Source organism: Nannobrachium achirus, assembly GCF_963921795.1.
Source record: "Nannobrachium achirus genome assembly, chromosome: 18".
Taxonomy (NCBI): Eukaryota; Metazoa; Chordata; class Actinopteri; order Myctophiformes; family Myctophidae; genus Nannobrachium; species Nannobrachium achirus.
In genome coordinates this window covers 37,042,620-37,103,567 of record NC_137825.1, presented here as the reverse complement: position 1 = coordinate 37,103,567, position 60,948 = coordinate 37,042,620, and the positions used below count along the sequence as shown (strand labels likewise).

Below are 60,948 nucleotides of genomic sequence, written 5' to 3'. Positions count from 1 at the left end.
TCTGGGGTTGGATGGATAGGAGTAGTTCATAAAAAATTGAATAAATGAACATGAAGTAGTTCACTTTTGGAACTGTGAACTTAGTTCAAAATTCTAACTTCTTGAGTTAATTTTAACTTAACCTTTGACCTACTGTAGCTCTCGCAAAGTATGAACTTATTGGTCATCATGCCCAGACATTTCTTCCAGAATTCCGAACCACAGACGGATTGTTGTGCCTAGAACCTGATTCCATATCCTCTGCCTTGGCCTTGAGGTGTTCATTGTCTCACTGAAGATGAAAGAACATATCCTCAGAAGTTGTCAGAACTACAATCACTTGTGATCAGACAGCACTATCTCCATACCTGCCATCTGCTGGGTGTGAGACTCGCTGGTAGATTTGATTTGCTTCAAAGTGGCTTTCAATGGTTGTTTAAATATAGTGTTAGGACTATACAGTTTTATATAGCCTAGTCCTAACACCTGTTGAGATTGGCAGAACATGCCCATATATGGGCATTCTCAGATATGCCCTTAATATTGATGACATCGGGACAGGGATCTCCATATGCGCATAGAACGGACAAGGACGTAATTAATTTGCAAGTGTGATCTGGGAATGCCCATATATGGGCATGTTCTGACATAACATTGTTAGGTCAAAGTATGGACAAAAATACAGGCAGTACTTAGGCTACTACTGTGTGCCCACCATGGTGCCCACCCGTTGTGGGTAGAGCGTGGCGGTGTGAGTCATCCTGAACCCACAGCGGGAGGGAGGGATGGGTGGTTGCTGGTTGGGGCAGGGGGTGTGGGGCCCTAAAATAAAAACGACTCCAGGGCCCTCACGGGATAATCTGTCCCTGCAATGCCTGCATCCATGTCTAGTTCACTGCACTGGTGGTGATGATTGTACATTAGGCCTATATACATTTATATTTATGGCTAGAAATACATTATAACATTGTGTCCAATAGATGGGTAGGCCTTTTGCCTGCAAGACTAATTTATAGAGCATCGCAGCGGAAGTTGATTCCTGGGGTCACTACGTCATTCCCCATTCATTTTCGCTATAGACTTTTACAAAAATATTTATAACAATTATGTTAAGCCTCGAACCAAGCCATCCAGGATGGAGGTGAATCATGACCATATAACCTTTTTTTCTATGAAAAGAACATTTTGAAAATCGCTAAACAAAGGGTAGTTATGTATGTGTAGTATATCAAATAATGTAATATTAAAATATGTTTTCACATAGGATCAAAGGTTATATGGTCATGATTCACCTCCATCCTGGATGGCTTGGTTCGAGGCTTAACATAATTGTTATAAATATTTTTGTAAAAGTCTATGGCGAAAATGAATGGGGAATGACGTAGTGACCCCAGGAATCCACTTCCGCTGCGATGCTCTATATACCGGTGACGCTCTCTCCTCATCTCATACCTGCGTACTGTGATGTTGCTGTATACAGGACTACACAACCCAGGATGCCTTCCGACCAGATACCGAGCAAGAGTTCACACTTCCTGGTTACCTTATCACTTCCGGTATCATAACCGTCAAAGAGAGCTGTCAACAACACAGCAACTAGTATCTAACGAGTACTGGAACAACGATGTGATCAGGCGATCGTTATAGTGAGGTGACATATTGTTCTTTTGCTCATATTCAACCAATACTTATTGTCCAAAATGTGTACAAAAGACGTTAAAGCAATATGGACAAGGGAACGGGGCGGGCTGCCAAGGGAAGTGAAGTATGTTCATCCTGCTGTTTACAAACAATCTAATCCATTCAACCAGTTTGTTGACATCGACATACTGCCTTGCAGTTACTAGCTAGGTTACTATTTTATTTTTGCACAATACCGTATCACGACATTCATTGGCTCCAAGCAGTGTGGGTGAATCTTTACATTTAAATGAATGACATTTGTAGCATAATGGTCTTTTTAGGCTCCTCTTCACAATGTTGGCAGCTTCATTGCCAATAACATTTCCTCATCATTAAGAACCTAATGATTACGACATCTTATAAGGTTCAACAATCATGCAATGTGTGCCAAATATTAAAATGTCTTGGTTGATGAACTGGAGGCAACCGTACAGTAAGAAATTACTACTCTGTTGGACACAAGAGTTTCCTGCTATTCAGATTCACAATGGTGGTTGATTACTACAGTTTAATTGCAGTCTTCAGTGTTGGTGTTAATGAACTGCTTGTGGTGAGCCTCTTTGGTGGTTAAACTATCATGCTGAGACCAGCAGAGGAAGATGGTTGGGGTACGTACGATAGCTCTGGTCCATAACTAGGGGTATGAGGTTGGGTTGGGTTGTGACTGAAGGACTTTATGCCTATCTGAACAACTGCTGGATACGCAGTAGTAACTGGTAATGAATGGAAACATTACAAACTGAGGAAGACTTCTGCTGTTGTGCTTGATTTTTTCATTCATTCTGATAGACCTGTCATTTCTCCTCAACAATGTATTTACCTCTTCAGGAAAGGAGAGTCAGTCCCCGAGAGGAAGAAGGAGAGGACGAAAAGGCTGGGGAGTGGGGACCAGAGGAGGAGGAGAAGAGGTAAAGAGTGGAGAGGTGGTGGATGAAAGGGCTGGGCCTGTCTAAATTATTACCTAATCGCAATTATTTAAAATAATCACTATTATTTTGCATAATCTTCATAATTGTTATCATGTTGAAGAAAGTTCATTCATTTTCAAAAGATCACACCTAGTGTGAAGTGGCCGGTGCTATTTTTTCATCAAGCGTCCCGCTGGCCAATTGGGGATCAGAGTTGTTTTGGGAACTGGACAAAGCTAGATGTTGGAGCTTAGCTCCTTCCCGGAGCGCTGCTCAAGAATAGAGCAAATAGCATCAACAAGCTTACAATGTGTCAAAAAAGCTTGTAGATCAGCAATATCAGCATTTCTTTTTTTTTCTTTTACGTTATTTGTCATAATAAAATAACGTGCAACTTCTGATTATGACAACTGAAAAGCAAACAGAAATTATTTTTTTATTCGTGATCTCAAAAGTTCAATGCCAAAAACACAATTAAATGCTTAATCGCAGTTATTTGTGTGACAATTAATCGTCCACTTAAATGTGTAATCTTGACGGCCCTAGGTACTGTATAGGGCACAACAAGACGAGACAGGAGAGAGAGCAACCAGAGAGAAAGCAGGACGTGTGACCCAGCATGGAGGCCTTCAGGCGCACGTACCTGCGCCTGTGTAAGGAGGGAAGCGTGGAGCCCCAGGAGTCCGTTCTGACACAGCTCCACGAGACCAGGGCTGTGACGGGGGGGGCCAGGCTGGACCTGAAGGCGCAAAGCCTGAATGCAGACACCTGTGCTGTGCTGGGAAGGGTCTTCCACAAAGATACGCTCTTCACGGAACTGGCTCTCAGTGACTGCATGCTCAGTGAGGAAGGTACGGCACGTGTGTGAGCCTTTGGCACATAATTCTGTTTTAACATACAAATGTTCTCTGTCACACCATGGAAGTAAGCATAATGGCACTTGACTTGAATTGTGAATATACCTGTATACAGTATTTTAATCTATTTTAATCTAAACATCCTTTTATTGTCTTCTGTTATACTTTAAAGTCGAGCTGAAATGAAAAATGTGTTTTAACCCTTTTTTTTCCTCCCTGGGAACATCTTTGTATTTTTATATCCTTTATACCCTAAATCCAATCATGATTTCTACAAGGAAAAAGTAGAGTCAGCATTCTCCGCAACACTGGTTTTTAATCAGTTCCAATGGTTTTTATTGCTTCAACGTTTCGATCCTTTTGGATCTTCAGGAATGATATGATACAATACGAGCTGATTAAAAACTAATGTTGCAAACTCTACTTTCTTCTTCTGTCAGTAAACCCCAACCAATTTCAACCAATACTATATAGCCCTAGAATGGAGGGATTCATGTCAGTGATATTCTAATTTGTAGCGCTCTGTGTGCACAGCACACACCCAATAATTAATTTATCAGAAGTTTCTCTAATTGTTCCTGTTTGAGTAACACCTCAGAACAATATCTCTTGTCATACTGTACATGTGTGTCACTTCAGGTGCCAAGGCGCTCATCAGTGGACTGTTTGGTAACACCACTATTAAAGTGTTGGATCTGAAGGTAAGACCACAACCCACCAGGCATTGTAAACTCACCAACAGTCTCTTCAGTAACCACCTAAACCCTATTGTACCTTTTTGTAGTCAACAGCAGAAATAGAAGATCAAGAAGCTCACAACGTGTTGCAACCCGACGTGTTGTGAACTTTTAGATCTGATATTTTTGCCAAATGAATGTTCCCCTATTATGATTAGCCCATAATAGGGATTAATACATTGATTAAATACTTTATTAACACGTTTAGAATGGGGAACACCCATTTGTAACTATAACTTTCAGGACGGGAACCCTTTTTGGGTTTCTTGTTGCTATGTACAGTATATAGGCAACCTCATCTTTTTGTAATTTTTGAATAAATATTTGAAGTTTTTCAGAAACCTTAGACTTAGACTAGAGGTAGGCAGTACCTCTAGTCTAACACAAAAAGCCCCAGGGCCTTGTTTCCATTGTGGTCCTTTGTAATACATAATAATGCAGACAATATTATACATTACAGTAAAAAATATACTGCAAAACATCATGGAATAAAGCTACATAGAATCATATGAACCTCTTTTATGTAATTCTTTATAGGGAAATAACCTGAGATCGACGGGTGCTGAGGTGTTGGGGAAGTTGCTCGCTCGGAACAAGACTATCCGTAGGTGAGAACTGTGCTGCCGTTATTGTTATGGCAACAGCCCAAGATGCATGTCTGGTTTTAAACTCTGTATGTCTTATTGTGTGTGCTGTTGTGTCAGTGAGTAGTGCTCATGTGTTGCTTGCAGGCTGGTGTTGGAGTGGAATGCGTTGGGCATGTGGGACGAAGCATTCTCTGTGTTCTGTGAGGGTTTGGGCGCCAGTAACACTCTGACCCATCTGGACCTACGCAATAATCAGATAAGCCACCAGGGGGCCTCAGAGCTCGCTCTGGCCCTGAAGAAGAACGGCACCCTGGAAGTTCTGGGTAAACGTTTGAAACAAAAACTATTAAGCTAAAACAAATATTATACAATCATTTTGAAAGAGCACAGACCAGTTTTATTTGTAGATATTGTTGAGAAAATGTTGTGGTCCAGTCTAGATATTCTGTTTTACACACCATTATAATGTTCTTATCATCGCCATGTCGGCTTGTGGTTTTTGTCCTAATTCCATTATTGTCACAGACCTATAAAGTGACCGGACAATAATATTACCAGAAACACATAAAGAGCTACGTAGCCCTGAATGACCATAACAGGTCTGTAACTCTGATAGTGTACAAATGGAACCAAATGGACCCTTCATACATGGGTCACTCACACATATTCTGAAGAAAACCTGGAGACTTCAGTAATTGGGTCTTATGATGAAAATAAGAACATTATAATGGTGTGTAAAGCAGAATATCTAGAAGTTGCCATGGACAAGAGCAAATCTTTACCACGGACACATTTGTCCGTGTACAGACATATTGATGACCCTTGCCTCCTATACCGCAGATCTGAGGTGGAACAACATTGGTCTTCTGGGCGGCAGGTCCCTTCTAGAGGCTTTGCAGCAGAACAAGACCCTGGTGCAGCTGGACTTGGCTGGGAACAACATACCTAGTGACGCGCTCAAGGCTCTCGGTAAGGAGTGTATGCAATGTACAGTATATTCACAGTATGTGCACAGTGCACACATTTAATGCATATTTCCCGTGCACTGCAGGTTTGTTCATGTTTTATCATTATGTTCCCATTATGTCCACTTATGCTACGTGTGTCTCTTGCCTTGTCCTGTGCGCCACACACACTGCCCTCCACTCTCACACACAGCCTCATTTCTTTCCCGTCCTTGCCCGCTCCCACCTGTTGTTACTCGTTACCCCCTCCAGAGCAGGCTATAGAGCGTAACTCGGACAGACAGTCCACGCTGAAGACGAGTCGCAACAGAACCCAGGTCCTCACCAAGGAGATCCAGACAATCAAGGAGGAGAAGGGGCGGCAGGTATACGGCTGCGGCTATTGATTATTTTCTTAGCGATTATTCTGTCCATTACTTTTTTAATGATTGAATAATCGAGACGCACTTTTTTCTTTGCAAATATGTAGGCCTACTTTTATTTTGTCATCAACCGATCAAAGCAAAACTATTCTAATTGATGTTTTATAATTTACAAAATTGATTAGTCTGATTAAACAGTACCAACCCTACTATATACATCATCCCACCAATTCAGCCTTAACACAAGGAACCAATTATGTGATGAATGAAACTTAAAAAAGCTACCTGGCTAAATAATCTGAAAAGAATGCAAATGCTATTTATTCGATTTTGATGATGTCTCCAGATTGCATTGAAATGACCGTAGGTGGGGCGTCCGCTGGCCTACTGGTCCGGGCGCATACCACATAGGCATGGATGCCTGGTGGCGGCGCCGGTTCGATTACCGATCCGGAAGACCTTTGCCGCATGTCACTCCCCGTCTCTCTCTCCCCCCATTTCCTGTCAGTCTACTGTCCTATCAATAAAGGCAAAAAGCCCAAAAACAAAATCTTTAAAAAAAAAGAAAAGAAATGACTGTAGGTGACATTGTTATGTGATAGAAAATGTGACAGAAATTTGTCAAAGTATTGTATATTTTTAGCTGTTTGCTTCTTATTAACAAAATCAAGCACCAGTGGCTTCTCTAACACAAACGCCTTTACAAGCTAATTGTATGATGTATGTCTCAGGAATGCTTGTTTGCCATGCCTAGCCACTATAGTCAGGAGATATTAATAAAACCTGGGAATAAATTCCTTACCAAACAATTTCTTCACCAATGTGTTAGTAAAGGTGTCTAGTAACATATCAAACAAAGTTTGAAATTCAGCATCCCTAGGAAAATCTTTGACAGCTAGGGTAATTCTGGGTCTCATTCACTTACTATACACTATACTAAAAGGGAAACAATGACTCCCAAAAATATGCTTTAAGTAGCATGTGAGGGGTCTAACTAGGTGTTTTTAATTATTCTGAATCCATTGCAAGCATTTGTTTTGCACGAGAAACATTCATTGAGCTAAAAACAGACCCAGAAAACGACGGTTTAGTGATGAGTCATCACTCTTCACAGTTGTATGGGGTCCATATTTCTAGTTTCATAGTTCTAGCTGTCAAATATTCTCCTAGGGATGTTGAATTTCAATCTGTTGGATATGTTACTAGACACCTTTACGAACACATTGGTGAAGAAATCGTTTGGTAAGGAATTTATTCCCAGCTTTGACAGGTATTCTAATAATATTCCCTGACTACTAGGACAGGGCCACGTGTATTTAATGCATTTAATGTTGATGAAGTATTAAATTGCTGCATATAAGCACCAATAACCCACACAATCAACCGAAAATACCAAAATAACATCACATTGCATTTTTGTTTCTGGTCCTCATATCTCCCTGTCAGTACCTAAGTCTGATGGAGACCATAGACAAACAGAGAGAGGATATGGGACGCTCCAGCAGGTCAGTGGGATGGGATGATTGGGTTAACCACTTAAGCCCTACAGTATATTCTGCATCGTACGACAAACAGCCAATCTACATTTTTACACATTGTTAGACTGTATTTGTTATTTATTTATTATTATTTGTGAACATGTTGAAATGTTTGAAAATTTTTATTATGCCCAAAATAGAGACACCAGGTTAAAAACTAGACCAGGTCAACCTGGTTGTGCCAGACCCCCTGTCTGTCATCATCATTTATGACATCATACCTTTTGTAGGCATGTCATCATCATGTCATCATCATATATACCCTTTATATAGAAAACCCGGACAGACAGACCGACATTTGCTTATGTAGGCCTACCCATTTCATGGGTCTGGCAAATATATTACTGTATATAACAAAAAATAAAAAATACATAATAGTTAACCACTTTAACTGGCATCATTATCCTATATTAAATTTGGCATATGTCCCTTTCACGTTTCAATGTTAACGGGTGCACTGCGAAATGTCATGTTTTGGGGCACATTGCTTTCTCTTTGGTTAAGTCACGGATGTGACACGGCCATATTACGGAGACCACTTGGAACTGGATTTTCAAGCTGTGAAGTGGCATACAAAATTTCCCCCAAATGTTCTTTTTTATTTAAGTTTTTATTATTCAAATATAAAAAGGAGAAGAAAAAAATATTTGTCATTGTGACACGTTGTGAGCTTGTAGATGGATGTTTCCGCTATACAGCAAAGTATGAAATATGGCTTAACACAACTGTTTCCCCCCGTCAGATCAACCTCTATCCATGTTGGCCAGCTCCAGGAAGCACTGAACGAGAGGAAGTCAGCTGTCAACTCAGTCACTGCCAAGTACGCTTCAACTCTTCCTTTATTCTCTGCTCATACAATTAAAGCAACTAGCCCTTACCCGTTTGAAGATATGAGCTCCGAAATTATGTGCGTTGTGTGGGTTATGGGGTGTGCACTGTGCACACAGTATATGAGGGATGGAAAGTAACTTTAACTGGTACTTGCATGATAATATGTAGGAGCATCAATGTAAGAAATAGCTGTTTCGTTTAATGGCTATAGAGATACTGTGTACAGATCTGTGATTTTTGGACAAGATCTGTAGGAGTATTGTCCAAAAATGTGTTTTACTCAAACCTTCCTCCTCGTGGCGCTGTAACAGGGCCAGAGACTCAGACAGACAGAGACTCAGACAGACACCAAAGGTGTGTAACCCCCCCCCCCCCCCTCCCCCCTCAGTATTGCAGCTTTGTATTTCAATTTCTACATATTGACAATGCTGACCTGTTGTAATTGAAATCTAATTATCAATCCCATTTTGAGCTTGCCTAAAAAAGAACGGGGGGAAAAAAACGGAAGGGAATAGCAATCTTGGCTGATTTATTATAGACTTGTGATCCCATCTTTGTCCCATAATGAGAGGCATCTCCCCTGACTCAGCCTCATGCAGACCTTACAGGTGTTGCATTTTTAATCAGGCGTTGGAGGGTCAGCTATTATTAGCAGCCAAAGATTCCCAGGTACATACACGACCCCAACAGCATGGCTATTTATTCTCCGCGACGACCCACATACTGCTGTGCCCTTTCTCCCTTTGGGAACTGTTTTTGTGGATGCTTCCATTAGACTGCTTTCAGACAAGGTGGCACCTGGCTAGACATGAAGAGTCATTTTTAGTTTTTTTCCTGAGTGATTGGCTTCACATAGAACCATTTATATCAACACGCCTTGATGGGAATGAGGAGATAACTCGCTAAACTTCCATCTTCAGAAGAAAATTACATTTGCAGTCAGGTCTATTTGAGTTTTGCGGGGTTGTCAATTGGCAAGCGCACAAATCACGATGAAGCCGGTCGATCTGACATATGGCTTGAGTGTGTGCCGCAAAAAACTGTGAGAGGAGTAGTCCAGCAGACATTTGGGGTTACTATGAATAAGTTGGACAAGTACTATAGTGTGCTGTGTTGCCTTTGGCAACTACACTACTAATTACTGATTTAGAAAGCATTTGTAGAATCGGCCTCAGTCAGGTCTTAGCGGCTTAAACATTTTAAACAGGCTGAAACGACAAACCTCACGTCTCACTGGCTTCCTTTCCGACGATCAGAGAGCCGACTGTTCCTGATCCCATACAGGAAGTAGATGGCAAAGCCCAGGGCCATGAAGACGGCGAACACGCTCCAGGCCGTCCGGTCCAGCTGCGCCATGAGGTAAATGTTGATCAGAACGCTGAGCAGCGGCAGGGCAGGCAGCAGAGGAACCTTGAAGCCCAGCGCCTCTGCATTGGCCTGCGGCTGCCTCCAGATGACAGCCATGCCCGCCAGGCAGAGCGTGGCCAGGCCCGCGCACGCCGACAGCCTGCCGGCGCCGGCGGACGGCAGCTCGGACGGCAGTGCGGCACACAGCGCGGCGATCAGCGCTGTCACCGCCACGGTGGCGGCATAGGCGACGGTGCCAGAGGTTTGCGTGGGCATCTTCCTGCTTGGGAAGAGCAGCAGCTTGAGGCTGAAGCCCTCCTCCTCTTCCTCTTCGTCTGGCTGCTTCTCCTTACGATCCCCTCCGCCTCCCACCTGCTTCTCCTCCTCCTCCTCGGGCTGGGAGGATGAAGAGTCCCCCGGCTGGTACCTGAGGATGACCACGCTGACGGCCACCAGGATGTAAGACCATAGCAGGCCGATGACAGCCAGGTCCACCAGAGCCCGCAGGTTGAACAGGGAGCCCATGACGGCGGCCACACCACCGGACACCAGGGTGGCCAGGACGGGGGTCTTGGTCTTGCCATTGATCCTGGACAGACAGCGGAACAGCAGGCCGTCCTCGGCCATGGCGTAGAGGACCCTGGGTGCGGCAAACACGCAGCCCAGCATGCTGGTGGCCATGGCGCACAGGGAGCCCACGGCCACGGCGTAGCGAGCCCAGTGCCAGCCCAGGTGGCCAAAGGCCACCGGCAGCGGGCTCTGGGCGTGGACCTGGTAGTACGGCATCATGAAGGTGAGCGCCGCCGCCACGCCAAAGTAGGCGAGGAAACAGATGAGCAGCGTGGCCATGATGGACACGGGGATGGAGCGCCGGGGGTTCTTGGCTTCTTCGCTCATAGTGGCAATGTTGTGGAAGCCCGCAAAGGCGAAGAAGCAGCTGCCGGCACCGGACAGGACGCCGGCCAGGCCGAACGGAGTGAACCCACCCGCGCCGAAGTGCTCTACGGCAGTCTTGGTGCTGTTGGTGGAGCTCACGAAAGCTTGGAAGTCAGCCAACGTTAGATTCCAGTTAGCCGGGTCCCCCTTGACGAGGCCAAAGAGGACGGAGAAGGCCAACACCAACAGGTTGACGACCGTGAAGACCTTGTTGACCACGGAAGACTCCTTTGCGCCGAACGCCAGCAGGCCGGTGAGCAGCAGCAGCAGCAGGAGCACAAAGAAGTCGGGGTATTCCGCGAAGACGCCGCCGGGGACCCTGATGGCCATGTTGTCTCTGAAGAAGCCCGAGATCCTCTGGTCCACTAGGTTGTCAAAGGTGGAGGCCCAGCCCTTGGCCACGGCAGCAGCCGCGACGATGTAGGACAGCACCAAGATCCAGCCCGTGGCGAAAGCCCACACCTCGCCCACCGTCACGTAGGCGTACAGGTACGCCGAGCCCGTCCTGTTGACGCGGGCGCCGAACTCAGCATAGCACAGCCCTGCCAGCAACGAGGCGATGCCGGCCAGGAGGAAGGAGAGGACGACGGCGGGCCCCGCCTTCTGCGCCACCTCCCCAGCCAGCACGTAGATGCCAGCTCCCAGTGTGGAGCCCACACCCATGGAGACTAGGGCCAGCGTGGACAGGCAGCGTGCAAAGTGGGTTTCCTCACCGCCGGTGGCGTCCAGCGCTCGCCGACGCACCAGGACTTTGCCCAGGGCGGCCAGGTTTTTGCTGGCCATGTTTGGCCTGGTCCCTCTTCTTTATACGTTCCTCACAACTCTGTTACTCTGTTGGAAAGCTCACTCCGATTGAACCATAGATTGTCTAAGTCTGACTCTCCATTAACTATTGACTTAAAGCAAAACAGCAGCTGGTTGTATTCTATATATAATGATGTCTGATGGGAACGATCACGTCATCTCCCGATGATGTCAGGAGATGACATACTGTACAGGCTGCGTAATATCTGCTATCAGCTTGTATACCTGCTATCTTTGAGAACTGCTGTTTTAATGGGTTAATAAAGCAATGCATTGATATTACTAGAGATTTACAATAAATATTATTATAAGTAGAATAATAATGGACTTTAACATCAATGGGTCTGTGGTGTTTGCTGTTGGAATTATTACCATTTACAATCAAACAAAATGTAGCCACATCTTCTTTTTATACGAATTTGTCATTGTTTTAGTGTTATTTAACAATCCTCTCGTCTTTTCTTTATGGTATATTATATTATATTATATTGAAAATAACAAATGAATGAATTATATATTTTTTGATTGTAGCTAATCACATTTATTCTATAGGGTTTCCTATGGTGTCATAGTGATGATGTCTCTATAGAGATTACAATTGGTTTAGGTGATGATGTGTATTTTTCTATTGTAAGTTAATCAAAAGTATACGCCCATATATGGGCATGCTGATTGGATAAACACCTCCTTGGATTTATTGTATTTTAACAATATATTTATATATTAGTCATTTTCCAAATATACAGAACATGTATGGCTCTTCAGTTTATATTGATTTGCCTATAACAATCAAACAACAATAGAGCATACAAACATTACATAAAAATCAAAAAAACAAAAATGGGGGAAAAACACAGTCATACACTATGACATTATAAAACAAAGAACAAAAACACAAACAAAAGGCCATTTTCTTCCACGCATTACAGAGCAGCAGCATCATCCAATACAAGTCCTGAAGGATTACCTTCCATGAAATGTATGAACTGACCCCAAATTTCTTGGAAGATCAGATTAATAATAGCAAAAGTCAGCTGCTCCAGTGCAAGACAGCTTGATAATTCTCTGTACCATTGCTGGAGCAAAATCCAACTTTGTTTAGTTGTGCCTTTTGTGCATGAGTGTTGCTGCTACTAGCATAAATCATACAATGTCTCTTTTGTCTGTTGTCAATCATATTAGTATTCATTGCATCATTTCAAAACAATGGTCTGTTTCATCGATCTCCTACAATATTTTTGTGTGCGTGTGTGTATGTGCGTGTGCGCGTGTGTGTGCACAGACTGCAGATGACCGAAGCGTCCCTAGCACTCTCCGAGCAGAAGAATCACAATCTGGCAGAGCTACTGGCTCGTGTGAAGAGCGAGAAGGATGAACAGCGGGAACGGCAGAACAGAGAGAGGAGGAAAGAGCAGGAGGTCTGAACAGAGACACTGAAGGACAGAGAAGAAACACAGTACAGGGTTCCCACACATCTTTACCAATTAATTTCCAAAACTTTTCCAGAATATTTAACCCGATTTCTAGGACTGTATAACAATAATTCAGCTCAATAACGAGTCGCTTACTCCTATGCGCAATGCCCAAAGACGGGTAGTGTATGCCAGTGGTTCTTAACCTTTTCAGGCTGTGACCCCCGAAATAATCATATTTGAAGGGTTGAGGAATTTTGTATAACACGGTTTTATTGTGAAAATAGCCGATCTACATGCTCACAGTTGCGAGGCGTTGTGAGCATGTAGATCTGCTATTTTCACAATTTCTGCCTCTAATATTTGACAATTTGGCCAATGTTTAATTTGTCATTAACAAAAAGTATTAACAAAAGTATTAACAAAATCAATAACCAAAGACAATGCATAGCTTCCAATCAATTCCAAAACTTTTCCAGTACTGGAAAAATATTTTTATAATTTCAAAATATTTCCAGGAATTTCATGACCGTGGGAACCCTGACAGTAGAATCACACAGGGTGACTGTGTCATTCACTGTGTGTCCTCTGCTCTACAGGACAGCGTACTCCGAGAGAGCAAGCTCCTCAGAGAGATGCAAAACACAACAGAAGCCAATCAGCAGCTCAGGAATAAGGTGCGTGAAAGGTGTGAGATTGTGTGACCGGGTCTGAATTCAGTACTTGTACTGAAATGCCCTGATACGTACAGTAGGTAGACGCAGACTTTAACCACGTGAACCACAATATCTCACTTTAAAACACTCCTAGGGTCATTTTAACATCAACTTTGGGCTTTTGTGTGCACCCCAGATACTTTCTAAGTTGCTTGATGAAATAGATTTGATATTTGATATTCATTTGATCATCATCAGATGTCTTAGTCTATCCTCCATGCCTGTTGTATGCGTGTGATGGCCCTGGAAACCATTCTCTCAACTGTGTGTGTGTGTGTGTGTGTGTGTGTGTGTGTGTGTGTGTGTGTGTGTGTGTGTGTGTGTGTGTGTGTGTGTGTGTGTGTGTGTGTGTGTGTGTGTGTGTTAGGTGGAGGAGATGGAGCGCAGGTGTAAGTGTCAGCAACAGCAGATCTTTGAGCTGAAGCAAGAGCTGACCAACACTACAGCAGAGCTCAAACTACGGCTAGCGCAGACAGAAGGTAACACACAAACATATACTGTAATTTCATATGCTAATACTGTACCAATCTACTTGGTTGTGTATCCTCTTATGCACCGAAGATATCCCATCTACAAGATGGGATATTCTTCGTGTGCGCACCAGGTATAAATCAGCCTTACGGCACTGCACACAAAAGATCAGTTTAAGAGTGTGGCATTTTGTTTTATAATGCAATTTTGGGTCATGGGTGGGATGGCCAACTTTATAGTAATAGTGTCCTAAAAACCAGGACTTTGTTTCTTTCTCTGTCATCCTCCATCAGACCGTTTAGAGATGGAGAAGAGGAGATCCAAACAGGCCTTGGAAGACATGGATAGCCTCCGTCAGAAAGAGGTACTGTCCTGGATGTAATTACAATTATAATTTACAATTTAGAGCACAGTGTTGTGGAATTCTGGATCAATCAGTAATCGATGAGGCAAATAGGAGTCGAGACAATATTCTAGGTGGTGAATGGTATGCTTTATGTACATGATATCACGGGGAGAAGTATAACACTCATCTCAGGTACTGTAGATCTGCTAAAAGAACAAGGCAGATATCATAGTTATACTGTAGCTGTTTCAAGGACAGGCTACCATAACATGATAGGCTGTACCAAAACAATAGCTATCAGGCCTAGTGGAGAAATCTAGGCTCTTACAAGCTACCAAATATCATAATGTAAAGTCATGGTAAATATAAAGGATAGATATAAGCAGCCATATCATTTCTTCCTCAACAGTAAACAGCATGAACCTTAGTTTTCCACTTAAGCCCCAAATAATATGTTGTCATGTGATGAATAGCAAAAATAGCATATCTAAAACAGATCATGTTTTCATAGAGGTTTTCTTCTTCTCCCTATTCCTCTTCTTCTCATTATTTTATTTTTTGTACAGGTTGACAATGTGAATCGGCACCTCGAGGAAAGCGAGAGAGCTTTGCAGGAACGCATCTTCAAACTGGAGAGTCAGAGAATCCAGTTGGAAGAGGTCAGCTTGTCTATAAAAACATAGTATATTTAAAGACATGAAATTTGTCAACAATGTACACGCTTGTAAAAAAATCAACAGTATAACGCAGACATTAAAAAGGCACGTGTGCAATGTGTGCGCTGCAGGAGCTGAGCAAAGCAAAGGCGATGTGTGTGACAGAGAGAGCCCAGGCAGAAGAGGAAATGGGCAAAGTACGAACTCAAATCCGCCTGGAACAGGTAAGTTCTGAGACTGTCTTGAAAATGGTCTATTTTCTTTTCCTACATTCAAACATTAAAGGAAAACTTGAAATACTGTATTTTCCCCCTAGTTAGACACGTCCACTCCATAATTAGGGGTCCTATTTGGAACATGTTTCACATTGTAACCATTTATTTTAAATACAATTTAAAACAGGTTATGGAATGTCCTTCCATTTTAAATTTAAATGCCACATGGCATCACCCTTTGTCATTCAGACCTATACAAAGAAATAACATATTTTCAGCAACAACAAAAAAGTCAAGTGATAGTCTTTTTAGACAAAGTACAAAATTAAATTAGGCTTACGAGGCTGATAAGAAAGAAACATGAATCATTATCTCACAAGAAAAGACACAAAACAGTCTTCCTTCCTCTTTCCCTCGTTCCCATTGGTTCCTGGGAGCAGCAGGAACATGCGGCCTCCTTGGAGGAGAAGCTTCGCTCTGTGCGTCAGTCCCGGCAGGAGGCCCAGACACACTGCTCCCAGCAGAAACAGACCATCGCCGACCTGCAGGCCAAGAACGGACAACAGAACGTAGAGATAGACGGACTTAGACGCAGGATTGAAGAGCTGCAGCAGGTTTGCAACCCCGCAACATGCACAAACTATGAATATACCGCACCCACACAGATTGCATCCTCCTCCACTCAAACGTTCTTCAGTGTGTAATGAATTTGTTTAGGCACATGCAGACATAGACATCAAAGGGGGCTAGAGCCCCTGCCCTTTTACCTGTCTGTAAAAAATGCCCTCTCCAGATCATGAATGCAATTTTCACTATGGTGAAGCTAACGCAAAATAATGTCCTCTTTCCAGAGAATTGCCTTGTCCAAACTCTCATGAACTTGAATGCAGCATCTTATGTTGAAAGAATTGCCCTCTCTGTGTACAGTAGTAATCCATGCCGCATAATCCAGTATTCACTTGATTATGCTTAGTTTGGTGTGGTATCAAGTACCGAAAATAGCCGTCTGCTATTTTCAAAAGTTTCACCAACCGCCCTTTTAGAAATTTCAGCCCCTGCCTCTCTAACATTCTCTGCACGTCCCTGGTGTATATTTGTCTAAAAAATTGCTTTTCTGTGTCCAAAACCAACTGTATGTTCTGGTACCAGGACTTGTCGGGTAAGGACCAGGAGAAGGTGGCTGAGGTGTGCAGGGTGAGGGTGGAGCTGCAGGAGCAGATTGGACACCTGCAGGCTGAGAGGACGGCGCAAGGAGGCCTCAAAGAAAAGATCAGCGCTCTAGAGCGAGAGATGAAAGGTGCACGCTCGCATGGCCTTCTTCTCTTCCTCTGTCCTTCTCCACCATTTCTGTCTGTCTCTCTCATTCACACACACACAATCACAGCTTTCCCATCCTGTCGAGCACTATCCCAAACAGGACCCATTTGTGGATCGTGGTTTCTTACATTTTGTTTTAAATTATTATTTTAAAACCTTTTCAAAAAGCATTCCCAAAAAAGCTAAGATGTTTGTGAATCAAAAAACGAATTCAATGATTTTTTTCAGTCATTTCATGAAGATATGAAAGAGAAATCTAAGAAATTCCATAAATTAAAAAACAAATGTTCCGTGTTGTGAGCTTGTAGATCAGCTATTTTCACTAGTTTGGTCCGTGTCTCTTTTGGGTCTTGGGCTAAAAAGTTTGGGAACCACTGGTGTAGAGATTTCAGGTCAAGCCGGCGTTCATTATGCATTACACGTTTTGAGACTGTCTTGTCTGCTGTGTGCGTGTGTGTGCTGTTCTGTAGCGCTCACCAGCAACCACAGAGAGGCGATCCTCGACAAGGAGAGTGAGATCTCCTCCATGAAGGAGAAGCTGCGTCTGAGAGAGGCAGAGATTCAGAGGATGAGGGAGGACGAGGCGCAGAGAGCCAGCTACCTCCAGAGTGCCATCCTCACCTACGTTCAGGGTTCGCCACTGGGCCACTACAGCAGCCCCAAGAAATGACCCATTTACCTCTTTCCACAGCTGATTTGCGGACGGGTCATTGATGCCAGCATGGACAACTCCAGTACAAACTTCATGCTGGCACATAAATACCCACAGTAAATGGAACAGACCCCCAAAGACAGTAATGTTGTTGGCTTCGGTTGAGTTTACCCTTCCGTGACATGTCAAAACAGTCTATACTGTGCCACAACAGCCCCAAAGCCTGACATTTTCTATTGCTTATAGGGGCTGTGTCCACACTAGAAAGCTTTTTTGTGTTGTTGTTGTTGTTGTTGTTGTTGTTGTGTGTGTCTGTGTGATGGATATCATGTCCAGAGCACTGCACATGCACTGCCCAATGGTTGTGGGCGTGTCTCTCCAACCCTCTTCATAGGAAAGTGACATTGATGAGCGGTAAAGGTTTCACTGTTTTCTTCTTGAGGCGCTTCGCGAAAAAAACACTGGATGCCGATAGCACTGAAACATGGCGCTCTGTGCTAGGAAGAGGAGTGCTTCAGCGCGTCTTTACCATAGGAATGCATGGCAGAAAAGCGCTGCCAACTTAAAAAAAAGAAGAAAAAAAATAAGCTTTCTGTGGACATAGCCCTATAGTGATCTTTGGTAGAACGTTTGTGTTGAAGCATTTCAAGAGTGCCAAAATCTCAGGATATAGCAGGCTGAACGAATCCAGTAAATACATTAAGTACTGTACCTAATTTTTTTATATACTGACAGAATCTGCTTTGTTTGCGTTCTTTTATGTGCGTATGAAGAGTATGATTTTGTCTTGCCATGATCTACAACAGGGGTCTTCAACAGGGGGTCCTCCAAATCTTTGAGTGATAGGTTTTTTCTCTGTTTTTATATTAACCACTTGATCCTTAGTGTCCATATTCTGATAACTTTAGCCAAAAATAACAGATCTACAAGCTCATACGCGAGGCGTTGTGAGCTTGTAGATAGGCTATTTTGGGCAAAGAGCTTTAGTGTAGAGGGGAAAAAGAGCAGACAGAGTACCGAGTGAAAGGTCAAGTTTATTAAGTATTGATGGTTCAAGTGGTTAAATATCTGAAAACACAAATTTACATGAATCCAAAATACACTGACGATTGTGCTGTCAAACAATGAAACTATACGGAATCTATGAAAAGGTTTTGGGGGTCCCTGCTTCATCTCTCTCTCAACTAAGGGATCCTTGGCCTGAAAACGTTGAAGACCACCGATCTACAATATTTGGACTGTAGCTACAACCCATTGCTGTCAAATGAACATCATCCTCTTCTGTTGTTTCAGCTCTGTATCAGTGCTGTAGGTGCTCAGATAATGGCCAAGTAATTCTCACATGCAATAAAAATGTATTTAATCCCAGGTTGTGCTGAAAATAATCCACAATCCAACATTCAGTACATTTGAGTGTTTGCACTATCCAGTGAGTAGAATTATTCTGAACTCATAGCGATCTATACAAATCAAAGCCAGGATAGTTGTTGTCACTGTAATATTTGTCACGGTTTACATGTTTACAATCTGTAACAATAGTGGCACTGACTGATAAGCCTAATTTATACAGTGTGAGACAAGCTATGGATCATGGCTCATAGCTTTGTACTGTAAATGCCCAGAGCTATGAGCCATGGTCTCAGACAGTATACAGGCTATAGTCAGGACCAGCTGAAAGAGATTGAATCTACATAAGCCCTTATGTTTTATTGTATGTGCTACATACACTATTATTGTTTTATTGTTTAATCTGTTTTGTCTGAAAGTCAAATTTAGAGCATTAAAATGGCTTGACAATGTGTATTTACAGAGCCTCATAGCATCAAGATTGGTGTGATTTTGTATTTGTATTTTTTATTATAACTTGTTATTTTATATATAGGCCTACTGATAACCTTATTATTTATTTCAGGTGGGCTTTTTAAAAATGTAATTGTCAGTGAATTCTTTCAGTGAAATGTGTTTTTATAAATAAATTATAATGATTTTGTTCTTTACGTTCTTTACATTGTTGTAGCCTATGCTAATCTAGTCTATTTTTGTGCAGGGTTTCGGAGGTGTAGTTGAACAATGGGAAAGTGTGGCAAATCATGAGTCGGAGACGGTTGGGATGAGGTCACTGGGGCATGCGGGCAATGTCTCTTTAAATACTCTCGGTCTTTTCCGGATTCATTCGGCGGTGGTCGACATCGAGCCCTTTCACTGCGGCTCCATCACTGAGCGGACTGGCCCGCTTCTTCCCTTCCAAACCACACAGCAAATTGTTGGCGTCTGTTTAACGAAACTGCTGTCCGCTTTTGACGCCGCCAGCTCCTTTACAAATGCAAGCTATAAAATGTGTGGTGGTCGGCGACGGGTAAGCCTTTTTAATTTGCATTCACACACACGAGGCGTATCATTTTTTTCATGTGTGATTCAGTGATGCGACCACGAATGGATGGGAGGATGCTATCAGAAAAGGTCCGCGGTAACGTGAGCCGCCGCGGCCGGACTCCCGTTAACACCGGGCGTTCGGCCGGCGGCGGCTCACGTTACCGCGGTAGAAAATGGGCTGGGACTCTACGCGGTTTGACGGGTGGATCTCGCTCGCCTCGTCTATGAGGTCTCCTCGTTGCAATGCAAACAACTACGCGATGTTTCTTGCAAGCAGGGCCATTCTCAGATCTTTTAGACGCACACTTGATCTGATCGGGGTTTGTCTCTCTGTCTCTCTCGAGTCGTTTGGTGAGCCTATTGTAGGTTACGAGTAGAGCGCCTTGGGATGCTATGCAGGGAAACACCTACACGCCTTTACTGTACAACGTTAGGCCATTGGAATCAGTCTGAAGTGCTGATGCACGCTGAGGAATCTATGGGCCAATATAGGCCTGCCAGCCTTTCTCTCCTGTGTCTTTCATGTGTTTATAGTTTCATTCGAAGGCTACTGCTATGCCATTCAGCTGTATTGGTTCGACATTTTCAGCGAGATACATCATGATTACACCCCCCCCCCCCCCCCCCTCACTGGCTGTCGGATTCACCTGTCAAATCCATGTCCTTAATATCTCAGCCTGGCTATAGAGTAGATGGATGTTGTTACAGTGGACATCTGAAGTAAGGCAGAGAGAGCTCTGTGCACTGAGGTCATCGATCAATAAATGACATGCAGATGTCAAGGCGTTTATCCGGTGTGTGTCTGATTTAGTGATCTGTAGGCTACCATGAACCCATATACTGTCAACTACCACTCCTTGTTTTTCCAGTCTCCAACCCTCTCTCCTCTGATGTCATTCCCACCTCCTCTCTCCCAGCCGGTGAAACCCACTGACCTCAAATATTGTGATACCCTGACGAACATTGGTACTGTGTGTGAGCACACACCAGTCACCAAGACACACACACGCACACACGACACAATCACTCGTTTTTTGCATGCATGAGTGCACCGGCAATCACCCCATACTCATCCATACCACTTCCAGTTCCAATTTGCACATCTTTCCTGGGACAGGCACACAAACACTGCCAGCCGATATTCAGCGTGTGTTGTGTACTATGTGACTGAGAGAGATGCGAGCATGTTGTTCCCATTTATGTGTAAGCGTGTGCGTGTGGAGGTGTGTGTGTGAGCGTGTGTGTGTGTGTGTGTGTGTGTGTGAGGTCTACTACACCCTCCAGGCAATGTGAATGTAGGACACTGTCTGTGTGACACTGAGAGGGAGAGGCCGCCTGTCTTTACGCACACACACACACACAGTGTCACACACTCAAGCACGCATGCAAAATGATTATTTTTCCCTTCCTTTTGTTACCACTATAAATGTTTAATGGCTTACATTATATTACAAACTCTGAACAACAACGAGCCACCAAATATCTCAGCAGATTGTCTTGACCTCGGAGTTTATTACCTCTCTCCAGATGTTGTTCTTTCATCTACCTTTAGTCGTTTCTCTCAAACTTGACAGCATTGATGATAAGTGACTGTACATGTTTGATGCTGGACAATTAGACCTTTAATATTGGATATTAGAGCACTTTTTAGTTTTTTCTTTTTACAAGACAGTTATGATTCTCCCGTCCTTTTCATCTCTTTCTTTCTTGCTTTCCCTCTCCCTCAGGGCTGTGGGTAAGACCTGTCTGCTGATCAGTTACACCACCAATGCCTTCCCTGGAGAATACATCCCCACTGTGTGAGTAAACCACATGCAAATGTTTTATGGCACAGCCGAAGACCAGATCTGTTTACTAGAACAGGGTTTGTCTGTACTGTATGTACAGTATGTCTGTAATTCCCCACGAGCACAGACCAATCACAGCTGTGTGTGACATCACAAAACAGGACCTTAACAACGCAACTCGCTGTATGGCAGCGAACAGACATTACACACCATGGCACGGTGCTGCTGTTTGTAAACTGAACACCGCATTGAGATATGTGTCGCTTCGTTTTCAAACTGCACACCTACTAGAAACCTACTACGGATAACTAAAGATTGGACAGGGAGGCTACGCTTTTATTAGACTATATCTTGCCTGCTTACTATTGTAGCATATCATTTCCAACTTTAAGTTAACGAGCAGGCACGTGCACACACCAAAGGGGGCTTGAGCCCCTGCCCTTTTACCCGTCTGTAAAAAGTGCCTCTCCAGACCATGAATGCAGTTTTTACTATAGTGATAGAAATGCAAATGCCCTCTTTCCATGCCATACCTGAAGGCAGCATTCAATATAATTCCATGTCCAAACTCTCCTGAACTTGAATGCAGCATCTTATGTTGAAAGAATTGCCCTCTCTATGTAGAAATCCATGCCATACACCACATCTCCAGTATTGACTTGTATTGACTAATGCTTAGTTCAGTGTGGTATCAAGTATCGAAAATAGCCGACCTCAAAGCTCACAATGCATCACGCTGCGACGTGTTGTGAGCTTGGAGGTCTGCTATGTTCGATATTTTCACCAAAAGGCCCTTTTAGAACTTTCAACCCCTGCCTCTCTAACATTCTCTGCATGTCCCTGTTAACGAGCCTAACAGCCTACGTGTGCAATAGTCAAATATTGCTTTGATATATTTCACTAAAGTGCTCTTCTCTCCCCTGGCCTACAAGCTTCGACAACTACTCTGCCAATGTTATGGTGGATGGAAAACCAGTCAACCTGGGCCTGTGGGATACAGCGGGGCAAGAGGACTATGACAGGCTCAGACCACTGTCTTACCCACAGACGGTATCCAAACACACACACATGCATGTGTGCACACATACCTACCTAATCCATGCGTTATCTCTCTCTCTCTCTCTTTCTGTCTATTACACACATGAAAACATACTAATTTCTAAACACTTTCCGAGGCCTCTGCACACAACTTTTGACACTGTGCATGCGTCCACCCTCACACACACACACACACACACACACACACACACACACACACACACACACACACACACTCACACTCACACTCACACTCGCATGCAGGCACACACAGACTTTGCTCTCAAATGGCCATTTCTCTGATTCTCTCCCAGGATGTGTTCTTGATATGCTTCTCGCTGGTCAGCCCGGCCTCCTTTGAGAACGTCCGAGCTAAGGTCAGTACGCTGACTGACCCCTTGATCCGCCTCCCCCAACCCCACTCCCCCCCACATGCCGAGTCTGACCATAAGGAGGCACATCTATGGCTTCACCTGGCGTCATCCGCTGTGAATGCCTCCAACCAGGCCTCGTCTTTGGACATTGTGCATTTCAGCGCCTGAGGGGCATCGAGAGCTCTCACATTCTGTTGCGGAATGTGTCATGGGTTAAATGTTGTAAGGCGAGGTCTGAAGGGGGCCAAAGACTGTGTAGAAAGAGTGACGGCACACTGTGGTTTCAGCTGCAGAGCACCCTGAGGTGCTCTCATGTGAAATCGCAATCATTTGGTCCAAGGTTGAAACTCTCTCTATGCAGTTGTTCGTGGTTCAATGAGATCCTTTCAGTTCATTCAGGTGAATCTCTTACGAATGTTTGCTGCTTCTGCATCTCGTTTCACAATCCACGGATTCTTGTAAAGAGTCTGTTCGGTGTCGTCATGGAATGGGGTCCATTGCTTGAGACACTGTATTCTAACTTTTCTCTCTCTAACTTAACTTTTCCTGTGTGTGGTGCCTCAGTGGTACCCTGAGGTAAGACATCACTGCCCTAACACACCCATCATCCTGGTGGGCACCAAGCTGGATCTTCGAGATGATAAGGACACCATCGAGAGACTCAGGGACAAGAAGCTCTCCCCCATCACCTACCCTCAGGGCCTGGCCATGGCGCGGGAGATTGGTGAGGCTGTTTTGAGGGCTGGATATGTTTTATATATCTGTATGTACGAGTATGGTGGGTGTGAGTACAACTCTAATTTCAATTTCTTTCCGGGTGCACCGGCCTGATGAGTACAATGGCGAAAGGAGACACCAGCACTCGCGGATAACATCGAAAATAGATTTTAAATAATAGGCAGCAAAAAAAGCTGAATGGTACAAACAGCACATTGTGTGCTGAAACACATGCGTTGCAAGCCATGCATGGATTATTTGTCCATATGCATTTGTGATATGAGAAACACACCAAGATCTATGACTGCATCTTTCGCTGCTTTCAGTGTAAGCAGTTGTACCACAAACTAAACTAGTGTCACGTTTAGAAAAACGCTCACAAAACCCAGAAATCGTTTCCTGTGCCTTTAACTGGCCTCACTGCATTTTCCCAGGGGAGGCGATTGCACCGAGAACTAACCTAAGTTAAGTGTGTTTCCCGTCTTTTAACACACTATGATGGTCCTGGTTTCCCAGGGGCTGTGAAGTACCTGGAGTGCTCTGCGTTGACCCAGAGAGGACTGAAGACGGTGTTCGACGAGGCCATCCGTGCCGTGCTCTGCCCTCCGCCCGTCAAGAAAAGGGGCAAGAGGTGCACCATGTTCTGAGGATGGCATAACACAACAACATAACAACAACAACCACTACTTCTCTGAGTGTATGAGGAAGAGAGAGAGAGAGAGAGAGAGAGAGAGAGAGAGAGAGAGAGAGAGAAAGAGTGTTAGCACTGCTGAGGTTTTCCTTCTTTCTATTCATGTTTTTCAAATTGACAATGGTATCAAGACCACTATTACACAAAGGTTTTTTTTTTACATGACTTAATATGTTCATCACTCGATGGAAAGCAATGACTTTCCATGTACTTTGTATACATAACTGCATCAAGTTGCCATTGTATTTTATATGCACAGAATTGACAAAGCTGTCTATTAATCTCATTCATGACGTCCCTCCGTTATCAGCCATGCTTGCTTGAGTTGATGCAGTGTTGACTAAATAGAAAGTGAACTGTGAATTCGCCTTCAGGTTTGAAGTTACCCAGGACATCTGATGTTGGATCAGTGAGCAGTGACATGTCATGGAGATAGAATTAATACAATTGGCTGGCAGATTGTCATAATGAGTTAATTTGATGTACCTAAAATGCAACACATTTTGAATAGTTTTTCTTAACCACTTAAAGCCTATATACTTTGTTGTCAAAAAGCAAAAATAGCGAAACTATAAGGTACATTTCAAGCCTATAGACCTGCTATTTGTTCGCCGAAGGTTCTACTGTTTTCGCAGAATGTTCTTTATCATGACATGCCCAGAATCAGCCCTATAATTGCTGTGACATCACATACATTTCATGTATCCCATACACAGCCATAGATCACTCCCATGCACCTCCGGGTAGCAGACACATCGTGGTGGCATTAAATGTTGTAGCTCTGTGTATGCACTCACCAAAATGTTAGCAGGAATGAAATATGAAAACGTCCTTTGGTGAGAACATACATATGCTCACCAAAGGAAGTTTTCATATTTTCAGTCTTCCAATCATTTTAGACCCCGTCGGGTAGGAGAATGTGGGTCTGAAGAATCTATGCAGCTTGTGAAAAGGTGGATATATTTGACTAAACAAGTTTTCTTCAAATGGATATGAAACTAGAGCCCAAGTCGCAGCAATTAATCATTGGTTGAGTACACACGGAGAACTCTTAATGACGCCACGACGATGCTGCTACCCGGAGGGCATGGGAGTAATTTATGGTTGTCTATATGAAATATATGTAATATCACAGCCATTCTATGGCTAGCCCAGAATAAGGATGCGAGGGTTCATGTGGTTAAAGTGATCCCTGGCTAATACGACAAATATGCCTTAATACATTATAATAGTCCTCTATAACTATAAAGTAAAATTAAAAACACCTTAAATATTTTATTTCTCCTAGAAATAACGAATATTTCACTCAATAGGGGAATTGCCTGTCGCAAGTTGATGATGTCATAAATGTCATGTGTGATCTATCCCTATGGAATTTACGGCATGCATGTGCAAAAAACACATTTGAAATATTGATTTGATGCTCATATTAACCATAGGAAATATTACGTTCGTTTTTATTTTCACATGCATGCCATAAATTCCATAGGGATAGATCACACATGACATTTATGACATCATCAACTTGCGACGGGCATTTCCCCTGTTGAGTGAAAGATTAGCTATTTCTAGAAGAAATAAAATATTTAAGGTGTTTTTAATTTTACTTTGCAGTTATAGAGGACAATTATAATGTATTAAGGCATATTTGTCGTATTAGCCAGGGATCACTTTAAGAAATGTGGGTCTGATCCTAGGTAGGGGTTTCTGGGTAACTTCATCTAACTCTGTGAACGTGTGACAGACAAGCATGCCAAACATGTGGGCTGTACAACCTTGCTGCCTGAGTTCTGCCTCTGAGGTGGAAGAGCTTGCATGGGTCTTAATAATATTACCTGTCTTAATTTATCCCATTGTTTTAGATCTTATCTGTGTCCTGTGTGTGGCGCAAGCATGCATGTGGGGGTGTGCATGTTTGTGTGCGCGTGTGTGTGGAGATGAGCACATGCTGGTGTCAATGAGAAAGCGAGCGTGGGTTAGTGTGTAAAAGACAGTATTGTTTTGAGCAGATTTTTTTAGTGTCAAGTTTTTTGGTACTATTTCATATTGTATTGTAGAAATACACAAGACTTTTCAACGGTCAACAAAGAAAAAAGAAAAAGGGACATTGATTACAAGTCTAGTGATGTACAGAATAACCATTAGAGAAGGAATGCATTATGAGTATCTACATGTACCTGAATATTTAGCTCTTAAACTTCTAAAATTATTCAAGCTAAAAGGATTATAGTCACTCACATTGAATTTAGAAATGTTGCAAAACTATGTAAGATAAAGATGCCAATCATTGTACCATTTGTCACATGTGGCAAACAGTACAGATTGCCTTTATGAAATGCATTTCTGTATGGTTTGTGGAACTAGGGTGTCTGTTTCCCTCCTCTGGTGAGACGCAGCACTGCAATTCCTTGCTGTCTTTGGTTGGCATAGCAACTGTGTGGTTGAATAATGTTGTGTCCAGTCCTGCCTAGGGTGTGAAAAATGTAGCTGAGAAGCGCAGCAAAAAATACAAACTACTATTGCATGGAAATTATCTGGTTTATTTGACCCACTGTAATTCTTAGGAAAGGTTGTATGATGAAATGCATTGGCCATGTATGTATGTAATGTAAGATGACTTGTATACTTGTTTCAACTGTTTGTCTTATTTTTTATGACTTCACATGTCTGTGTGGTGAAATATTTCAATTTTGTATAATAAATACAAATGTATATGTAAGACATTTTGCTTTCGGTTACAATCTGCCTTTGCTGGCTTGGGTTCACACTTCACAGCTCAGAATAAATCACACACTGGATTTACTCAATTACACCAGAAGAAGTAGTAAGTGTTTCTGCTCTTGTTCAGCCAGTGACATGAGAAACAAAATGCAGGATTGGGGTGGCAGTTAATAAGGAGGTAAGAGTGGTTGGAATTGGAAGGTTCCTGGTTTGATCCTGGCAATCAACTCTGTTGACATGGCAATAAAGTATTGAATTTAATCTCCTCCCGACAAGTGTCCGTAATAGGCCCTATGCGCACAGCAGCCATACTGGAAGGACAAAGGCTAAGCGAAACAAACCAGAATGCAACAGAGCCTTCATTAGTATTATTGTTAACACCTTTGAAGGATATGGCTGCAGTGCATAGAGCCTATCAAGACACTGAACCCCTAACTGCATCCCTGGTGCTGTTCAGCCCACTGCTCCTATTAGTCAGGATGGCTTGAATGCAGGGAGGGTACAAATTCCAGGTGTGTGCATATTTGCTCCACTACTGAGATGCAACCTTTCAGCAAGCCAGAAATCCTCCGTCCACAGGCAGAGTGACTCCATTGGTCATGTTGCTCTTATTGCTCAGCAGGAACAAGATGCTGTTAACGACATCCTCCACCTCTGCACAGACAGAGTAAGAGAAAGAGATAAAGCATTAACAAAAGAAATGAGTGAGAGCGAGAGTAGGGCTACAAGATCTTGTCAGTGATTATTCTATTGATTACTTTTTCAATTAATCGAATAATCAAGAAGACATTTATATATAATATATATCTTAATGAATCGACACAAACAATTTTTACAAATGTGTTATAATCGGCTAAATTGATTAACCACTAAACCCTAATTTCGTGGTGTGGCACAAAGATAGTGAAAATAGGCAATCTACAAGCCCTGTAAATCCACTAGGAAAACGATTATAATCGATTAAACTGACGTAGAAATCCTACTTAATTTATGGACTTTATGACTAAAGCCCAGCGGAATTGAAACTCTCAAAAACAGCAAACCTTGACTCGGATGCTATGTTAGAAGATAATAGAAAACGTTTATTCACAGCACTAGTCTGTAACAGTCATACACAAATACATACATCCTAAACCAAAGACAGACAAAACAGTCTAACTTCCTCTTCCTGACAAAACATTTGATCCTCTACTAAGCTGTGTGAATCATAAAACAAAGGCCCCTCTTCTGCTGGCAGCTGTGTGACCTTCAACCTGTACAGTAGCTACTCCCTAAATTCTAACCTTATCTACAACTGGTGTTTTCGTCCAGGTTCTCAGCGTTCAAACTCTGTTGTACGATACCAGTGCTCTGTGTGTTATGAAGAAAGATAATGACGTACAAGGTATTAAACTGTAGCAATAAACAGTCTGACCTGCAAACCTGCCCAGCGGGATGCGTGAGGTCATGGTCTTGGCCTTGTCCGGATCGCTCCAGCCCAGACGGCCCATTTCAGTCATAACCACTGTGGGGTTCACACTGTTTACACGGATCTGCACACAGCACAGGTCAGAAATGCAGTAAAGGGATCATATCATACATTATATTATACATGGTCTGCGCCTCACAGCATGAGTTGTGCAGTTCAAAGAGGATAGGGAAGAAATCACCCCCTCTGCCTTGTGCATTGCATAAATAGCCAGAGATGGTTGAGTGTATATGTCACGGTTTGTTAGAGAAACAGTACGGTCGAGAAACGGAGCACTCGCCGTGCGGCACGGGGGGGAACAAGCGGTCGCCACAACAACGTCCTCCAGGCGGAGCCGCTCGATTGTCCACGACATTGCAAGCGGCGCGAAGGCCAGCGGACCTTGGTCCTGCTCTTCGCCCCCGAGCGCCGCAGGCGCGAGTGGCCGCGAAGAGCGGGCCAGTTACGAAGCCGTGGTGAATGCAATCGTTATATTTATGCCCAGGCCGTAAGGCCTGGGCAAGCCCACGATAAACGCCCTGTCCAAGTGACTACAATGGAGCTAATGGCTAATGGCTAATGGCTAAACACTGCCGAGCTAGGCTAGTAAATAAAGAAAGAGAGTCGCAAACGAGTGACGTCAGCGCCTTCACTAGTGAATGGCTGTCGTCGCCATCTGGTGGTGATTGGTGTGTGGTGAACGACAAAACAAGCGCTCTTACAATGAACGTCCTGAGTTACCCAAACATACTGTAACATATACATTAGATTGTTCAATCACAGGGCTGTAAGTGTAAACCCTATACCCTCTGTGTCCAGAGTCACATGTTGTATGTTTTTGTGCCCTGCAGTATGTCAATTATGTTGTGCTTTCTTATTATATATGAATGTACTGATTTATGTAAAAGACCATTTGTGTTATTTTGTGTTCATATTATAGTTGGTGTACACATTATTGCTAGCCTGGGTAGCAGGCTGGCACCCTGGCTACATTATTGCTGTAATTTGATTCACCTGTCTCACTTGAGATGGGCTGTCAGTGATGATTGTGATGAGAAATGTTTGTGTGAATGAGGAGTGAGACTAGAGTCCAGATCATTTCATTCCAAGTTCTTGCTAGTGGTAACTGTTGGGATTTCTACGTGGATTCTTGGAATTCTGGGCAAAAGGATTTCTGTGGACAAACTTTGTGGAGAGTGGTAAGAGCGGACTTTACGTTTTTGCATATAGAATAGGCCTTTGGATTTGGGATTTTGGTTTATGGACAGTGACAGGACATTATTAGGTCACTGTTGAATATCTAATTTGGTTTGACCTATTGAAAGACATTCATGAAAATCGTTTTGCAAATTGAAACAATATTATTATTTTGCACATTCATTATTCACCTGAAGTTATATTTGCTTGTCATTGCTATCGTTTTATTCTGAACTGACCCTACCTCCTCCCTCTTATTGCTATAGCTGCTGCCACAACTGTTTGGCAACTGTTATAAACCGTGAAGGGTTTCCTTTAGAAGCACACTCAGCAATAGTCTATTTTGGAAATCACGTATTACATGACCTGATCAGGTCTGGTGCCTGATCAAGTCCAGTGTGATCGATAATGTGGGTCTGGTATGTGACAGGGTCCAATACATTATGCAGTTCCGATAACTGATTGTGTTCAGTGTAATACATAATGCCGGTCTGGTACCTGATAGGGTCCCAACTCCAGAGCCATTACTTTGGTCAACATGTCCAAGGCTCCTTTAGTGGCACCTTTAAATCAAACAGACCAGAAAAGAGAGGGAGAGATAAATAAGACGGGTCTAATAATAATGTGGCTTCCCTCTGCAGTGTGTAGCTATGGATGGCAAGTTACTACGTGTATAGTTTGTGAATGAATCTGCAATGATGCATTACAGTGCTATGGGGAGCAGCTTAGCAGCATGACGTGTGCTGTGATTGGCATAGCAGTGTCAGCACTCAGCATGTATTATATCTTGAACAATGCCTATTGTCTGCGTGATGTGCTAACATGCTAATGTGAGCTTTAGCCTACAAATTTAAATGTATAATGAAAACCTTTCTTCAGCTTACTGTGGTTGAAGAATCAGCTCTGTCCATAACTGTAGTCCCAGTTACCCAAAGGTAGCACACAGTACCTGTTTCCTGCTCTAGTTCATTTCCCCATTTCTGTAGCTTTGTTTTTGGCTCCTCCATAAAGTGTCCGGTTAAGATCTGCTGCTTATCCAATCATAGGAAAAAGAAACTGGGACTACAGTTATGCACAGAGCCCTTTGCTTTTATGCTGCTCTACAGTCATGCATACTGTATATCTTGAAATGCCTACACATTACCACTGAAGACACTGACTCAAGTTATTTTAGAAGGAAAGGACGTCATGTGACGCTGGGGATGCGCCATGATGCTCACCATGGGTGCCAAACTCTTGATGGACAAGTACACCTTCTGGACATGATGCTAGTGTATGTCACAGGGACTTACCCCCCATTCAATGCTTGATGCAGGGCACAAATTGGGTAAAAAATGTTAGTCTTTGTATGACACACACACACACACACACACACACACACACACACACACACACACACACACACACACACACACACACACACACAGTTCACATAAAATGAGAGACAAAGGAGACAGAGGGCACACAGATGGAGTGTTTATGGTCACTTGCAAGTGTGAACTGAGCGCCATACTCACAGTAGACAGCATGGTCTCTGAGGGCACATTGAGAGGCTTGGCTGGAGATGTTTACGATGGAGCCCCCTGTCCCTCTGGCCTTCATACCCCGGGCCACAATCTACACGTGATCCAACCAAAAGGAGAGATAGAGAGAGACACTCTGAAAACAAAATGACCAAACTAACCAGGCATTTGTACAGATGGCAATGATGACAGATATTGTTTTTACCTGGGAAACTTGGAGCACAGCTCTCACGTTGACGTTCATAGACCTGGAGATGGGGAGGCTTTTAGAGTTTTATACTTTGGCGTTGATTCGGAGGTCTGATTTATGCTTTGGCGACTTAAGTGTGGCAACACAAACTCTTTCAACAGAAATTATATCACATTTGTTGCTGCAGTATAAATCAGGCTTACTCTCAAAACTGTTGTTGTCTAAATCCCTCCACCCCGCCACCCATTTATATGAATAATGCCTATACATTATTCTGAAAATAACAGATCTACGAGCTCACAGAGCATCACATCTGCGGCGCGTTGTGAGCGTGCAGACCGGCTAATTCGGCATGCGACGCCGTCAGCGTGAATCAGGGTTACTTGTCAAACTGGTCCGGGGTGACCTCCAGAAAGGGCTGCAGCGAGGCACACGCGGCGTTGTTCACCAGCAGATCGACGGGACCCACGTCCTGCAGCGCAGCGGCCGCGGCCTCCCAGTCCGCCAGGTCCACGCACACCGGAGTGATGGACGGACACTGCGGGACGACAAGCCACACACCAGACACCGGAACGAATCACCCGGGGGAGCTATCCCGCACGGCCTCCCGTCCCGGGGACGAGGAGGAGCGGAAAACAAAAGGGGGCGGCAGAGATGAAAGGAGCAGCGGGGACATAACTAGACAGAGAGTGTGTGTGCATGTGATCATAATGAGCAGAGAGATGGAATGGGGACACAATAGGACAGCGAGATGGAGAGCTGGAGAGGGGGGAGATTGGGGGTGCAGAGGTCGCAAATGTGCCCCCCACCCCCCCCCCCGCCAGAATAGATGAGAATAGAAATTAGATCAGGGTATGTGTGTGTGTGTGTGTGTGTGTGTGTGTACCACCTTAAAGACTACTGATCGTTGTGTATATATCCCTGCACTGTCTGCATGTAACCTTGATACATGAAAACTGTTTCACTCCTGTCACTTGTACATATTTTGTTTTGATCGTATTGTATTGTGTACAATTCTGCTTTAGCAATGTAAACATATGTTTTCTCATGCCAATAAAGCCCTTTGAATTGAGCATTTGAATTGAATTGAATTGTGTGTATGTGGAGTGGGGTGTGGGGGGGTATACCTTACCTCCAGCACCAGGGTGTCCAGGTCTGACCTTGTGCGGGTGACAGCGGTGACCTCCGCTCCGCAGCGCACCAAGGCCAGTGCAGTGGCCCTCCCTATCCCTGAGGGACAAATATCCATAAACACAAAGCCTATTATGCACTCGAGCTCCCAGTGTGACACTGGGGGTGACACACAGCATTCCTATCATGTTTGAGAGCTTACGACATCATATAGAACTGGTTCTTCCATTGACTCCCTCCCTACGCTTGGAATAGTTGGGCTTCACTTGCACAGAGCAGTGCACTTCAGCTCAAACAAGTTGTAGCCTACTGTGAGCTCTGTGTAACTTTTAATAAACCAACCTGATGGTGTCACTGTAGGCACTGGAAACTTGATGTGTTTTTTTTTTTCTTTTTTTTTTACTGTACCTTTTCCTGCTCCCGTGACCAGAGCCCGTTTCCCTGCAAATGAAATCTCCATGGTTCGTCAAGTCCTCGAATATAAGCTGTGAATTCACATACAGTCTGGATGTTAGATGTATGGTGGAAAGATTCACTTTTGTATAGGCCTGTTAAACTCATACTGTCCCACCGATGTGTACCCATAGAGTTTTACTGAGCAGTTAGCTCAAATCATTAGCATCCAGCTAGGTTATTGATTCTCTTTCTCTTAAACAGATTGGCTGAATTAAACTTCATTTAAATCTGGCCACAGCGACTAGACACTCTAATCTGAACATCAGCGAAAATGATAATTTGCTAAACACTGCTCGTTGACAGCCTTGGCCCAAGACTGTCATGGATTTCTTCAATCGAGTCTGACATTTGCGATACGCAAATGATCGATAAAAGAAATCTATGAACGCCTTGGTCCGATAAGGCTTAATAGCTCGTTGCTCACAAGTTGCAGAACTTGCAGCTCCTGGACAGCGATCAGATGGATGATGGATCCCGTGTTGCTGTAGCCAGTGTTGCTGCTGCACCAAAAAGTTTAAAGTCCCACAAAAAGTGAATGACCAAAAGAGATGGGACACTTGCTTGTTGGCCCGTTACTTGCACAGTCACTGTGATTATGGAAAACATCTTCCTGGTCACAGGTGACTGTTTTTCTAGACAAAGTGGTTGTTATTATGACAGCGTAGTAGCCAATCTATTTTATCACAACTACACCAAACGGGGACTGCTAGGGGTCCTTATGGAGGTTTCAGAGGGTCCTCAGATAAATGAATAAAATTTGTGTCAAAATCAGTTTGTAGTTAGTCACTTTAACCCTACTTATACTTTGGCCATTAGAAAATGTCAAGATTCCTTGACATTCCTTGACATTAAAGTTTGAGAACTTGTCTTAATATATCAAATTATCTGACAAACCCATGGCCTTAATAGGCTTATAAATGGTACACCCCCGACTGAACTATGTCAGCTCTTGTTCTGCCCTCTTGCTGAACCTCTCTTCATCATTCCCATTATATCTATCCAGGAGATAATGAACTTGCCCTCATAAATCCATGCTTGCACTGCCACTATGGTTATACAGCACTCCTGAATCTTTGGGTTCACCTCCACAACTTATCTGCAAATCTAATAGCATTTAACTTGATTACACACCAAGTCATGTAGGTAACATAAATCTGATACGATTACATTCCAACTACAGATGACGTGATTTTGTCTGTATTCAAGACTTAATAGGGTGCCAAGAAACATTCAAAGCTAATATAGAGCATGCACCAACTGTTAAACAATCTACAAATTCTGGAACAAATTCAACCTCAATACAGGCCTTTGCTAAAGCAGAAAAACACTTTTATTTTTTCATCAAAATGGCAATACTTAACAGAAAAGGGTACAAAAAACACAGGAGGAAACATTAGTCAAGCCATGGCAAATAGCAAATACATTTAGTGCCGTTTCATCCACTGACCTGCAGTGAGACAGATTGACTAACATATATTTGGCTTTTACGTGTGTTTTACACACAGACACACAAAAACTTCTAATTCATATTTACACGAACACTGTAACAAGTCATCCACAGAGCATAACATACAGGAATTGACAACTTCAACACAAGTAGTGCAAATTCTAAAAAAATAAAAATAAAAAAAGGCCTGTTGGATGTAATGATAAATAACATTTGGGTGAGAATACGAAGCTGTCAGGACAATTGAGACAGAGTTTAAAAACTAATGTGTGCACATGCATGCATACACATACACACTAGGCAAAAATGTACATGAGAAAGCAAGGCAAATGGGAGTGGCAGCCATTCTCACACCAACACTTTAGAGTATGTATTCTCTCACTAAAAAATAAATAATCTCAGCTCATCTTCTTTAAAAAAGTACCTAAACTATCATTCATATGCCCCCCCACACTCCACCAAATCACTTAGATGGTAGAGCAGACAGGAACAAAGGTTGGTGAATTATACTGCTATGGAAAATGAATCATACTGCTGTGGCAACTTTCCCAATGCTCTGTGACGATGCACCGATGCAACAGGGTTCTGGAAAAGCTTCTCTTCAGTGTGTGGTGGCCACGGGCGGGTGTTTGGACTGTTCAGGAATACTGCTAATAAACAAAGCTGAAAAGGCAATCAATCATTCAGTCACTTTGGTTAAGGGTGCAAAGGAACGGACCCACAGGTACTAGTATGGTCTACTCTGGACAGAGCAGAGTGGCGTGCAAGAGAAAGGTGTAGTAGCGTGGTTTCAGTGGCGAGTTGTACAAATGCAGTGGGGTTCATTTTGTAGTGGGTTTTAGTGTGGCTTCATCCTAGAACACCAGTCAGTATCTGGATACAGGAGGCAGTGGACTGTCTTAAACCTGGAGAGGCGGAGAGAGAGTTTTAAGCTTTTTTACAAGTTTGGACAAAGCTCAAGCACATGATACTACTGTAAAGTGCTTGCTAGAGTAATTAATGGCAACTTCACCGAGTGAATCCTATCGTTCTTTTGTGAGGACATAAATGTATGTAGTTGAAATGTGTTTTTATAGAGCTTGCTCTCGATGTGCTTGCAAAACGCCATCTAGCCTACTGTACTTAAAGTTATACTATGTCACTTTTTTTATAAAACAAATCTTAAAATTGTCCTAACTGTTAAATCGCTAAAGTTTTAGAACCCCCACTCCGTTAATTTCAGCCCCAAAAGCCTTTTCTTTATATGTTTTCTACTTAGCCGTGACAGGGGTGGGATTTCCCGGCAAAATTACGTCATCTGCATCATCCGTATACGTTGTGTATACGTTGGCCAATCACATCGCGGATCATACATACATGATACACTACCGGCCAATCACAGCGTGTGCTGCGTCTCTTCAGGAAGTAGCCTCCCTCAGCTACAGTGTTTACTGTGGTGAAGGATTCTTAACCTCTTAATCCCCAAATCCTGCTCAGAAAATTACGTTCTACCCCTCTACGGAATCGTATTGGTCGCGGTGGTTTGCGGCGCCGCTCCGGTGGTCCGCGGCGGTGGTCCGTAGGGCTGTCACGATATGACATTTTACATGACGATTAATTGTCACTCAAATAATTCGCGATTAACGATTTAATTGTGTATTTGTCGTTGATAATTACATTTCTGTTTGGCTTTTAGGCTTTGAAGTTGTACATGGTAGATATGACACATAACTTAAATATACAAAGAAATTACTGACATATTTGACAACTTACTACTTAAAAAATAACTTTGATAGTGGAAATAGCCGATCTACAAGCTCACAACGCGTCGCGGTGCGACGCGTTGTGAGCTTGTAGATCTGCTATTTCCACTATTTTTGACTTTCTTAAAAATATATGAACATTTTTCAACATGGAAACGATTATGATGATTATGAAAAATAATCACGATTATGTCAAATAATCACGATTAGACGATTATGTAATAATTGTGACAGCCCTAGTGGTCCGCGGCGACTCCGGGCGAAAAACGGACGAAAAAAGCAATACCGTGACTGACCACTAGTTTAGCAACTTACACAGTATAGCTTTAAAATGACATGTATTTTTACATTGGCGATGTCCTCACAAAAGAACGATAGGATGTGTGGGTCACTGTACAGTCCACGTGTGCGTCTTATTTGTTTGCGTTTACCGTGTGGGGTCCTCAGTCAGGGAGAAAGGGCCTCCGATGCTGACCACGTTCCTTCTGTTCTCAAAACCCCCGTAGCTCAGAGTCACCTGACACAACAGAGGCCAAGAAATATTACATCAGTCAATCAGTCAAATTATCTCACATGATTTCTCTCATAATCCACCATTGCTTTGAGACTGATCCCCACTAACACAAACCTAAATGCATGCATGCACATGCACACAGTACATACCTGTTCCAACACAGTGTCGATAGGCAGCTTCTGCAGGTTCTCTAGGTGAGAATGGAACAGGTGTGTGTGTGACAGCATCACCTCCAGCAAAGCTTCTATAATATAACCAATAGTGCAGTCGTCAGGGAGTCTGATCTTCTCCGCCGTGCTGATGAAGTTTCCCAGACTGGGGGACGAAGAAACGGACAGCGTCATTTAAAGTAGCTCCCAGAGTACAGTACAATTTCCTCAAATAGATCTTATACAGTCTGTTGGGAAATGAAGCACCTTAGCATCCCACCTGGATTTAATTGTGCTCTTTGGCATTGAACTTTGGAATCGATGAATACAAATTTCATTTTGACACCAGGAGAAACCACCACTTACCTGGCCCATGGGCTCATCTTCAGTGCCAAACCTCGGCTGATGCAGAACCCAGCACCACCTGTGGCGAACCAGAACTTCACCGAAACCTAATAAGAGATTAAATCGGGCCACGGGTAAGCACAAGAATAGTAGATTGGAGACAAATAAACCTAATAAAAGATTAAATCAGGCCACAGGTAAGCACAAGAATAGTAGATTGGAGACAAATAATCAACATGAAAATGTAGAATAAGCAGGGGACAAAAAGACACACTGATTTGAAAGAATGTGATTATGAGACTGATACAGGGATGAGGTGGGGAAATATAAACACCCAAGAATAAGGTATAAAGTAATTATGTAAAAGACGATTAATCAAACATTTTTGTAATAATAATTGAATAATCAGTTTAGTGAGGCACCATGTAGTTGTGTGATATTTTAAACCTCAAGATGTCTTTGCTCCACATTATAAAATGAACAAATATTTTGAACGGCTAAGTAATAAAAAAAAACATAATTAATGTTAACCATCATTTTGTACTTTACTAACTTATTTCACGATAATGTAGTCATAAATTCAATCTGAATTGGAAAAATAGTTAACACATTATTTGATTATGGAATTAAGTTTCAGTGCTAAATGCAACTGACCGATCCATCACTCTTGACCCTCTCTGCAGCCTCTATTGGATGGTCCAGACTGGGCCGGCCCAGGTAGACATCCTGACTGTGATGGTAGGAGGACAGTAGCTGCAGCAGGCTGGGAAGGATCACATAGTTGTCATCATCCACATGGCAAAACCACCTGCAGGACAGAGACAGGTCAGAATCACAGCGGCCAGACCCAATCTACCGGTATTAGAACACATAAGTTGTGCCTCCGCAAGACAGCACCATACAGAGAGTGCGCTTTCCATGTTTGAATACTAATCCATTGTCAAATAGACATTTGGAAACCCCAAGTTAATATTGACATTTTACATGATATTGCTTCCTTGATTCCTCTCGCCAGGCAGTTGTTAGTAAACTATATCAACATAGCATTTAGGCTTTTCAAAAGCACATGTCAAGCGTTGTTTCTACAGTCTGTCACTGGTAGGGCTCCAAGTGCATATAAATACTTAAGAAGCCCCATCTGCTGATTTTTCTAACCAAGAGGGTGCGTTCGGAAACCCGCACCGGGTGTGTGCTCAGTGTAGCGAGTGCAGTGGGTGTGTCGTTGTAGAGTGCGTTCAGTGTGGCTTATTTACGAACGACCTGTTTTAAGAGGCAGCTATGTGCTTTTTCACTCTGAACTCTGAAGGTAGCCTAAACTTTCTGAAAAGCAGCAGTTGCTAAGTATGCTAACGTAACGTTGCTATTGAAAGGAGATGTAATTCATTGGCATACCTGCTGTTAGTTTACATGTTGATGTGTGTGAAACTATCAAGCCCAAACGACCAATAAAGCTGCAAATGCTGCATTTTGCGGTCATTTCCTCCATTGTTCACAGCTGAGAAGCGCTTGAGACACGGCCATGAAATCCAACCAATCAAAACACCGAACTGCCGCACCACACCGCCTAACCCCATCTTCTGAGTCGGGTTGGTGAGTGCGTGCACTCAACATACCAGTGCGCCGCACACTGGATTTCCGAACGACAACGCACCAAGTGCACCGAATAAACGAACGACAACATGGCACACCAGTGCGTTGAGTGCGCATTTCCGAACGCACCCCAAATAAACACAGTACATACACAGTACAGGTACATAGAACGTGAATGTGAGATTCGATGTTCTCATGTGAACTTGCTCAGCACATATGGACTGAATCAAGTGTTTGTAATAAGCCAAATATAGGAACTGTGAGAACACTAAGTTTGCAGGGTGAAAAATAGATTTTTCCTTGTGCTTATAGCATTAGCTACAGAGCAAATAAGGCCTTTTTTCGGCACTAGAGGTTTGGGCCACTACAGGGGTCCCCCCAAGGCAGCAAGGGCGAGCCGCCACAGTCAGTTGTCCGCTGGCCATTGAGCATTTTTATTTCAATATAGGATGGATACAGTGAGAGTGAATGGAATAATTAATTCCAGTTTGTGGATCAGAGTGCAGAAGCAACAGATAAAGATTATGAACAATATTTAGACATAATGCCCAGGTAGCAATAACTTTACAACTCAAAGTTCTACATCTCTTTAATTACTTAAGCAATGTTGTGATCTTGTAGATAATAGAATCAAAACATGTTATTATATTTTTTCATTTTGAACATGTGTGAAAAATGGCACCTTTAAAGACAAAGTAGCTACTATTTGCTATTCATTTTCTAGGGACGACAGGGTAAGACTCACTTTTTCTGAGATTCAATGAACTTGTCATACTCCACTGACATCTTACAGCAGAGAGCTTGTCGAGTGTGTGCTGCTGAACAGTTAGTGTTGATGATGTTGGCACCTGAGGACGAGAGAGGAGGTGACAGCTAAGACACTAGTGTGTACTGTATATTGTTTTTGATTTACACAATACAAGAACTTCATTTCTTTTACAGATTAGTAACTTTCACAGAAATGTCCTTTTGGTACTTTTATTAAACTGGCACTAGTAGCAAGCGGGCTCCTAAAACCTCAAACTTTGTTGACCAAGATGCCCCTGGGGTCTGTATTTCAAGAATTGTCGTGTACACTCGTCACAATCTCACCTGCTCTCTGCAGATCCTTGTCCTCACCATCAGTAAAGATGAAGGTCTGAAACAGACAAAAACTCCCACTGTTAAACACTGCTCCCATCTGAGAACAACTACCCTCCCCCCCTCCCCACAATGCCTCCATGGGCACAATGAACCGGTCCATTGTTTTCCCAGTGGGATGTTTTGTGCAGAACATGGACCACGGTAAAGATGGGGGAGAGGAATAATAAACAAGTGGTAGGCACAGAAAGTGAATGAGAGAAAGGTATCTGTACCAAGTGGACCTCTGCCCTACCGCACATATAAATGGAGCTAATACCTTTACACGCATTTGAATCTGAGGCTTTTTGTATACTATTTAAATTGTTTGGGGAAAAATGCTGCTACAGTAATTGTCCCAAAGTGAATGCAAAATTCTGAAAGATTGCTGCTTCAAAAAGCTTTTTACCAAGCTACCCGTACCATGAAAATGTGAAAGATTAATTGCAAGCAGTGAAATTCTGTGTTTAAAAATCGGCCTTGCTCTCCCTGTTTCCAGTTCCTTATCTCTGATATTTGATGTCCCTAGTAGGGATAGACCGATTATTGAAACGGGCGATTATCGAATTCGATATTCATACAATTTATTAATATCGAAAAATATCGATATCGAAAAAAAGTTGAAAAAAAAAAAGATTTTATTTATATTATTAAAATAGCTAAAGACTATTCAAGATTCCAATAAAAAAATAGCAGACCTACAAGCTCAAAATGTGTCGCACTGTGACGCATTTTGAGCTTGTAGATTGGCTATTTTTGCTATGTTTAACTGTATATACAATGTGGGCCTCTGGAGTGAGTGTGACAATATAGTGGCCTCTCCATCATCAAAGTTGCCCACCCCTGTTCAAGGGTGATGCGGCGACTAGATGTGAGCCTCTAGAACAGTTAGGATGGGAAAAAATATATAAATGAATTAACCACCTAACCACCATTTAAAATTGGGGGATTTCTTTTATTTTGTTTACTTAAAATGCATATTGGTTCTTAATATCGGTTATCGGCCTCTTTGATAACAACAAATCGATATCGAAATCGAACATGAAAATCCCATATCGGTTGACCCCTAGTCCCTAGGCTCCATTCATCTCTAATTAAGTTATAACACGTACATAGAATTAGGGCAGGTATATAAGTGGTTGCAGTACTGGAGGTTAAGTGAACAGTAATAAATACTAGCCTACTAGGGCTGCACCAGAGGGTGTGCCAGTATATGTGAGGGGGAGTGTGTGTGAGAGCATTGACAGAGAATGTTTGGTCTACATAACTATCCGTCTGTCTGCTGATTTACGAGGTGGTTGTTTGGTTTGATACGATGCAACAGTGAGAAGCTCTCAGTCTTGGCCTTCAAACTCTCTCTTGGCTTTGGCTCAATTTTTTTCCCAAAACCTGTACAGCCAAAATATACACACGCGCAGAGTCGTAGACAAACACCTCCCGGACATCCCAAACCAGTTTATCATTCCACTCATCCATCTTGCCTCTCAAAAACATTTCCATTTATGTCCACCTGTCACGGTGGGTAAACTTCTCTTGTCTCTGCTCAATTTTTCCTGTGCCTGGTCTGGTCGTGGCACTGGTGGCATGCACTCTCTTCCTGATGACACTAGTTATCTTAGCCAGGCTTGGAGCAGAACACCACAGGCATACCAGGAAAGTGCACACTTTCCATCCATGCACAGCCTGCCAAGCTAAAGCTTGAAAATAGCATTGAAAATATAAGCTCTCTACTGTCTCGCAGTGCAATGTGTTGTTGATCGTCTATTTATTTACGGTGTACGACACTTGCATGCAACTAAGGAGAGTTGCGGTTTTCTGGTGTGTAGTTTGTTTGAATGTAATGAAAGAAAACTACAAGCAAAATGGCTGCCAAGTGGGGTTAACCACAGTGCTAGTTTCCTACTGTTTGATTCCCAGTCAAAGTTCACCAATACCGAGGATTTCAGCCTGGCTTCAACTGTATTGATGGCTGACGCAACACTTGGACTGTTGAATCCAAACACATTAAGTCAGCCAAATATTATCGTATGAATTTCATAAATCAAGCAATGATATAGTCAAAATGTTGTTTCAGTTCTTTCAAAACATTCCATCCACTTCAATTTCATCTAGTAAAGGCCTTATTCACTGAAGTAATCTATTTTCCACAGGTCTCAACTTCATTGTGACTCAGTGGTTCCTTTATGTTTTTCCTCACAGAGCGCTCCTCCTGACATCAGAACGCGAGGTTAACACTAACCAGACAAGTCATACAGTACAAGGCAGACAGAGGGCTGCTGCATCCCCAGACTCTTTAAAGGTTAAATAAACCCAGCAGGCACGCTTTAAACTTCACATACCATCAAATGAGGCAAACGGCTAAAGGTCTCCTTTTACTTGACCTTGCTTGGACTCCTATAAAATGTCTACTGTCTGTCTCCCTTAGAAAATACGCAGTTCCATCATTGTGTGCAACTTGGGACTATTTGTCAAACAAATAATGGGTCTAACGCATCAGATCTATATCACATACAACCCGCCGTTTTATGTGCCCTCACAAAAGTTTGTGGCTAGACTTTACTGGTCTGGAAGTAAACATAACACCACCTTTAAAAGCTATAACCACTTGCACCCATTTGGAGTAAAGTGGTCACTTCATGTCCGCCCATGAGACAATGAGGTCCTTTATTAACCAGGCCCTTCTCAAAAACCAGTGCGGGACTGGTTGCATAAACATGAATAGAACTGGTTTGAGTTCTCCTGAAGTTTCTCCATCCTGTGACATTTCCAGGCTAAACTGGGGCGGTGTGTCTCTTTTCTCCAGTTAAATCTCCTTTCATGAACACTGGGGCTCTTTGTCTGACGACGGCGGAACCTACCGCTAATGGTGTTTATGGCTCCCCAAACAGAAATGATTATGTTGCCTTCAAACGTAGCCACTCAAAACAAAAAGGGAAATGGTAGCATTTGGGACCTTTTTTTCTTTACTTCGTCCTTGACTTGGATTTTACTCTTGTGAGCAGAATGACGGTGTCAAGTGTGTTGACAGCCAAGAGAAACAGGCCACATCATTCTGCCTGGCTAAATGTCACGGAGCTGTGTGATAATGGTGAGGTAACACAGGCTGAAATTAGCCTGGCCATACAGTAGATAGTTAGACAGCACGAGCACCCACACATGACGCAATACAAACATTGTAAACAGCTTGGCTCATTGCGTAAAGTAGCTTGAGTATGTCTTGTTTGGCTGCCCTCCCATTGAAAGAGACCAGTACCACCCTGTACAAATCCCACTACTCTCCTCTGTCACCATGTCTCATCTTTACTCCCCCCTATCCATCATACACTACCACTCAACATTCAGCTCAACTCTCTATACCCAACGTTTTTAGTTGTAAGTCATAGGCTAGTTGTGTGCGTGCGTGTCTGTTCGACCCGCGTGCCGTGCACACACACACACACACACACACACACACACACACACACACACACACACACACACACACACACACACACACACACACACACACACACACACACACACACACACACACACACACACACACACACACACACACACAGGGTGGGCAGGGGGGCAGAGATTCCTGCAGTGAGAGAACAAACAGTGCACACTGTTCTAGCCCCACATGTGTGTCCCAGACTTGGGTCTCTGTGGTCACAGAGGCTCATGGTCTTTTGGTGCAGTGTGCAGGCACTACAGCATAAACATGCATGAACCTTTTTTGCACAATTGTCAAAATCAGCAGATCTAAGCTCACTATGTGTCACGTGATCATGATGTGTTGTGAGCTTGGAGAGTGGCTATTTAAGCTGTGTCCTACAAGGAAGTACGGTACAGTAATTAATATACCGTTATGTGGAAATAAGAAAACTCCCCCCCCCCCCCCTTCTATGTTGCCTAGAACTGGAGGATTGATTTTGGGGTGTGGCTTGCAAAGTACACATGATCATGATGTGTTGTGAGCTTGGAGAGTGTCTATTTAAGATGACATCATCACGGTGTGTGTTGTTATTTCCACATAACAACTCAAAGGTATATTAATGGGGGGCAGACCTCCATTCAGAAACACCCCCACTTAGAAACATCCCCATTCAGAAATATCCCCACTGAGGTTAGGTTAGGGTTAGGTTTAGGCTTTAGGTTAGGTATACTGTAGGTGAAACCTTCATTTAGAATAATGGAAGTCAATCTCCTGAATGGCAATGTTGAAAAAAAGGGTGGTTTTCCCCTTTAACTGGTTAACACCACACATACAGTTTCCCCCGCTCATTGTGTACCCTGGCCATGCCTTTCCATCTTGCATGCATGTGTACAGTATGTGTGCAGCGCACGCAGTGACACACACACACACACACACACACACACACACACACACACACACACACACACACACACACACACACACACACACACACACACACACACACACACACACACACACACACACACACACACACACACACACACACACACACACACACACACACACACACACACACACACCCTCTCTCTCATGGGACTGATAGATGAGGGGTGGAGAGCAAAGATTTATTCTTGAATAACAGTTTTGACGGCTCTACTAAAATGGCACTGAGGACAGCCTCTAACCACATTATCAGCAGAGGAATCTCCATGTGGGGATCGTTGGGGGGCACACCCAAAAATGACACAAACACCCTATCCACAATTTTCCCCGGGGGTTTACTGGAGACTATCAGGACCAAACTTCCGGGTTTAACAGCAGACATACAAGCTCACGTCGCGTCGCAGATGCAACCCGTTGTGAGCTTGTAAATCGGCGGCGGAAGATCGGTGCAAACGTCTGCGCAATGCACTATGGGGCGTAGGAAAATCGTGGATAAGACACCCAGTAAAAGCAAGGCTGTATAAAATGAGGCCAATACAAAACCAGTGGAAGCAATCAAGATCCACTGATTTGCTATTGCTCACAGTTGTTCAGTAACATGGGTCTCCCCATGTCTTCAGCTCTTTAGTTGTAAATGAGTACAATGGACCACAAAGGAAACAAGATCCCTGGCTGTACGGTTTCCAAACTATTAATAAAATTTTCGGCTCTCTCCTGATTGGATACAATACCTGAGACGAATAACAGTCTAAGTTCATATTTTAATTTGTTTGAATATAGCTATTTTTTGATTTACCAGACTGTAAACCACAAACTAGTAATTTTTAATCTGTTAAATTGTTAATGCACTCCCCCCTCGTTTTGTTCAATTGTCTGTTTTAATGTTATCTGTTCCCTTTGTCTGCTGAATATTGCTTATACAGACTTATACTGTTGTTCCACAAACTGTTGGAGATACTGTTTTTCCACTTTCCATGAGTCTTATAATTCCTAATGAGTTAAATAAAAAAAGAAATAAAAAACAAATGAGGGAGGAGTGCATTAAGAATTTAAAAGATTTAAAAACTTCTAATTTGTGGTTTACAGTCTGGTAAAAAAAATCAAACCTCGGTTCGAAGTGGAGCGGTGAATTTGAGCAGTTCCAGGTAAATATATAAAATATATAAATATATTCACCTATTTATATATTGACATGTGTCAATTCTTGATTGCCCGTGGCTTGCTACGGTGGCTGCATGCTGAATAGATGGAACAGAGATATTTTGGATAGACTGTTCAAAGTCCCTGACTTTTTTCACCTATTTTATATATTGACATGTGTCAATTCTTGATTGCCCGTGGCTCGCTACGGTGGCTGCATGCTTCGTGAGCCTCCACTCTAGGCTAGCGGCTATCACGGGCAGACGCAGACAGCAGAGGGGGTCGACTCGAGATACGCCAACATACCATGCTTGTTAGTTGTTATTAACGGACTACACACACACACACAACAGCTGATCTTCACGCAGACAACACCTCGATGTGCGTCTTGCGCGAGGCGTTGTGAGCTTGCAACTCGCTCGCTCTCTCTCTCTCTCTCTCTCTCTCTCTCTCTCTCTGAAATACGATTCTCTCTCTCTCTCTCCCTCCCTCCCTCCTCTCCCCCCGTCTCCCTCTCGCTGCCGTTAACCTTTGTTTTTATCGCGACGTGGTGTGTGTGTGTGTGTGTCACACACTGTGTGTGTGTGTGTGTGTGTGTGTGTAGGTGTGTGTGTGTGTGTGTGTGTGTGTGTGTGCGTGCGTGCGTGCGTGGCGCGCGCGCGCATGCGTAGATCCTGTTCGAACTGAACGAAACAATCTTTTCCCACTAGACGGGACAAAAGCTGAAAGCTGTGCACTGGGAGCTCGTGCTCTGCACACCGCTCCAAAAATATGGACTTAAGACTGTTTTTCGTCTCAGGTACTCAATTGGTATCCCGACCTGAAAACGTCTTTGCTGGAGCTGGAGAGATGGGCAGACCACTTACTGAACAAACACTTTATTATAGCAATGATGAGCTATTTAACACTTTTATTTTAACAAAACATATAGTTGCACCTATAAGGCTAATTCATACATCACTGAATGACACGGGTCAGCTGCTTTTTCAGTTGTTGTTGACTGAGGGTCATGCGATAAATTAAGTCGTAATCTATTTTCACACTATCACCACAGGAGCCAATACAATAATAATACATGGTTGGAGGAATGTTCTGTTTGTATAAACTTTGGCTGTGTTTCTTAAAGATATGGTCTGAATGTTATGTCCTGCTGACAGCATGGAACTGACAGATTTAATGTTTCCAAAAGCATACCGCGGCGCGAACCCAATTTAACCAAAGAAGACCCAAGATTGCTGAATGGTATTGCAGTGCACGGCTCCATGAGGTCAAAATGTGACTTAAGTCATGTGTAATGTGTAGCTGGTGTCCTAGCTTTATCTACACAGTTATGTTTGAGGGCCCAACCTTTCTGTTACTGCCAAACACAATATGAATTTTCTGTAACTAAATGCATGTTGCCAACATTGAATGCCATTCAGTCCCATCAATGCATGTGACCAACTCAAATTCTGGAGACTTCTTCCCTGGAGTTTTTGCGCTCTCTCTTTTCGCAGGCCCTCATGGATCATGATTGCGGACCCCCTGCAGAGTGCGGACCAAGGTTTTCCAAGTAACACAGCTGCATAGTGTTATTCTACCCTCCTAGGGATGGCGATTGTGTGGATCGAGGGTTTCCATGACTGTGGGCTGTTGTTATCGTTATGGTCATTATAGTTGTTAGTATTGTCGTTGCTGTTATTATCCCATATCCCATATTGTTGTCCATCTTGTGTCTCCCTCCCCAACTTCCCTCCATCTTTCCCAACGACACGCCACGGTCATGGTAGGTGGCTGCCACACATATACATTTGGTGTTTCCCCAGGACCCAAACATACAAAAATACGTTGTGAATTAACCACTATTTAATAGCGAAAATAGCAGATCTGCAACTTGTAGGTCGGCCACTATTTCTTATTTGCTTTTTTACGTTTATGTTGTTGTTTTTTCTTGAATTCTCTTTTTTTTAAGATTTTAGAAAACCTTTTGAAATAATGATGAAGCAAACGTGTAGGAAATGCACACAACAAACTAACAAACACATTTCTTTAGCTGATCAAATGCTTGCTCGGGGGAGAAACATTGGGTCCCTGCTCTATTCATGAAGTGTAATTTCTTTGTGATTTGGCAGTGCACCAAAATAAAAATGTAACTGAATTGAATTGTTTTGAACCCTAGAGGAAATAATGGTGGTCTGAAATTTAAATTTCTAAATAGCATCGTTCAGTACAATAAGGGACTGATTGTGTAGATCTGAGGTGACCAAATGGTTGTGTCTTCTCCATACCTGTTCTTTGGCTTGGGACACCCAGGTCTGAAACAGCAGCTCCAGCCTGGACTTGTGATACTTCTTGGTCGTTTTCACAGCAATGAAAATGTCTTTCAGCTCCAACGGGTCCCTTGATCTGGACCCTAGAGGTCCACCACCTTTTCCTCCAGGGAGACGAACTTGTTCTGGCCGTCTATGGGACTCTGCTCCCCTCCCAGGGTCCGATCTGTGGGTGTCATCTCTGTTCATGCCACGGCCCCGGTCGCCAGAACTTCTCCCCCGTCCCACTGAACTCCCGTTCGGCTCCATGTCCAACTCCGACTCCCCATCCTGGGCTGTGACCGTCAAACCTCCAGGGTTGCCCTGGGCGTTGGCCGAGCCCTTGCCCGCCCGCCCAGGCCTGGCATGGGGCCGGGGCTGGGGCAGATCCCCCTGGCGCGTTGGAGGCTGGAGGGCAGGGATGAGGAGCAGCAGGAGGCCACAGAATGCAAGAGAAAAGAGGAAGCAGTGCCTGCTGACACCCACTGAAGCTACGCTCATCCTGAATGACCAACAGATGGGCAGGCGGCGCTTATCAGCCGCCGGCACTGGCTTCACTCCCCGTGCCCCTGTGTCCCATCCTTATGACATCATTTGGAAAGCTGCGGATGAAGAGCATAGTTAATAAGGGTGTAACAATTCTCCACATTCACAGTTTACTGAAGAAAACACTGAACTAAGTATCACTTAGTCCATTTTCCAGAGCCAATTGAGCACTCTATTATTTCATCTACCCCAAGTTGTAATGTAAACCCTTGTATTTCAGACCTATTTTGATTAGACTTGGAGTGAATATAAATGTTTATATAGTCTTTTATACAGTTTGGGAAGATAAAAACGGTTTCGGGTTCAGTAAGATTGTTGTCTGGTTCCGTGGTGTCCCAGTGGTCCTAATGGGGAAGGACAGACAAGAACTGGTGACAATCACGTTTCACGACCTGTGACAAATGGGTGTCCTTCGATATTTTTTACCAAACCAATATGACAGGAAAACATATTTGACATAAACACACACACACACACACACACACACACACACACACACACACACATTGAGAGTAAGGGCTGGGGGGGGGGGGACACAAGGGAGCTATACATCTGTTATTTCTGAGCCTGTCACAACAGTTTTATTACTCAGTAATTTAACAATCCACTGCCTGTGGTGGTGGACACAAATAGTCTATGAAGCATCAAGCATCTGTTAGTGATTGAGATTTGTAACCCCCACGTAGTCTTTACTTCGAAAACCATAGTTGGTCCCGGTTACCAAGTAACAGGCTGAGACTGAGAGCACTCACTCTTAAAATCAACCTAACACTTGCTTTTGCTTGGCTTAGAGTCAATTAAGATTTCCTTTCAAATGGCACCAATTTGCCATTGATTGTCATTACATGTGATCGTTTCCACCCTGAGTACAGTTTCCTGAATAGCTGTTTATTTTCGGATAGCTCATCGAACATGCCAACGCAGCAAACAGTGATAAATGAATCCTATAGTAAAGATTCCTTAATTAGCCAAGCATATAATATATTTACTCAGCAACAATAGAGTTAAAGCTAGCTAACGTAAAGCAGTTGAATGCTACGGCATGGCTTATAATATATGGCTATAATAAAAGTAAAGCCATATAGTTTTAGGCAAGTGTTAAGGCTTACGAGAAATTACGTTATCACTGTTATCACAAATGTGGGTTAAATGCGTCTCCAAGACTTGTCATAAAGAAGTAAGCAGGCATGTTGTTTAGCAATTATTAGAATAGAATGACGACACTGACAGAAAGGCACATTTAAATGTCACAGACTCAGTCATACGGCGTGCATTGCAGTGCATGGCGGACCCTGCCCTGCAGAGCCGCAGCCGCTATTGCTCAACCAGCTTGCCTTGTGGCTGTTGTGAACTTTTTATTCACATTTCGAAATGTGATGCCATGCAGAATTGTGCAATCGTGCAATTTCTCGATTTTATTAATAGCAGACAATGTGGCAGTGCATCTGCATGTGACGCTACCCTCACAAATGGCCACATAGCGATTGAACTGACTGACCTACCGTGAAATATGGAGCACGAATCTGTTGTCTTTTCCCGACCATCCTCCCGTTGATATTCCGTCGATCGATCGATAATTAAATAGCAACGACGACTGAATTGGTGAAAGAATCACGTCGATCAGAATGACTGTAACGTTAATTCAAACCGAAGAGAAAGACAGAGCAGCGATCTATCGTTCTGTTTTTGTTCATGACTTTTTGATGCAGCGCCTAAACTTTGTTGACTGCTGCTGCTCACAGCTCCTCTTGTCTTCGGTTCGCCCTTCGGATTCTCAATCCCGATGATTCATCAACTAATGGATGATATCGCTAATTCACTGCTACTGTCAGTGTCAAGACTTCCAACAGCCCCACTCAGCCCATTCAACGAAGCTCTACCTCCTCGCTAGCTCTTGATTATTGTGTTTTGTTTGTCCCTCAAAACCAACCCACTACATAATAACACAATTTAGCGCCATCTGGCGGCGGTGACATGTAATGCATCCGTGGATGGGACCTCTTCTTCTTCATTACCTTATGCCCATGTTCTACCAACCACAGCATTCTAGCGCCACCAGTTGGATGTTCTACACATTTCTCAGGTTCGCCAGGGTGAAATCTTCTTCTTCTTAAAAAAGTTAGTAGTTTCATATAGGCCTACAGGTACATCTAAAAAAATATATAGAATATTGTGTAAAAGTTCATTTTCTTCTGTAATATATATTTTTAAAATTTTCATAAATTCTATCTAGAAGATTCATTGTGCATGCAATGAAATATTCAAACCCTTTTTTTGTTTTAATTTGGATTTTTATGGCATACAGCTCATGAAAATCTAAAATCCATATCTCAAAAGATTAGAATATTACTTCAAAAGAAGGATTTATATTACAGAATTGTCAAATGCAGAGATGTGAAGTGCCCTCCCACTCGTTAACCGTCCCCCTGACCTTTCTAGGCCTTGTCTTGTGGCATAGCAGGAGAACGAATTTAACCCTTTGTTTGAGCTTTGTTGAAAGTGATTAGTGGAGTTGCCTCTGGTGTTGTGATTGTGGACGTTTTGGAAATAGTTTGACAGTAGTGATAGTGGTGTATCATAGCCTATCTTGTAGACCAGGCCCATTGCAAGATGCTGTACTGTCATCTACCCTGAGCCATCCTAGCAATCTTTCTTCTCAGTTAACTAGACTGCACACTGTCGAGGTGCCAACTTGCGACTTGTGCACTCGTGGCCATATATGGCCAGAGCATGCAAGTATGGTGATCGGTGCTGTTCTGTGCTCTCTGTATGTATTGGGTGGGCAAGTTGGCACTCCGCTCACTGGTGCCTTCTTGTATGATTGTATGATTCAGATTTTGGCTTATTTGCCTTCCAAAGTTTGCAGGAGGGGCTCATTTGATAACGTTTTATTATGGGGCCTAGAAAGTGTGCATGTGGTGTACTCACAGCCTGTGCCATTGTTATCAGGATCAGGATGGCAGGCATGGAGCTAACAGTCCTCCAGGGGGCAGCAGAACTCAGGCTGTGACTCAGGGCTGCTGAGCCATAGGAATACATGTGTTGACACAGGGTTCATGATGTGACTGGCCATACAGCCATCACTGCTGGACATCTACTTAAACTCACACATGTTATTCTAGAGGTGCGGACCGTTACACAGCCCTCACATCTAGAGTTTGGGCCGCTATGAGGCCGCTATAGGTCTATCCGACCGCCGGCCAGACCAGCCAATTTTGATTTAGGATTGTGTTACGTTACGTATCTTTGGTGTCATTTTGATGTCCAATCAGGCTTTTGTGAACACCCCAGAAGTTGCTTGATTCAATATTTAGATATTCATTTTAACACAGGTCCCATTCCTATAAACCCAACTCAAATATGTCCCCCTTTAAGAATAATATTCAACACACACACACACACACACACACACACACACACACACACACACACACACACACACACACACACACACACACACACACACACACACACACAGACAGACAGATGTGTCATATTGGAAGACAACAATTCCACTGACCTCTGACACTTTCCCCTCACTGTGAACCTGCAGGCCTCCGGTAGGAGATGCAACAACATCTTCTCCTCTGTCTCTGATGGTGCTGATGGGACTCCATGTGAACACCTACACCTGACCAGTGGCACGGTCCTCCACCTTGACCATCACTTGGTTCCTCTGCCCCTGGCCCTCATCTGCCCACTAATAAGAGACACACAGTAGTCTGCTGGAAAAGGTACTCCATTTTTCTTTACTTAAGTAATAGTATCAATATTGAAATATAGAAATATTCTGTTAGTACTGCTACAAGTCCAGAATTAAAAATGTACTTGAGTAGAAGTATAAAAGTATTGGCATCAAAATGTACTTAAAGTACTTGTTATGCAGAATGTCCTGTTTCACAAGTTTTCAAATGTATAAAAATCTTTTATAATAGATCTGCTATTTTGGCCGAAATGTTTATAGGGCTGAAGTGGTTACTGTATTTTTTTCAATAATTATCTAAATCTACAAAGTAACTAGTAAACTAAAGTTGAAAATAATTGTAGTGGAGTTCAAAATTGCACCTATAGACATTATTCACATTGCGGCCATCTTTGATCACATGACCACATGGGATGGCAGCCTACATTACAAACCAACAATGGAACTTTGGTCCCAAAATATGAGTTATGTCCAACCAATTTATTTTGACCAAATCGACAAATGGGCAGATGACAACATCAACATCCCCAAAAGGATTAAATAGAAGGGTACATCCACAATATTCATGGCAGTTAGTTAGGTTACAATGTTACTCTGTACAAAGACTTGCTACAGTATCTGTGCAGACTAGCGCTTGCTCTGCCACCATATTAACTTACTGTATCGTGATTTTTGCATATTAATCAGGAACAATCTAACAACAAATAGTTAATATGATGGTGGAGCAAGCACTGCACACAGATAGCAAGTATTTAAGATTGTAACCTAACTTACCTTGAATATTGTTGACGTGGATGTAATCAATCCAGTTACTGGCCCTCAATTTAATCCTTTTGGGGATGTTGATGTTGTCATCTGCCCATTTGTCGATTTGGTCAGAATAAATTGGTTGAACAGAACTCATATTTTGGGACCAAAGTTCCATTGTTTACAATGGTTTGTAATGCAGGCTGCCACCCCATGTGGTCAACACAAAAATGGTCATGGGGAATGGTTTAATTCATCAACCTAGTACCATTCTCTCGAGACATGATCGCTTACACTTCAAAGGAAGAGGGACAGACAGAGTGGGCATCCCCCTTTCTTTGACGATGGCTTGCCAGATTAACCTAGTACAAACAAATTACACAATAGTACATGTCATCACAACAGGGGGAAATAATGATGTTTTACCTCATCCATAATTCTTTGTCGCTCTGAAATCCGTTTGAATTCGAGATACGGTCTCATCATGAGGTCACATCTCATGAGGGTTGCATGACGGACTGATAATAACCTTTCCTGGGTATGGTCAGAAATACTGTACAAAGCTCTGACCTGTTAAAGGGATATTTCACTTTCAAAAAAACCTTTGGTCATTTTATTGTTAAATATAAATGAAAAAAGTTATCGAAAAACACGGCCTGCTCACGTATTAAGAGGGTATTATGAGTCACCAGAAGAAAATAATGGTTGTTTTTAATGAATCTATCATAGTTAAAATGGAGTTTGAAGTTGCAATGGGTGTGTATTGGGAGCGGCCATGGAGGAGGAAGGCCTGATAACATTTACATCAAATATCTAAATATTGAATCAAGCAACTTAAAAACTGTTCAGGGTGTTCATAAAAGCCTGATTAGACGATGAAATGATCAAAAGTTTTTTTTAAAGTGAAGTATCCCTTTAAGCTGTGGGAATGAATGCGTGGGACTAACCTTCAAGGCTGTGCCTCTGGCAGTGAAAGTGGCATATTATTTATAACGAGTTCTCAAACTTTTTAATTTCAAGATCCAACCCAAGTTTGGTATTCAACAGGCCATGGAAGGAGAAAAACGCCCGCACACTGGTTCATATGCTCCAAAAACTTACTTTTATTATAGGTAACTGGCAGCCAGTTGCCTATAATAAAAGTACGTTTTAATAAAAGTACGTTTTTGGAGCATATGAACCAGTGTGCGGGCGTTTTTCTCCTTCCATTATCTGATACCTTGATGTCCAGCACCTGGCCTGAATATAGGCTTGAGATGTGCACACAATCTCGTCTATGAAGTATTCAACAGGCCACCATGGAACCAAATCGATTTTTTGGTTCCTAACTATTCATAATTTAGGTGGAGACCCCCTCGATATACTTCTAAATTATTTTTCTACCCTTTTCAACTCTGTGAACCACACACGCACGCACGCACGCACGCATGCACGCTCACACAGATAGACAGATAGACGCACGCACGCACGCACACACCAGGCCAACACAGACTAAGCCACCCCATACCTGAGAGCTTTGAAAAGGCCCCTAAAAATTTATTCCCAAAACTTTACCCCTGTTTCTGTTATCTTTTCTGCTAACCTAGGGTGACACCAGGACCTCAAACAGGACCCTTAGCAATGCACATGTTCGCCATGCACACGTGCCCCCATTCTCAAACATGCAAGGCATGTGCACAAGTATACGCACCATACATAGGGGTTGCATACAGGCAGTGACTGATTGACAAACAGCCTCAGTGTTGAATTCAGACATGCAATGCATTTGTTCATGTTTTCTGATCGTTAGGTGAGCATGTTTACATGAAAAGAACATGATGAATATCTATGCAGCCACTGAAAACAGCTAATATTATTATTGTAATTCTGGCGAAAACCGGAACAATTTTGTTGTGAATGTTGAAAACCGGGACATATTAGTGTTTTCGAGATATTTGTCGGGACACGCAGCTTGAAACCAGGGGATCCCGAAATGGGTACAATCCCGGGCAAACTGGGACGTATGGTCACCCCAAGAGTCCATGTTTTTTCTAACCTTAAGTCCATTGAGTTCAGTGGATGGTTTCTGTAACATTTTCTATAAACGCATAATCCAAAAGGAAGGATAAACCAAACCTTCCTCCTCACAGATCCAGATTGTCCTTTAGGGTTTCCCATCATGGAAAGAATTGTAGGATTGCATTTCTCTATCTGTATTCTTTCTGTGCAGTAAATGACTGCATATAGAGACTAAAACATATATGTTATCACGGCTATACTCTAAAGTCAATTGTATCTTATAATGGCTGTTGAGGTATTTGGCATTCAAGTGTAACAACTCTTCTGTGTCAGACCATAACAGAATACTATCATTCAACCAGATGGTATTGACCATTCAGTCAATATAGTAAAAAGAAAAGAAAAAAGACAACACACAGCAACACCCAAGAATACATTGAAACAAATTATTTAGTGTTGCTTTTTATTGGAAGAAGACATGCTTAAGATTCAATCAATGTTGGGTATGGGGTGTGTCAATATTTAAACATTTGTGGCTAGATGTGTATTGGTCTCAATGTTCCCCAATTCTCTGATTTTCTTTACTAGTATCTTGTATGAAAGCATGTCAAGGATTCTGTATTCATATCGCGGGTGTACTGTCTGAAAGGGCTGTCGTGTCAAGAGACACCCAAAATGTCAATGAATTCTGTGAAATATCTCAATTTTCAACCTCAGAGGTTGATAATTGTCATTCAGTTGCTGCGATGACTCATAGTCAGTCAGACTTCTCTTTGTCTCAAATAACGACAGTATTATTGTATAATGATATTTTCAACCTTTGTCCACTCATCCAGAGCTCTCTTTAAGCTAAATTAGTTTGGCTCTTGTGCTGTGTTCTGTCTTTTAAAAGTTGTTTCAATATCAAAGTTGACTTTCTTGGCAAGGGTCTGTGAAGTGGCATTGGGGACAACTGGCCAGAATACAGAATGAGGCCTGAAAGTGGAGGTTTAAGGTTTAATTGTGTGTCAACTTCAGGGTAGGGATAAAAGACGTGTACTTTATGGTAAGCTTGTCATTAGTGAAGGATTTACCAGAGATCAAGTATTGATCACCTGGCTGAGCTCCTCGTGTGATAGATTCTGATACTAACGTGGCTTCTGTCTCACTGTCCATTTCTGCCTCCTCTTTGTCCTTCCAGCCCTCTTACTGGGATCCCTGCATATGGGTGGCAGGTCGGTGTCTAAGCCCCTTTTCGTACCTCTGTGCGTGGTTCCATCATGGCTAGCTTAGAGCACTGGTTCCCAAACAGTGGGTCGGGACCCATTTGTGGGTCGCCGACCCATTTCTATAGGTCCCTTAATTTTTTGTCTCCTATTTTTTTTTTACAATTATTATTTCAAAACATAAAAAAAGCTAAAATTAAAAAAAAAGAAATGCAGTGATTTTTCTAAGTAATTTCATGAATAAATAGAAGAAAAAAAAATAAGAAATAAATTCCACAAATTGGAAAACAAATGTTTAAGAAGTAGTGAAAATAGGCGACCTACACTACAAGCTCACAACGCGGTGGGAAGCGACATGTTTTGAGCTTGTAGATCTACTGTTTTCACTAGTTTGGGTCCCGGGCAAATATCTCTTTTGGGTCTTGAGCTAAACAGTTTGGGAACCACTGGCTTAGAGAATCACCATCCTCTCTGATGGTGGAACCGTAGCATTAATGCAGCTTTGTTGTGTTATGTATTGTGGCCCTTCTCTGTAATGTATTTCATCCAATTTTGGTTTACAGAGTCTCTGGTGTCACTGCTCTCTTTCAGCTCTTTTTCTGGTCATACTTTCTCGATATCCATGCTTGATACTGCAACAGATTCAGGGGATGCCGATGGCAGAGTGGTTGGGGTGCATGATAGATATATGTGGGCTCTGGTGCAGTCTGCCGGCGAGTCGTGGGTTCGATTCCTGAGCCTCCTGGCCTTTGCTGGGTATCACTCCCTGTCTCCCTCTCTCTCTCTCTCCCTATACCTGTCATTCTTCACTGTAGATTGTACTATTCAATAAAAGCAGAAAAGCCACATAGATATGTTTAAAATACTGCAATACATTCTCAAATTCTAAATTTCCTGTGTAATAGTTTATCTTTGTTAGATTCCACAACTGACAATAGTATTACTATAAGGGACTTGAAAACATTCAATATGCAAAGCTTTTTGTACATAATATGATTTAATTTCCTCCATCTGTTTTACAACTTAGTCCCAGCCAGGTGTGACCACACTAAAGCCAGTGTACTCACTTTACAAACAAACAAAAATATAACTTTCTCAATTATCATAACCTAGTGTTTTACTCTGACACATTCCTAATCTTTCACCTCTAAGAGGATGTGTGGCCATCCTGTATGGCAGTGTCATTAGGACTAGACTAGAGCATCTACTTGTACTGGTAACTAGGGGTATCATCACAATTCAGAAAGACAGCCTTTGGTCAGTCCCTCTTTCTTAGTTAACAGGCCTAGAATTATTGAATGCTTTAACCAGTGAAAAATAGCAGATATACAAGCTCACAGCGCGGCACCGAGTGCCGAGCTGCGAGCATGTAGATATGCTATTTTTTTAAAAGTCGTGAAAATATGTGCAAATCTTTGACTATATGTATTTTCAAAGCGAATGTTTGTAACTCAAATTTTGCTTCTGGGTGGTCCCTGGAACTAAATATTTTGAGATGGGGGTCCGTGGCCAAATGAATATCAGTTTGGGGGTCCTTCACATGAAAAAGTTTGAGAACCACTGACATAGTAGTCTCTCAAGAACAGACTAACTGAGCTCCAGTTAAGTGAAAAGGACCTTTTCTTTGACGATGGCTGGCCAGATTGCTGACATATAGAAACATAGGTTTTTAAAAAATCTTAGAAGGATTCAAAAGACACTTATAGAATCGGGTCAAAATTCTAATAGCAGTGAGCTTGTATATCTGCTATTTTTCAATAGTTAAAGCATAAAATAATGATACACAAAATGTGTACCCGTTCTAAATGGGTTAAATTAGTGGGGGCATGGAATTCAAAACTCACAAACATTAGAAACCATAAACCAATAGAAGCTTTGCACTGTGTGTCTATCGCCAGAGCAAATCTCGGAAACTGCTGGACCGATCAGTACCAGATTTCGTGTGCACATTCCAGTAAGCCAACTTAGTACCTCCATTCATTGCTGTCACATAATGTTGTAGATTTTTGGAAGTCTTTGATTAGAATTGATGAAACCTTGCCCAAATTAGGAGTCTTCTCTTCACAGATATGAACAACTGAGGTCACAGTCTGGTCACAGTTTGTCTATACCTGCCCAGATACAACAGATGCAATTAGCTGCTGGATAACAATCACTAAAATAACCAGTAAGACTCCCTAATCGGGAGATAAGCGACCGTCAGGTCGCATACACAAACTTTAGAAGGCAATGGTAGCCAATCAGGAGGGAATATGGGAAATGGGACAGATCCATGTTGATGACATGACTTAGAGATACTGTGTACCGCTTTGCGTGATTTAGAGCCAAATCTGTAAGAGCAGTGTCCAAAAATGTGTTTTGCTAGAATCAGCCTCATGGTGGCACTAGAAGAGGGCCATGTGAGAAATGAGGGGTGGAGGTTGTGGTTTGGCAGCCAAGGAGTGTGTGTGCATTGATAGGGGCAACGGTGGTGGAGATATGAGTAGGGCAAAAGTGTGATGGACAGACTGACAGACAGACTGACTGACAGCCGGTGGAGGTTTTGACAGTAACTGCGACCTGATGGTCGCAATAAATATATGAAAATGAAAAGATGCAGTCTATGAATTGTAACTAAGGTCATCATCATACATTTGCCTCAGCTGGAGCTCTGGCTTCTGAAGGTGAATTTCAGATGGCTCTAGCACCCACATCACAATGTATACAACTACAAAGGAAAATATTTGCATTGAGCTTTGATGTCCTCGGTTTGATATAAGCTCAGTGTGCGGTCCTATAGGAATCCAGTGTGTTTGTTGACTTCAGCACATGCTGTAGAGTTTGTTGAATACTGAGACATATTTGTTCTCAGACTGAATGAGAATAAAAGTAAAAAGAAAAAAGAAAATGCAAAAGTGAAGTTGCTACATGGCGTTTGTAGGCTTCCCACTGAGGTGGCTCTAAATTGACTTAAAAACGAAGACTTGGGCAGCACACGTTTTTTTTTTTCACTGCAGAAAACCTTTGATTAGGTATTGGTAATCACATTGGTGAGCACGGCAGTGCTATTGGTACATTTAGATTTCATAGCAACATTCCTAAGTACATACAGTAATGTTGTCCTTACATGCTATGGGGTCTGAGCCGTCACGTCCTAAAGCCTGGATGAGGGTGGGTAGAATGCAAGTGAGGACTAGTGTTATAATGATGAGGCAATGTCATTAATCAATCATCTGTTTATTACCCTGCCTATGAGCATACGTGGTAGGGTATTACAATCAGTCCTGTATGTGTGTAGTACTCTGTGAAGAAAATAAGATTGGGCAGATGCCCATAATTCTTTTCCCAAAATGATATAATAACTATAAGCAGTGCTCTTCCGAGCACAGGTCTCCACCAGGCCAGGCGTCCTGGTGGTGCTACTGTATAATAGGCCAATGTAAAAAGGGTGGCATATGTTCTTCACCTTAGATCTTTCATGGCAATCGGACGCTGCATGCATGATTAGAAGCATTGTGTTCCAAAAATGTGTTTTGCTAAAGTCTAAAGGTAGCATTTGTTCCTTGACCTAGTGGGAAATTCTGGGAATATGTGTGGCAAATGTCACGGTAATCGCAAGCTGCGTTGATGATTTGAGGCATTTTGTTCAAAAACGGAGCAATCCTGCAAACTTTGGAAGCTAATATTAGCCAATCAGGATGGAATATGAAATATCAGACGGATCGGACTTGATCACATGACTATAGAGATACTGTGTACCGATTTGCATGATTTTTGGATAAAATCTCAAGGAGTAATATACAAAAATGTGTTTTACATAAGTCGGCCCAAAGGTGGCGCTATAAAAGGCTGATGTGAAAAATGCAGGGCAAAGGTTTATCGTTAGCTTCTAGGGAGTGCGCTTATAAAGTTTGAAACTGATCGGTGGAGTTATAGGTAAAACCACAAATCGGCCTGTTATAGCGCCACCATGAGGCTGATTTTAAAAAAATTAAGTGGCATTTCTTCCTCGGCCTAGTGGGAACGTGTGTGCGCGATTTCAAGATAATTGCACTTTGCGTTTGTGATTTGAGGCATTTTGTTCAAAACAGCTCAATCCTACAAACTTTGGAAGCCAATCTTAGCCAATCAGGATGGAATATACAAAATCGGACAGATCCGTGTCGATCACATGACTGTCGAGATATTGCCTATCGATTTGTAGGATTTTTGGACAAAATCTGTAAGAGTAGTGCACAGAAATGTGTTTTGCAAACATCGGCCACTAGGTGGCGCTAGAAAAGGCCCATTTGACACATTTAGGGCAGAGATTCTAGATTGGCATCCAGGGAATGTGTGTGCTCACTTTGGCAGCGACCGGGCCAACGGCGACTGAGATTAGGTGCTCACAAACTGCGAGGACGCACGCATGCACGGACGGACGGACGGACGGACACACGGACGGACGGAGAGGAAAACATACTCTCCCCCATGCCTTCGGCTGGTGGAGACACAATGTTAATCCAGAGGAATTTTTTTCCACTTTCCTGAACAGAGATCCCTAAGCAAATTATGGATTTGGTTATAAACTGTAGGGAAAAACTCCTCACTTATAACTCTGATGTTCCCGTTATCGTGAAAAAGTCAATATCAGTGAGAAGGGCGAGATGGGCATTCCCAGATATGGTCTCAATATTGATGACATGAGGGTTCTCCATATATGGGCATAAACAAGAATACATTTGCAAGTTTGGTTGCCGTGACATGAGTCACACTTGTGACACCTGTGTGTGTGTGTGTGTGTGTGTGTGTGTGTGTGTGTGTGTGTGTGTGTGTGTGTGCGCGCATGCGCGCGTAAGTTTTATTTTTTAATCAAGTACTGTACATAGGCCTAATGTAACTGAATCTCAGTGGGACTTCTGGTTAAACAAAGTACAAAAGAATGTCAGCGTACTAAGCCTCAGAATGATGTCTACGCCCAGGTAGAGATTTTAAACCACTGGGTGAGGTTGTTGTCAGAGATTATCCCTCCCCTATACAATGCTTGTTTAGGCTTCAGTGTGTTGACATTAAGTCTTTGGACAACGGTGGTCCCTGCCCTCTTTGACTGTATAAAAACCCCAAGAC

At 42.8% G+C, this 60,948-nt stretch overlaps 5 protein-coding genes across 6 annotated transcripts; 2 read left to right on the top strand and 3 right to left on the bottom strand.

Annotated features, from left to right (window-relative positions):
- Window positions 1-1,541: 1,541 nt before the first annotated feature.
- On the top strand, window positions 1,542-19,187 carry lrrc45 (leucine rich repeat containing 45). The gene is made up of 19 exons (XM_080747011.1): window positions 1,542-1,630; window positions 2,491-2,570; window positions 3,117-3,421; window positions 4,067-4,128; window positions 4,702-4,772; window positions 4,896-5,074; window positions 5,592-5,720; window positions 5,969-6,081; window positions 7,525-7,583; window positions 8,359-8,436; window positions 12,817-12,952; window positions 13,546-13,623; window positions 14,030-14,141; window positions 14,427-14,497; window positions 15,046-15,138; window positions 15,267-15,359; window positions 15,791-15,964; window positions 16,500-16,647; window positions 17,138-19,187. Exons 3-19 carry the CDS (start codon window positions 3,190-3,192, stop codon window positions 17,335-17,337), a joined length of 2,028 nt encoding a protein of 675 aa, XP_080603137.1. The 5' UTR covers window positions 1,542-1,630; window positions 2,491-2,570; window positions 3,117-3,189; the 3' UTR covers window positions 17,338-19,187.
- On the bottom strand, window positions 9,678-11,513 carry LOC308303780 (high affinity cationic amino acid transporter 1-like; the record flags this gene model as incomplete). Its single annotated transcript, XM_080748274.1, has 1 exon — window positions 9,678-11,513. The coding sequence occupies one exon, from the start codon at window positions 11,511-11,513 to the stop codon at window positions 9,678-9,680; it is 1,836 nt and encodes a 611-aa protein (XP_080604400.1).
- Window positions 19,188-19,575: 388 nt separating the features above from the next.
- On the top strand, window positions 19,576-24,255 carry rac3b (Rac family small GTPase 3b; the record flags this gene model as incomplete). The annotated part of the gene is made up of 6 exons (XM_080746929.1): window positions 19,576-19,675; window positions 21,420-21,491; window positions 22,412-22,529; window positions 22,832-22,894; window positions 23,456-23,615; window positions 24,125-24,255. The coding sequence occupies exons 1-6, from the start codon at window positions 19,641-19,643 to the stop codon at window positions 24,253-24,255; spliced, it is 579 nt and encodes a 192-aa protein (XP_080603055.1). The 5' UTR covers window positions 19,576-19,640.
- Window positions 24,256-26,818: 2,563 nt separating this feature from the next.
- On the bottom strand, window positions 26,819-33,529 carry dcxr (dicarbonyl/L-xylulose reductase). The gene is made up of 9 exons (XM_080747681.1): window positions 33,389-33,529; window positions 32,917-32,993; window positions 32,510-32,607; window positions 31,761-31,915; window positions 31,393-31,435; window positions 31,182-31,281; window positions 30,163-30,227; window positions 28,435-28,552; window positions 26,819-27,674 (listed from the first exon to the last, which is right to left on the bottom strand). The coding sequence occupies exons 2-9, from the start codon at window positions 32,966-32,968 to the stop codon at window positions 27,571-27,573; spliced, it is 735 nt and encodes a 244-aa protein (XP_080603807.1). The 5' UTR covers window positions 32,969-32,993; window positions 33,389-33,529; the 3' UTR covers window positions 26,819-27,570.
- An 858-nt stretch (window positions 33,530-34,387) lies between these two features.
- rfng (RFNG O-fucosylpeptide 3-beta-N-acetylglucosaminyltransferase) lies at window positions 34,388-50,055 on the bottom strand. Of its 2 annotated transcripts, none has more exons than XM_080747073.1 (9): window positions 49,709-50,055; window positions 47,644-48,266; window positions 39,844-39,889; window positions 39,497-39,599; window positions 37,816-37,969; window positions 37,183-37,268; window positions 36,817-36,982; window positions 36,585-36,670; window positions 34,388-35,316 (listed from the first exon to the last, which is right to left on the bottom strand). In XM_080747073.1, exons 2-9 carry the CDS (start codon window positions 48,163-48,165, stop codon window positions 35,250-35,252), a joined length of 1,230 nt encoding a protein of 409 aa, XP_080603199.1. In that variant the 5' UTR covers window positions 48,166-48,266; window positions 49,709-50,055; the 3' UTR covers window positions 34,388-35,249. The 2 variants fall into 2 exon arrangements, with proteins under 2 accessions (XP_080603199.1, XP_080603200.1); XM_080747074.1 differs by having other exon boundaries at window positions 49,713-50,055.
- Between the last annotated feature and the right edge of the window lie 10,893 nt (window positions 50,056-60,948).

What these genes read in the sequence shown, in the direction of transcription:
- dcxr (XM_080747681.1), bottom strand. Translation starts at nt 32,968, where the DNA reads ATGGAGATTTCATTTGCAGGGAAACGGGCTCTGGTCACGGGAGCAGGA. An exon ending in GGTCACGGGAGCAGGAAAAG is followed by an intron (nt 32,608 to 32,916) that starts GTACAGTAAAAA and finishes TTTGTCCCTCAG; the next exon opens with GGATAGGGAGGGCCACTGCA. An exon ending in TGGAGTTGGGACCCTATCAG is followed by an intron (nt 28,553 to 30,162) that starts GTACCAGACCGG and finishes TGCTGTGTGCAG; the next exon opens with ATCCGTGTAAACAGTGTGAA.
- rfng (XM_080747073.1), bottom strand. Translation starts at nt 48,165, where the DNA reads ATGAGCGTAGCTTCAGTGGGTGTCAGCAGGCACTGCTTCCTCTTTTCT. An exon ending in TTCATTGAATCTCAGAAAAA is followed by an intron (nt 37,970 to 39,496) that starts GTGAGTCTTACC and finishes TCTGTCCTGCAG; the next exon opens with GTGGTTTTGCCATGTGGATG. An exon ending in AAGATGAGCCCATGGGCCAG is followed by an intron (nt 36,983 to 37,182) that starts GTAAGTGGTGGT and finishes TTCGTCCCCCAG; the next exon opens with TCTGGGAAACTTCATCAGCA.
- lrrc45 (XM_080747011.1), top strand. Translation starts at nt 3,190, where the DNA reads ATGGAGGCCTTCAGGCGCACGTACCTGCGCCTGTGTAAGGAGGGAAGC. An exon ending in CTCAAATCCGCCTGGAACAG is followed by an intron (nt 15,360 to 15,790) that starts GTAAGTTCTGAG and finishes TCCTGGGAGCAG; the next exon opens with CAGGAACATGCGGCCTCCTT. An exon ending in TCTAGAGCGAGAGATGAAAG is followed by an intron (nt 16,648 to 17,137) that starts GTGCACGCTCGC and finishes GCTGTTCTGTAG; the next exon opens with CGCTCACCAGCAACCACAGA.